This window comes from Electrophorus electricus, chromosome 21 (assembly GCF_041902795.1).
Source record: "Electrophorus electricus isolate QZ-2024a chromosome 21, ASM4190279v1, whole genome shotgun sequence".
NCBI classification, from domain to species: domain Eukaryota; kingdom Metazoa; phylum Chordata; class Actinopteri; order Gymnotiformes; family Gymnotidae; genus Electrophorus; species Electrophorus electricus.
Genome location: NC_137517.1, coordinates 15,012,314 through 15,084,402, shown reverse-complemented (window position 1 = coordinate 15,084,402; position 72,089 = coordinate 15,012,314). Strand labels below are relative to the sequence as shown.

Genomic DNA, 72,089 nt, shown 5'->3' with positions numbered 1-72,089 from the left:
TGTGTAGTTTGTGCTGTGTAGTTTGTGGATGGGTTTGTGTGTTGTGGATGGGTTTGTGTGTTGTGGATGGGTTTGTGTGTTGTGGATGGGTTTGTGTGTTGTGGATGGGTTTGTGCTGTGTAGTTTGTGCTGTGTAGTTTGTTTGTTGTGGATGGGTTTGTGCTGTGTAGTTTGTGTGTTGTGGATGGGTTTGTGCTGTGTAGTTTGTGCTGTGTAGTTTGTGTGTTGTGGATGGGTTTGTGTGTTGTGGATGGGTTTGTGCTGTGTAGTTTGTGCTGTGTAGTTTGTGTGTTGTGGATGGGTTTGTGTGTTGTGGATGGGTTTGTGCTGTGTAGTTTGTGCTGTGTAGTTTGTGTGTTGTGGATGGGTTTGTGTGTTGTGGATGGGTTCGTGCTGTGTAGTTTGTGCTGTGTAGTTTGTGTGTTGTGGATGGGTTTGTGTGTTGTGGATGGGTTTGTGCTGTGTAGTTTGTGCTGTGTAGTTTGTGTGTTGTGGATGGGTTTGTGTGTTGTGGATGGGTTCGTGCTGTGTAGTTTGTGTGTTGTGGATGGGTTTGTGCTGTGTAGTTTGTGCTGTGTAGTTTGTGTGTTGTGGATGGGTTTGTGCTGTGTAGTTTGTGGATGGGTTTGTGTGTTGTGGATGGGTTCGTGCTGTGTAGTTTGTGTGTTGTGGATGGGTTTGTGCTGTGTAGTTTGTGCTGTGTAGTTTGTGTGCTGTGGATGGGTTTGTGCTGTGTAGTTTGTGCTGTGTAGTTTGTGGATGGGTTTGTGTGTTGTGGATGGGTTTGTGCTGTGTAGTTTGTGCTGTGTAGTTTGTGGATGGGTTTGTGTGTTGTGGATGGGTTTGTGCTGTGTAGTTTGTGCTGTGTAGTTTGTGGATGGGTTTGTGTGTTGTGGATGGGTTTGTGCTGTGTAGTTTGTGTGTTGTGGATGGGTTTGTGCTGTGTAGTTTGTGTGTTGTGGATGGGTTTGTGCTGTGTAGTTTGTGTTGTGTAGTTTGTGGATGGGTTTGTGTGTTGTGGATGGGTTTGTGTGTTGTGGATGGGTTTGTGCTGTGTAGTTTGTGTGTTGTGGATGGGTTTGTGTGTTGTGGATGGGTTCGTGCTGTGTAGTTTGTGTGTTGTGGATGGGTTTGTGCTGTGTAGTTCGTGCTGTGTAGTTTGTGTGTTGTGGATGGGTTTGTGCTGTGTAGTTTGTGTGTTGTGGATGGGTTTGTGCTGTGTAGTTTGTGGATGGGTTTGTGTGTTGTGGATGGGTTTGTGTGTTGTGGATGGGTTTGTGCTGTGTAGTTTGTGCTGTGTAGTTTGTGTGTTGTGGATGGGTTTGTGTGTTGTGGATGGGTTTGTGCTGTGTAGTTTGTGTGTTGTGGATGGGTTTGTGTGTTGTGGATGGGTTTGTGTGTTGTGGATGGGTTTGTGTGTTGTGGACAGGGTCGTGTTTTGTCAGACGCCCTGAGTTCCATTCCCTGCTCTTTGTGACATCGGCACACTCACTCACTCCATCAGGACAAGAACAGTTTCCTGGAGCCGTGTCTGTATGTCAGAGAGCTGGGCGTGTACCATGATGTGCTGTCCACTAGGGGGTGTGGGGTCCCTCTGGAGCAATCTGATCTGCAGGGCAGCTGACTGTCTCCCCCCTTCTCCCAGAGGAATGGTAGGTGCCTAAGCACACAGAGTGGCACGTCCTGAACAACAGCAGAGTCCATCAAAACTGACACAAAGAGCATGCAGCATGCAACCGTGCACACACACACACACACACACACACATATACACACACACACACACCCACACACACACACACACACACACACACACACACACACACACACACACACACATATATACACACACACACACATATATACACACACACACATATACACACACACACACATATATACACACACACACACATATATACACACACACACACATATACACACACACACACACACATATACACACACACACCCACACACATATATACACACACACACACACACATATATACACACACACACATATATACACACACACACACACACATATATACACACACACACATATATACACACACACACACACACACACACACACACACACACACACACACACATACATACATACATACATACATACACACACACACACACACACACACACACACATACTTACATACATACACACATACATACACACACACACACACACACACACATACATACATACATACATACATACATACATACATACACACACACACACACACACACACACACACACACACATACATACACAGACACACACACACACACACACACACTGTCCTGAAACACACCCCAGGTCTCTATTCTTTGTTTTCTGTACAGGGGAAGAAGAGGTAGACAGGATGTGGGGTTAAAGCGCCAGGTTCTTCCTCCCAGTGACTGAAAGAGTAGAAGATTGTGAGCTCCGAGATGCTGAAGGGACAGGTTGTGTGTTATGTGCTGCAGCGAGACAATTACCCCTCGCCAAGATCCAAGCACTGCTTTTCTGTGCTCTCAATGACCTTACACTTGGTGTTTGAGTGAGTTTGTTTAAGTGTGTGTGTGTGTGTGTGAGAGAGAAGGCTCTTAAAGCACTGCAGAGTGAAACTGGTGAGCACAAAGGAAACATCAACTAACTCAGCCATGAAACAGACAGAGAGAGAGAGACAAAAAGAAAAAGACAGAGAGAGACTGAGAGAAAGAGGAAGGGGGGTTTCATTTTCTCGAGTGCTTCCGTATACTCTCGAGTTGCCAAGGTATGGAAGAGACTGCGACTGACCTCCGCCAGCTCTTTGTAGAGACTTTACTTTTGGTCCTGCTTGGTTCAGCGACCTCGCGCGCGCACGCATACACACTGAGCTCGGTGTAAGACGAATGCACCTGAAATGACCCCCTTCTACTTTTATATTTCTTTTCCGCGTGAATGTTTATTTGTTTGTTTTGTTTCGCTCGGCCGCGCTGTGCGGCGTTTAAAGTCGAGAGGGAAGGTGAGGAGGGTGTTTGGTGAACTCCGCGCTTCGGCTTACGGTGAGCTCTTACCACCGGGGACGCCGTGGACAGACCAGGAGGGTTAGAAGCAAGAGCCTTTACAGACGCATGCTGCGCCTGCGTCTCACACCCTGTACGCGCACACAAAAGCCCAGCTCTTCGTCTTAGTATTTTAAAAGGCAAACACATACTGAAGGAAGCATTTGACATGGTTTAGTAAGGTTAATTAATATACACTGACATACCCTGCACACACATACTGCACTCTGGGACACCCCTGGCACACGTGGTAAAGAGGTAAAGAGCTGTTGGAATGTTTTCTGTTTGTCTTTCACTAAAAATATAAAAGAAATCAAATTATTAAAAACAAACAAACAAAACAAAAATCCTTCCAAGGTGCCGCTCACTTGACCGTTATTACAACGCAGAGTTTACGCCATGCCTGGTGCGTTTGGGCGGAGCCCGTACAGAGAGATCTGAGATGTTTCCTCCGCACGCCACCTCGCCAGAATTTTCAGAGGTGTTTGTTCGTCGTCCCCCCGCCGTCGGCCAGGAGATGGGCGGTCACGACAGAAGCTGGGTCCCGTGGTCACTGAACCATTTCCTGGGAGAATTCAGAGGTTTCTTCACACCGCTGTCCTGACGGAGACGGCTTCTGATCCAAAATCTCCCAGGCTTGGATGGAGTTCGCGTACCCCGTCAAGATTCCAGAGGTATATGTAAAACAACACATCCTGGAGAAGCCCTGGCAGGAGCCCACATCTCACACTGGGAATTATGTTCTTACCTCCGTGATCTTGAGGGTCTTACTGCTGCGATCAACCCGCAAATCCATAAATCCTGGTGGAGGTGGTACGTGTGGGTGTGACACATACAGGTGTTGGCGGTTTTGTGCCCATCGCTGCAGGTTAGAATGAACACATCATCGGCTCCAGAATGCATTCTGGCTTCCGCGGCAGGCAGCGTGTCAGTGTGTTAGGACTGCTCCCGCTCCTGTTCAAAACGGTGCATTCTGGGAGCCTGGTGCAGTGTCATTGTCGTAACGATACTGTATGACAGATTACGGCGGTGATATGCACACTTGCTGTCTCACAGCATTCGGATTTCATTTCTCCTATAGATATGGGGAAAAAAGAGATTGTATGATAGATTTTAAGTGATTGTTTTAGTGGTAGAAAAAAAAAAACCTGGTCTAGACTACAGTGGCGACTGAATGGGTGAGTGAATAAATAACGGTTTACATAAATAAACCCACTTCTGAACAACTGCAGTTCTATATATATATATACGATCTATACATGATCTATATACAAACAAACAAACACATACAACCTCACCCTAAAGGCAGAGAGCTAAGGCACAGTCCAACACAAATCAAGACTGAATAATAATAATAATAGTGTGCAGAGAACACAGTGATTGGAATCTCAGGATAGCAAGCATGGAGCAGTTGAGTGGAACAGGATGAGACTTGGCGTCGTCCCGGAGTGATGACATCAGCACAGAGACACGGGAAGTGGGAATAAACGGACCAGAGTTCATCGGAAACTTGGATTTTGAGTGTCTGCCATCAGCAGATTTGGGGTGGCTGGTATTTCATACATTATTTTAGATGTTCTGTTGGTTGCGTAGTGTTCGGCAATGCTCCATGCGTAACGGCGCCTTGACTGGATTGGTTGGTCAAAACAGCTCATTTGATTGTTTTTACAAATAAAATAATTTATTACAAATAAAATCATTCAGTCGAATGTGTATTTATGCCCAGATAGTTGCTGTGTGTAGCCCATCTCTGTAATTTGGAGTGGGGAGACATTGATTTTTTTCTTGGACAATTCAGAACTGCGTGTGAAAAGAATTGTGCATGAATAAATCCATGCTGTAGGAAACTGAAGAGAAGTTGCGTCCACTGATGTCTGGAGACTGATGTCTGTTTATGCTGGCCACATAAACGCAGATTTGGATCAAACTGGGTTTGAATACAACCGGCTGGGTTTTTTTTTGGGGGGGGGGAGGTTAAACACACCCACAGTTGTCCCCCTCCCCCACGGCAACCAAGGGCGTGTCCTCTTATGTCCATGGAAATGGATTGAAAGCAGGGAAAACCAGCTTAACTAAACGAGTGCTGATGTTATACCAGCAAATTGCACAGATCCAGAGGCCCAGGTTTGTGGACCCAAACCCAGCTGAGTGGTCACTGCTTTGTTTCGTGTGATCGAATGATCCAACACGCACTCTCAACACGCACTCACCTCCTCCTCGCTGTGTGCTGGACAGAACTCACAGTCACCTCCTCCTCACTGTGTGCTGGACAGAACACGCACTCGCCTCCTCCTCGCTGTGTGCTGGAGACGACACGCACTCACCTCCTCCTCGCTGTGTGCTGGACAGAACACGCACTCACCTCCTCCTCGCTGTGTGCTGGACAGAACACGCACTCACCTCCTCGCTGTGTGCTGGACAGAACACGCACTCACCTCCTCCTCGCTGTGTGCTGGACAGAACACGCACTCACCTCCTCCTCGCTGTGTGCTGGACAGAACACGCACTCACCTCCTCCTCGCTGTGTGCTGGACAGAACACGCACTCACCTCCTCCTCGCTGTGTGCTGGAGACAACACGCACTCGCCTCCTCCTCGCTGTGTGCTGGACAGAACACACACTCGCCTCCTCCTCGCTGTGTGCTGGAGACGACACGCACTCGCCTCCTCCTCGCTGTGTGCTGGAGACGACACGCACTCACCTCCTCCTCGCTGTGTGCTGGACAGAACACGCACTCACCTCCTCCTCGCTGTGTGCTGGACAGAACACGCACTCACCTCCTCCTCGCTGTGTGCTGGACAGAACACGCACTCACCTCCTCCTCGCTGTGTGCTGGACAGAACACGCACTCACCTCCTCCTCGCTGTGTGCTGGACAGAACACGCACTCACCTCCTCCTCGCTGTGTGCTGGACAGAACACGCACTCACCTCCTCCTCGCTGTGTGCTGGACAGAACACGCACTCACCTCCTCCTCGCTGTGTGCTGGACAGAACACGCACTCACCTCCTCCTCGCTGTGTGCTGGACAGAACACGCACTCACCTCCTCCTCGCTGTGTGCTGGACAGAACACGCACTCACCTCCTCCTCGCTGTGTGCTGGACAGAACACGCACTCACCTCCTCCTCGCTGTGTGCTGGACAGAACACGCACTCACCTCCTCCTCGCTGTGTGCTGGACAGAACACGCACTCACCTCCTCCTCGCTGTGTGCTGGACAGAACACGCACTCACCTCCTCCTCGCTGTGTGCTGGACAGAACACGCACTCACCTCCTCCTCGCTGTGTGCTGGACAGAACACGCACTCACCTCCTCCTCGCTGTGTGCTGGACAACACGCACTCACCTCCTCCTCGCTGTGTGCTGGACAGAACACGCACTCACCTCCTCCTCGCTGTGTGCTGGACAGAACACGCACTCACCTCCTCCTCGCTGTGTGCTGGACAGAACACGCACTCACCTCCTCCTCGCTGTGTGCTGGACAGAACACGCACTCACCTCCTCCTCGCTGTGTGCTGGAGACGACACGCACTCACCTCCTCCTCGCTGTGTGCTGGAGACGACACGCACTCACCTCCTCCTCGCTGTGTGCTGGAGACGACACGCACTCACCTCCTCCTCGCTGTGTGCTGGAGACGACACGCACTCACCTCCTCCTCGCTGTGTGCTGGAGACGACACGCACTCACCTCCTCCTCGCTGTGTGCTGGAGACGACACGCACTCACCTCCTCCTCGCTGTGTGCTGGAGACGACACGCACTCACCTCCTCCTCGCTGTGTGCTGGAGACGACACGCACTCACCTCCTCCTCGCTGTGTGCTGGAGACGACACGCACTCACCTCCTCCTCGCTGTGTGCTGGACAGAACACACGCACTCACCTCCTCCTCGCTGTGTGCTGGACAGAACACGCACTCACCTCCTCCTCGCTGTGTGCTGGAGACAACACGCACTCACCTCCTCCTCGCTGTGTGCTGGACAGAACACGCACTCGCCTCCTCCTCGCTGTGTGCTGGAGACGACACGCACTCGCCTCCTCCTCGCTGTGTGCTGGAGACGACACGCACTCACCTCCTCCTCGCTGTGTGCTGGACAGAACACGCACTCACCTCCTCCTCGCTGTGTGCTGGACAGAACACGCACTCACCTCCTCTTCGCTGTGTGCTGGAGACAACACGCACTCACCTCCTCCTCGCTGTGTGATGGACAGAACACGCACTCGCCTCCTCCTCGCTGTGTGCTGGAGACGACACGCACTCACCTCCTCCTCGCTGTGTGCTGGACAGAACACGCACTCGCCTCCTCCTCGCTGTGTGCTGGAGACGACACGCACTCACCTCCTCCTCTCTGTGTGCTGGAGACGACACGCACTCACCTCCTCCTCGCTGTGTGCTGGAGACGACACGCACTCACCTCCTCCTCGCTGTGTGCTGGAGACGACACGCACTCACCTCCTCCTCGCTGTGTGCTGGAGACGACACGCACTCACCTCCTCCTCGCTGTGTGCTGGAGACGACACGCACTCACCTCCTCCTCGCTGTGTGCTGGAGACGACACGCACTCACCTCCTCCTCGCTGTGTGCTGGAGACGACACGCACTCACCTCCTCCTCGCTGTGTGCTGGAGACGACACGCACTCACCTCCTCCTCGCAGTGTGCTGGAGACGACACGCACTCACCTCCTCCTCGCAGTGTGCTGGAGACGACACGCACTCACCTCCTCGCTGTGTGCTGGAGACAACACGCACTCACCTCCTTCTACAGTTTCATCACAGCACTATTTGTGGGAACCTCTTTAATTACCCTAAATATCAGACATTACAGCATTAAGAGACCACTCTAATCTTTTCTTAAATCGGCATCTCCACATGTACAGCAGCCATTCCATTCAAGTGTTTGTTGAATTCCTTCACAGACACCCCTCATTCTACTTAATGAGATGCTGAACAGGTGATCACCTTAACAAAATCCTATTCTAATGAGCAACAGTTTAAAAACCTCTGCTGCTTTCATCACTATTATCCTGTTATAGCACCAGCTGGATGGGAAAAGCAGTACTAGGACTACCCAAAAAGTAAGCGTAGTCAAAATACAGCTACAGACCATGCCAAAAGAGTTGAAAAGAAAGGTTCTTAATGAAGAAAAGAAGGGTTCAAACGTAGCTTTACTGGCAGAGGGATACGGTGAGCGTCAGGTTGCTTCTATCTTGAAAATTTCAAAAACTACCGTTCATAAGAACAAGGTCAAGCAGCAAACACACGGGACAACAGCAGCTACAGACTGGCAGAGGTCTAAAACGACTCTACCGACCGTGATGATCGCCACCTCATTCGAATGTCACTTAACAACCGTAAGATGACGTCAAGTAACCTACAAAAAGAACGGCATGCAGCAGCTGAGGTGAACTGCAAAGCGAGGACGGTTTGAAACAGGCTTCTGGAGGCAGGGCTGAAGTCGTGCAAAGCTGGAAAAAAGCCCTTCATCAATGAGAAGCAAAGAAGAGCCAGATTGATGTTTACGAAAGACCATAAGGATTAGACCGTAGAGGACTGGAGTAAGGTCATCTTCTCTGATAAGTGCAATTTTCGGCTTTGTCCAACACCTGGTCGTGTAATGGTTAGACAGACCTGGAGAGGCCTACGCACCCACTGTGACATTTGGTGCAGGATCAGTGATGATCTGGGGGTGTTTCAGCAAGGCTGGAATCAGGCAGATTTGTCTTTGTGAAGGACACATGAATCAAGCCACTTACAAAACTGTGCTGGAAGAAAACTTGCTTCCTTCTTCACTGACAATGTTCCCCAACTCTGATGATTGTGTTTTTCAACAGGACAATGCTCCATGTCACACAGCCAGGTCATTCAAAGTGTGGATGAGGGACCACCAGATCAAGACCCTATCATGGCCAGCCCAATCTCCAGACCTGAACCCCACTGAAAACCTCTGGAATGTGATCAAGAGGAAGATGGATGGTCACAAGCCATCAAACAAAGCCGAGCTCCTGGAAATTCTGTGCCGGGAGTGGCATAAAGTTACCCAACAGCAATGTGAAAGCATGCCAAGACGCATAAAATGTGTGATTAAAAATCAGAGTTATTCCTTGTAGTATTAACATACAAACACAATGGCACTCACACGTATGTGGAACATGAAACGGTTAACATGAACATGAAACGGTTAACATTAAACAGACACGATAAACAAGAATACATCTTACATTAATACGTTACATTAACACATTACATCAACAATAACAGTGACGAGAGTTTAAATACACAGAAGACTAACACAATACAGGTGTGTGCAGGTGTGGCTACTAACGTGACCCTCCCTCTGCACGTGGCAGTCTAAACCACGTGACGCGTGGGAGGTGAGCATTCCGTGACACCAAAGGTGACCACTTAATAGTTTCTAAACACTCATGTATAAATAATATAATGCAAAATGTAAATAGGAATTTGTGTCAATTAGATTTGGATCATTAAAACTTCAAGGGCAGCCAATAATTGTGAGGCATATTTCTAAAGCAATAAAAGTTGTTCATAAGCATATTAATGAATCTTTCCTGACTCTTTTAGAAACGTTCTTCAGGTGTGAGTGCAAAACATTAAAAGTAATTCCACTTCATCGCCATTGTCACCGACGTCACCATCCGCTCAGCGCGTTCACTGAGACGGAGAGAGCCCCTACTGGACAAGCCGTGTTTCATCGGAGCACTTAAACTTGTTACAACTGCAGAAGTTTTAGAGCGAGATGAACCAAAGCAAACTGTTGAAAAAAAGGCTCAGACCTATGCGGCCTTGAAGAAATACAAAAAAAACAAAACATATAAATTATTTTGAAAAAATAAATCTCACCAACACACAAAAAAGGCTAAATACACAAGGACTAACAGGCCAGAGCGGCGGCCATTCATAGGGAAACATAAAAGTTTGTCTTCATTCCAGCACCCTGTTCTTTAACTGTCCAAAAATAGGCTCCTGTGGTCTTGTAGCTAGTCACAAAGTGAACAATGGTCCACATGACTGTGGGAAACTTCCGCCCCCTTGCAGTAAGCTAACCAGAAGAACTAAAAACCAGGCAGGCAACAGAAACCCAGAGACCCTCGCAGCAGACTGACCTACACCAGGAAATAACCCTGCCATCCCCAGTATCACGCTACACGCACACTATGCTTAAGCCTGGTGAAGCGCTGTGTGCATGTCCGCTACAGACATCATAAAAAGGTCTGATAGGGTCACAGCACTCCTGATGGAGAAGAAAGCTCATCGCGGTGGGGCCGTCATGTTTTCAGGCCACGCAGAGGCAGGAAAAAGACCTCACCGCCTGCCGCAACACGGGACAGACGCCTGGAGAGCATGGTGCGCCAGCTGAGAGCCCATCGTTTGACCTTTGTTCGACCTTTAGGCTGGTCAGCATCTTTTGTCGTCCAGCCCGCCATCCAGTGACCCCTCCCAGCCACTCAAAGATCAGCCAGACCAGTTAAAGATCTCACCGCTGGAACTGGGAGGAAAAGTGCAGGAACTCCAGCGGGACAGAGAGCCACCTGCTCTAAGCCTCGCCCCAAGCCTCGCCCCCCCCAGATCTAAGCCCCGCCCCAGTCATGCCCCTGCCTGTTCTGAGCTAGATGAAAAAACACACGCTCACAATTTGGTAAGACATTACTTAAGGGCACTGTTTACAAAGCTACAAGACACCTACGCAGGCCCTTCATGACAGCTCAGTTAAACACATATAAACATTTATGAATGCTTATGTGTAAGCCACTTCTGTCAACTTTGATGTTTTTTTGTTTGACATTACGATGAGTCGTGACGCTCCGTGGGGTGAACTGACATAACGTGCTATGACATCTGACTGTGCAGCTTGGCACTTTTTTTTTGCTACGTCAGAGTGACAGCGTTGAATGTTTAACGCAGCTGGCCAGGAGCTCAATGAAGCCTGGGGTGCTTAAATAGGATGTCTGGCTGCTGTGTGGGGAATTTACAGTAGTGGCAGCATATGAAATGTACACCATGTTTTGAGAATTAAACACTTGTAAATGGGAAAAAACACAAAACATGAATTACTTTGTTAAGAACTCAGCATCAAACTACCTATTAGTTTAGGTTACTTACAGGGCTTACAGACTAACTTCTAGATCATATCTTTTTTTTTTTTTTTTTACAGGTTTTACAGGTATATCATATTTTGAATGTATTTGTATTTACATTTTTTCCCCCTTCTGTACCACATTTGAAGCCCTTATTTATGTCTGTATGGAACACTACGGGGATTAAGTCATTTCTCGTTTGGGCACAAAAGTAAAAACACTGAGTTCACAAATAAGACACAAGACGACGACATTCTAGTTTACCAGGAAGCGTGCTGTAAATCAGACACTGTCACTCCCCATCCTGCAAACCTGCTCTGTTAAGCACCTTAACATTAAAAGAGCTGGAGATTCAGCTGGAGCCATTATTGGGTATAAATCTGTTAGAATTCATAACCCCTCGGAAACTGGAAAAATCACTTATTGGATTTTGAATTAAGAAAAAAAGATAAACAATTCAAAAGCTATATTCTTTGTCCAATCTCCATCCCTCCCAGTGAACCCCCTTATTATAATGAAGCCATTGTGCCCAGTGTCACGGAACGCTCGCCTCCCGCGAGTCACGGGGTTTGGCCCGCCACGTGACTTGTGAGGATATTTGTTTGTAGCCACACCTGCACACACCTACACCTTGTCTGTGTATTTAAACCCATGTCAATTTGTGCAGTGCGTTGGTCATTGTTAGTGTAGCGTGTTGTTTGTAACTATGTATTGAGTCTTGACTATGTTTATTTAATATCGTGTTAATTGTTTGTTTAATATCGTGTTAATTAGTGTTTAGTGTGCTCATGTTCATTGTTTGTGTTTACACGAGTGCCACATTTGTCCTTTATGTTGTGTATGAATAAATGTTCGTCCATGTCGAGGAAGTCTGTGTGTCCTGCTCCATGCCCACTTCGGCGCTCGGGCTACCACATTACACCCAGTCTCGCTGATCTTCAACTCAGAACAAGGTACCGATCACTTATTTGGACACCATTACCCAAGAAATATTATGTCTTCTGATATAATTCTGACACACAGGTAAACAGGAATGCAGCTCTGTCAAATTCTTGAGTCTGTACAATGGTAGGTTATGAGAGGACTCTTTAGGGAGAGGCACCTTTCACTCACCTCTGGGCAATAGCACGGTCGACTATATACCAGATTGAAATCCTTTCTTTCTCTGCACATTCACTGTTAACCACTAACCCCTCTGTCTGTTAAAAAGACAGTTGTACACACACAGCCCAGAAAGCTGTGTGTCGTCAGGGAATTATACAGATATAATTATATACAAGTTCCAGAAAACAGCCAGCGCTCAAGAAAAAGTTTTATACAACTTTCTTTGGACATCACATAATCTTACAGTAATGAAGGTGCCAATCTTGCAGTTAAGAATGAATCATATTTTTCTACAACCTCTCAAATATGTAAACAAAAACAGGATACAAACGAAAAAAAAGAAAAATGATAATTGGTTTGAGACGGAGTGTTAAAAAATTAAGACAGTGCTAAGAAAGTTATCAAATCAAAAACACAAAAACACAAATAAGGCAGATTTGCGCCTCCAGTACTGTCAAACGCTTAAACTCTATAAACACACTCAGAATTAAAAATGCACAATACACACAAGCATAACTGACATTGCGTAAGAACCCCATAAATACAGATCATTTTTGGGAACACTAGAACACTTAACGAATCTAAATCAGAAGATTTGGCCATTAAAGGCACTGACATATGGATTACTCATTTTAAATCAGTCTATCAATAACCCACCAACAGAACACCCGAACAAAAGCACATAACTGAAAAATGGAACACATTAGACTAACAATAAAAGGCTTCCACAATCACTATTACTTAACAGGAACTTGAAAATAAAATATCTACCTTGAAACCTCAGAAAGCATGTGGGCCTGATGACATCTTAAATGATTAAGTACAGAAGTTTAAAAAAATGCAATTGGTCATTCTCAAACTATTCAACTTGATTCTGAGTGTGAGTTACTTCCCTGACGGTCATGGTCTTGTAACAGTGATTAAAAAAAGATCAAATTCAACCTTTATAACTACCGAGGCATCTGTGTGAACAGTAATATTGGGAAGGTGTTCTGTAGCATTATTAATTCAAGACTTCTACACTTCATTATGAGTCTTGATTCCTAACAAATCAGTGCATCATCAGATCATATTTATACCCTATACATCCTAACTGACTTATATGTAAACCAGAACAAAATCAAAATATCTGCCTGTTTCACAAACTTCAAAAAAGCTTTTGACACAGTTTGGCACAATTGTTTATTCTATAAATTACTGGAAAGTGTTGTAGGGGGTAAAGCATATGACTATTAAATCCATCTACACAAACAATAGGTGCGGTATAAGAACAATAGGACCATGTTCTTAGCTCAGGAATGCGGAGTGAGTCAAGGCTGCAGCTTAAGTCCAACATAAATCACAAATGTGAGCAGTGGAATACACATCCAGCTGAAATTACGCTCTGCATGTGCCCAAGGATACAACAAATAATGCCCGGAGATCTGAATTAGCTATTAATCTAAATTCAAAAACGGGTTATTAAATTGACTGCATTAAAAAAACAACAACAACGGTGTCTCCCCGCTCCTATTAATCCACTCCTGTGAGGGAGCTTTGTGTTGCAGAGCTCCTCGATTAGGGGCCACTCTGTCTGACCCGCTCTGTCGCGGTTCCCCGCCGCTGGCGTCGAGGGTTCCCATGGCAACGAACGCCATGTGCTCCTTTGTTTTGTTTTCGTCCATTACCCCCCCCCCCCTCGTCTCGTCTTGTTTTTCCTCCGCACCTTAATAGTTTCCGGTGTTTCTCGTTTCGGTGTAATTCCAGGTGTCTGCGTTGCCTTGTCTTGTTTGTTTGTGCAATCATCTGTGTTCGGTAGCGCTCGCTGTTTCTAACTACCTTCGTGCATTTTTTATTTTAGTTTTTTGCGCTCTCTCTCTCTCTCTCTCTCTCTCTCTCTCTCTCTCTCCCATTTGCTACTTTGTTCCTGTTCCGCCCCAGTGTTGTCGGGGTTACGTTTCCTCTCCTGGACCTTTGAACCTGCCGCGGCCGACGCACGGCGGGGTTTCCCGATCCCCGAGGTCCCGGGAACTGGGTCACGCTCGCCCGTAGCGAACCAGTCATCGCCCTGCCTCTGCTTGGAGAAGACCGTTGGCCGAGGGGGCCACCCGGGGGTCTCTCTAAGGCTCTACGTTCTAGCCTTGTTCCTGTGTCCCATTTCCTGCACTCCAGAAGGTGCCTCCATTGTGCCCTTTCCCCTGGAGGGAACGGTCTCTTCTGCACCTTGCCAGCAGGGGGTGCTTGCCCATGGCCACACCTTGCTTCCTTATCCTAGTAATTGAAACTTATTAGAAAACAACCTTGCTTCATTATACTTTTAGATATAACTGTTATTTAAAAACCACTTGCATCATTACACTATTAAAATGACCCCTGTTATTAAAAAATCCTCATTACATGTAAAATGCTCCTACTCTGAGTTGTGTTATCTGTTTATTTCATTGTTTGTACTTTTGGCTTGTAGAGCTTTGGGTCTAAGAAAGAGCATTATGAATAGAATTTCTTATTCATTCCTTTCAGTGAGAAGAACGGAGCAGAGAAAAGACTCCCCTCACACAGTTGGTCCTCACTGGGACCATTAACAAACACTAACACTGTTGCACATCAGCACCAGCACCAGAGAGAGAGAGAGACAGAGGATGATTTTGGAAAGTGCCTCTGTCTCTGTGGAGAGGGACCATTATAATTCCAGTGACCCCAGCTGACTCAAGCCCAGTCTTCCACAGTGTCCAGTGCCCAGAGCTTGCAGAACACTATGATTAACTCTTTTCAAATCTTTTTCTTCTCTCTCTCTCTCTCTCTCTCTCTCTCTCTCTCTCTCTCTCTCTCTCGCTCCATCTCATCCTCTCCTCAGGACCTTTCCATCTCCCCGGATTCTTGTGTCCTCTCGATCGTCCCCTCCAATCCTTCAGTCTCACTCTTTCCTCCTCTCTCTCACTCTTTCGCTCTCTCTCTCTTCATCTTTCCTTGTTTCTCTCTCTCTATCTTCCTCTCTCTCGCTTTCTCTTTAGCATTCCTTTTTTTTCTCCACACACTGCTGGTTGTCTTCCAGTTTCCTCCCCTCCCCCCCCCTCTCTCTCCCTTTCTGTCTTTCTCCCTATTTTTCTTCTTTAGAACATCATGTCGTGCCACTGTATTGTTACACCCAGTGGTCTGGGAGCAGGTGTCAGAGAAGCAGACTGTGGGAGCAGAGACATTCATCTCTAAACCCACCCACATCCCCCCCGCAAACACACCCAGCAGTCTCTCTCTCTCTCTCTCTCTCTCTCTCTCTCTCTCTCTCTCTCTCCCCTTCTCCTTCTGGTCAGGGTGAGAGGGTTGCTTTTCCTTTCTCCACTACCCCCCACCCTCCCAAAAAAACACGGGGATGTTGCTCTAAGCGTCTGGCCCATTCTGTCCATCCTGCTCCCTTTCATTTCCGAATCCCTCAGTGGCACTGCTGATTGTGACATGTCCTGTCTGATTGTGACGAGTCCTGTCTGATTGTGAGGAGTCCTGTCTGATTGTGACGAGTCCTGTCTGAATGTGGCGAGTCCTGTCTGATTGCAATGGGTCCTGTCTGATTGTGACGAGTCCTGTCTGATTGCGATGGGTCCTGTCTGATTGTGACGAGTCCTCTCTGATTGTGACGAGTCCTGTCTGAATGTGGCGAGTCCTGTCTGAATGTGGCGAGTCCTGTCTGATTGTGACGAGTCCTGTCTGATTGCGATGGGTCCTGTCTAAATGCGACAAGTCCTGTCTGATTGTGACGAGCCCTGTTTGAATGCGATGACTCTCGAGGGACAGTAAAGTGATGCAGGGCACATGCACCCACTTTTGGGTCCTGTTCACACAGGAATATGATTTGTTAGAGGTTATATGCAAAATATTCTCCTCCAAATGAAGGAACCAGCGTCTCCTGGGGATTCAGGTAGCTTTACAAACAATTTATAAATATAGACAATCCATAAATCAGAATACCAGAGGCAGTAATACCTGGAAACTGACCCAGGAACAGGATTATGTCCTCATCGAACCCAACTGGAATAAGAGTGTCCTCCAAATTCCAGATCTAAGACCAGTTAGGCTTGTTGCTCAGATCCTTCAGAGCTAGACTATATTCACAGGAGCAGATCTGAGATCTGTGTTTGTACGGCGAGAGAGAGAGGCCCTGCCCGGCTGTCATTAGTATGCTGACAGGTGTGCACTGGCGGGCGAGACATCAGCGCCCAGCAGACTGAGCAGATAAAGGAGAAGCCATTAATCCCCGGAAGATTACCACAGCTGATAGTTTATCCTGCAGTAATACAGCAATACAAGGAGCCCTTCCATTTACACCACCTGCCCACAGACGAGGAGAGTTCACCTTCACCAGGAGGAACCGCCTGGCCAGACTGGGAAGAGCTGATTTGCATTGGGTGTGAGTGACAGACGTGCATGTGGTGTGTGTGTGTGTGGGGGGGGGGGGGGTTGTTATGAGAGGGGAAGGTATTATAGAAGTGTGTGTGGGTGTGTGTGTGATTGTGTGTGTGTATGTGTGTGTGTAGGACTTTATGAGAGGGAAAAGTGATAAAAGTAATAGAAGTGTGTGTGTGTGTGTGTGTGTGTGTTGTTGACATATGCTTATTTGTGCTTAATTGGCTCACAGCCGTGTAAAATAAAACTTCTCCTCTCTCAAGCTGTGAATGTTTCTTAACAGAGATATAACATTTTTAAACCACAACACTAAATTCTTCCTTCCAGATATTCATCATGCCTTTGATTACTATCGTGTGCATTAAGTAGACGGCTCGTTTCCTGTTCACCAGGAAACAGAATCCACCAGGTGCAAAAAGAGATCTTCAGGACGGCCGCCCCCTGGTGGGTTTGCTTGTAGCGGTGAAGTTGATCTTTGTCCCAGATCTAAGGTTAGTTTGCTTCTACTCAGATTCTTCAGCATTGATACATGGTCAGCGGGAGCAGGTCTGAGATCTGTGTTAAGGTGCAGAGGGAGAGGGGCTAACATGTATTTAACAGGTTAAATCGGTTTTGAGACTAATTTGAGACTTGAGTCACCCATTCACACGTGGACATCACCTGCGTTCTGTACAGTGTGTCTTGCGGTTTAAATCCGGCCAGTAGCACCGCCCTGCTGTACTGCGAGCGTGTTGTGGTTTAAATCCGACCAGTAGAATGCCCTGCTGTACTGTGTGAAAGGGAGGCAGATGTCTAGTGAGTCTATAGATTCCCACCGGGCCCCGCCCACCAGTGAGGCCCCTCCTCAACAAAGCGCCCCACACCCAGCTGCCTGTGTGAACTGCCTGCCTGTGTGTGACCTGCAAATCTGGACCAACAATAGAATGAATGTGAGTCCAGGACCTCCTGAGTTCTGGAGTTTGTGAAACAGTCGCTCACGGCAGACCCCTGAGACGCAGAATGACTCTCCCTCAGGAATGTCACTCGCAGTGTAATTTAGAGATAAGATAAAATAGCACTTTATTAATCTCCAAAGGGAAATTAGACAACACAAAACCTTAATCCGAGATTAGGCTTCATTTGTGTGCTGAAAAACGGTCTACTTGCATGAGAGGATCTCCAGATGATCTGAATCCAGATCCCCTCAGGGTGTGTGTGTGTTAGTTGAGATCACAGTGACCACTGTGTAAGGCAGAAACCCTGCGCTGGACCGAAACCATGCGCTGGACCGAAACCCTGTGCTAGGATGAAACCCTGTGTTGGGTTGAAACCCTGCATAACTGGCTCTCACACAGGAAACACTGGGACATCAGGACAGCAGATGTCAGCTGAGACACTCTGGACCCACATGTACCATACGTGCCAGCAGATTAAGGTTTCAGGCTAAATTACTCGGCCTGCTGTGATCCTCTGTTGAAAACCCTATCGGGTTTAGAAGCGGGCTTTTCTCTAACTGGCCCGGTTCTGTGAAAAAACTTGGTTTAATCTGAAAAGAATTTTTGTTAAGAGATATTACCTCAGCGATTAAGAGATGATACAGAAAGAAAGGGAAAAGCAAGCGCGAGAGAGAGAAAAAGAGAGAGCATGAATGGGTTGGAGAGATCATTTCAGAAGCTGCTCGTGTGGCACGTATGTGTGCCGGTGAGTGACGAGGCAGATAGTGTTACCATGAGAACAGCGAGGCCATCCATTGTGCTATGGGAGTGGAGCAGCTAGAGAAGCCCATCTGTTGAAGTCTTTCCTCCCTCTGGAGGGACAGGGAGCACAGAGAGCCCCGTGCACCTAATCCCTCCTCATAGCATAATACTCCCTCCATCCCCGCTCGGGAGAGAGAGAGAGAGGGGTTGAGGAGAGGGGGAGAGGGCGGAGGAGAGAGAGAGAAGAGAGGAGGGAGGAGAGGAGAGATCGTCTCGCTGTCGGTCTGATGTCCACTGAAGTAGCAGATGGGTGATAAAATGGAGGGTTGCAGGAGTCAAGGTTAATGCTCTCCAACTGTTGTTTATGCCACTTACCTGGGGACATTCCAGAAAGGTGTTTACAAGCAGACACGCGAGACCGACAGGACATTGGGCGGAGACGTCACCCTCTCCCGTGCTAGCATGGATCAATCACAAGCCAGAGCCTTGAAATGTGAAGATGACCTTTGAACCAGATATCAAACATGGAGAAGTCAGAGGTCTGGGATCAGCGTATGAACTGTGGCCTTAAAGCGGAATTGTTCAACTAGCAAGACGCCCAACCAAAGGAAAATTACGGGCCTCTCGACGTTATCTGGGAAATAAATATTTTTGCTGTAAACCAGCTAGCAACTACAAAAACCATAACCTTAACAAACGTACAGTGCGTTATTTCTGTAGACAGGTTACTGCTTGCCCAGACCAACAGGGAAGACCTCTGGGCGGAGACGCCCCCGACCACCCCCAGCCAGGGGACAAATGGTACAACCCACTCGAAAGTGAAAACGCAGTTAAGAATGGTCCAATTGACGGTAAGGTCATTGGAGGGTAAGGTTTAATGGTCCAATGGAGGGTGAGGTTAAATGTCACTGGCCTTCAGGTGCTTAGTGTTTATCTCAGTTTATCTCAAGACTGACTGAATCTACAGCTACTGATCTGCACAGACAGAGAGCCGAATGGCTAGACCAACGTGACTGATCCATCCATACTAATATTACGCCGCACAGGTACAGGAGGATAGCAGCTTTATTTCTAAGCAGGTGTGATTTTTCTTGAGATGTTGAAATCTGACAATCGTCATGTTTTGTTAGAGCAAAATTAAAATGCTGTAAAATCCAAATAGCCCTCCACTTTGCCAGAGTCTGCTGGAGACCTAACCGCATTCTTAGACATTGATGAACTATTAAATTCCTTCAGAACTCGAACAAGGCCTGGAAGATACAGATAAGCTCCTGTTGCATTAACGCTCAACTTTTTTTTTTCAACAATTCGAGTGCGCTGAAATAATTGGTGTGGTTAGTACCCACCGAACCTGTCCACATCCCAGTCCCACATGCCAGGAATACTCGCACACTCTGATCCCTAAAAAAGACCGGGCCATCCGTCAATGAGACGACATCTCAAGGATTGTTTAGGTTGATAAAATTACACCAGAGACAGAGAGAGGAAATCAGAGAGAGAGAGAGAGAGAGAGAGAGAGAGAGAGAGAGAGAGAGAGAGAGAGAGAGAGAGAGAGAGAGAGAGAGAGGGTAAAGGAGGAAGCACACTGGTTTGTAATAATACCAGCTTTGCGAGCTCTTTAAGCATTCACCAGATGCCTTTGTCATGACTCTGGGGCTCCTGAGTCTGTCTGCAGACATCAACGGCTAAACCGTTCTCGTACGAAATAATACAAACAGCCCAAAAGGAGCTACAGCTAAACATGTACTGATAAATGTTACAGAACACATAAAATTCCTTTTGTTGCACGAACCCCTAAAATTACTTCTCTTGACAGAACACACTTAAGATCAACCATGTGTGATGATTTTTTTTTTACACTGCGGGTATCTCATCGCATCCGTGGGTATCTCCGGACGTGAGCCGGTCAGCCCCGAGCTCTGAGCGCAAAGTGCCAAGCTGCGTGCGTCCGTCTCGGCTCCGCGACGCTCGGGAAGGCCGCTCTCCTCGGTAGGCGCCCCGAGACCCTGTCTGTTCCATTTAAGCAACGTCAGGAGTGTCTCATGCTTCCTTAAAGAAAAAAAAAACCCAGGAACGCAGAGGGGAGAAGCAGCAGGCATGGGAGGGAAAAGCTTCGGTGCACTCAGGTGGAAAAAAACCTCTTTGATAAAAGGTTGCATGGTTACAATGGGAAATACTGAGGGGCTGTTTCTTATTGGCTGAGGCTTCCTGGGGTCTAAAGCCTGGCTGAATGATCGGCGTGTCTGTTTTTGACAGGTTGGAGATAAGAAAGTGCCCTCAGGTATTAGATGTCATTCCTTTTTCCCTTTTCGCTTGGAGAAAGCAGTTAGAGTACCTTTGCAGAAGCACCTTCCCTTGAATAGAGAATTTCACAACAACAAAGCCGGCGTCTCTCATTAAGTCCGACGGAGAGCTGACTGTGCTCGGGAGAGAGCGATATCTCCGACACAAGAGTAATCCCCGCCGCTCAATCTCTCACCGCTGCGGAATTTCAAATGGGCATAATAAGTGCAGTTCAAAATGAAGGGCACAGGTACACACACGCCAATACACTCCTGCACACACACACACACACACACACACACACTCACTCCAACATACTTCCATGCACACACCTCCTCCCTGCAGTCTCATGGCGGGTGAGTGGCAGTGGTGGAAAGAAGCTCTGGTGCCCTGGCATTACCACACTGGCTTAGCCAGTACACTCGCTGCACTGGAGGGTTAGTCAGTACACTCGCTGCACTGGAGGGTTAGTCAGTACACTCGCTGCACTGGAGGGTTAGTCAGTACACTCGCTGCACTGGAGGGTTAGTCAGTACACTCGCTGCACTGGAGGGTTAGTCATTACACTTACTGCACTGGAGGGTTAGTCAGTACACTCGCTGGGCTTTACTGGAAAACCCATTTACCCAAGCATTGCAAGGAGGAGCTGCCATGCTGGAACGAGTCAGCACTTCACCCAAGGACAACTCATTCATCATGGTTGCCATGCCATGGAAGAGTTCCATCATCTCCTAAAGGCAAACCCTCAGCTGACTCCACAGGGTTAAATGAACTCTGTGTGTGTGTGTGTGTGTGTGTGTGTGTGTGTGTGTGTGTGTGTGTGTGTGTGTGTGAGAGGACAAGAAGAGGAAGTGTATAAAGCATATGACGAGAGAGTGATAGCATGAGCGAACCCGAGGGTGGGGGGGGGGCGGGGTGGACAGATGTCCTGGTGGTGAAGGTTCCCATGCGATACCCTCTCACATGCGCGCACACCATCGCCAGGATGTGAGTGTTCATGCACTTGGGCAGGAAGGAACTCTCGTCGTGTGGCCTTGTGCAGATATAGTCCCCTCCAGACGCTCCGCTCCATATTTTGTGTCCCGTCCTGGTTCCTGACATGATTTGCTGAAGTTTGGAGATAAGATGAGGTCTCTGTTGCAGACAGCCGATATCCCGAAGACCAAGTGAAGATAGGTATCATAGACTGCTTCAAAATAAACCAGCCCAAATCCACTAGGAAAGTGGGGTTTTGTTAGAATGTATTCATCTGTGGAACCCAGAAGTAGTTTGTGTGTTCTTGGGAGCCTGTGGGCTATGAAGGGACAGACAGAAGCTTGCTGAGTGCTATCTGAAACATTAGTCTGCTCCTTCTGCTTCTCATACAAGTCACAAGTGACAGCCTCACGCACACACACACACACACACACACACACACACACACACACACTGGCTGGAGGCCACTGAAGGGGAAGAATACATTAACTCAAGGGCCAAGACAAGAGAGGAAAGGAGAGAGAGAGAGAGAGAGAGAGAGAGAGAGAGAGAGAGAGAGAGAGAGAGTGATGGGGGGGTGTAATGTTAACCCTGCCTGATGGGAAGACCTTCCCACTGTGATGCTGATGGACAGAATGAATGAAGGACAGAGCTGAAGCACAAAATCCCAGGAAGGGAGATGGAGGCTAATATGAGGGAGGGCCCATGGCCCAACGGGGCTGCCCATTCAGGTGTCCGAGTCTGAGAGGAACGCCTTCAGCGCCAGGCACGTGGAGACCCTGTCTGGCGGCTGGGGCTCTGATAGTCTGTCTGCACTGAGTACACATCTAGGGTGACAGCCAGAGAAAAGAAGGAAGGAAACAGCAGCCTGGTCGTGTGGACACGTGGTGCACGAGGGAGCGAATCTCACGTGGTGCATGAGGGAGCGAACCTCACGTGGTGCAGGAGCGGGCGAACCTCACGTGGTGCATGAGGGAGCGAACCTCACGTGCTGCAGGACCGAGCGAACCTCACGTGGTGCAGGAGCGGGCGAACCTCAAGTGGTGCAGAAGGGAGCGAACCTCACGTGGTGCAGGAGGGAGCGAACCTTACGTGGTGCCTCTGTAAATCCGTCCTGTTCATTTCCCGGCCCCCACCCAGGCAAACACGGGTCAATCCAACCATGGTACCCACGTGGCCACGTGAGATTCCCCTCGAAGAGAAAACATTATGGTGGAGATTAAGAATGACAATTCATTCTAAGAAAACCCACTGAATCTCAAACTGAACACTAAGATAAAAACCCACCGTTTATAACAGATGAGATTCCTGACGTTAGCGAGCTCAGGTTTGGTTATGAAGTTCGCTAGTCTTCTGACAACAACCCAACACAAGGAATTTGCTTCAGCGGCCTCCCACGGACGTGTTGGACACCAGGGAAACGGGACGCTACAAAGTGGGCTACAGTAGCGCCTGATCTGCTCGGTAGGTCTGCGTTTAGCTGTGGTTTTGGAGGCATCTGCCCCTAACATGGACGCCTTCTATAAATCAGCTCTAAGCACGCCCCAGGACATGTTCGGGGAGGAGATGATGAGGAGAGCAGTCAGCCATGTTGGCATGAAGATTCAGTGGGCATCCGCTCCAGTCCTGCACCTCATTACCCGCAGGAGGCCAAGCAGAGAGAAGCCATAACTGATAAAACCATACAAATGCGTCTCACCTTGTCAGGGGTCTGCTCTCTCAAGGAGGGTCAAAAACCCAAAGAAGCAGGGAGACTGTACATCCAGCTGCGGCTATTTTCTAAAGGTCAGCTGGTTGCTAATTTCAGATGGGCGAGACAGCCATTTTCATTCCGTGCTCAGATGCCTTCACGTGAGTCATCAGTTTGATGACTGCAGCTTTGGAAGATGCAGTGAATTGCATATCAGTGACGTTAACTCAGTTAGATCAATGTCTGTCTTCTTTATGATTAAATGTGAGTGTCACTCAGCTAAAACTTTAAAAATGTATAAAGTTCTAGAGAAAGGTATTAAACAACAACAACAATAATAATAATAATAATAATAATAATAATAATAATAATAATAATAATAATAATCACTGACTATAAGCTCCTAATAATGAGAAACATAACATAATAATGAGCAGTATAAAAGGCAGTGTTCAGTGAGAGCAGGGTGGTTAGTGTTCGGTGTGTTGAGTGAGAGAAGGGTGGTTAGTGTTCGGTGTGTTGAGTGAGAGCAGGTTGGTTAGTGTTCAGTGTGTTCAGTGAGAGCAGGGTGGTTAGTGTTCAGTGTGTTGAGTGAGAGCAGGGTGGTTAGTGTTCAGTGAGAGCAGGGTAGTTAGCATTCAGTGAGAGCAGGGTGGTTAGTGTTCGGTGTGTTGAGTGAGAGCAGGGTGGTTAGTATTCGGTGTGTTTAGTGAGAGTATGGTGGTTAGTGTTCGGTGTGTTGAGTGAGAGCAGGGTGGTTAGTGTTCAGTGAGAGCAGGGTGGTTAGTGTTCAGTGAGAGCAGGGTGGTTAGTGTTCGGTGTGTTGAGTGAGAGCAGGGTGGTTAGTGTTCGGTGTGTTCAGTGAGAGCAGGGTGGTTAGTGTTCAGTGAGAGGAGGGTGGTTAGTGTTCATTGTGTTCATTGAGAGCAGGGTGGTTGGTGTTCTGTGTGTTCAGTGAGAGCAGGGTGGTTAGTGTTCAGTGAGAGCAGGGTGGTTAGTGTTCTGTGTGTTCAGTGAGAGCAGGGTGGTTAGTGTTCAGTGAGAGGAGGGTGGTTAGTGTTCATTGTGTTCAGTGAGAGCAGGGTGGTTAGTGTTCAGTGAGATCCGGGTGGTTAGTGTTCGGTGTGTTCAGTGAGAGTATGGTGGTTAGTGTTCGGTGTGTTGAGTGAGAGCAGGGTTGTTAGTGTTCAGTGAGAGCAGGAAGGTTAGTGGTTATTCAGGCGTGTTTAAAGGTTGTGAGCTGGGACTGTACAGTGAAGGTTCAGCCAGTTCCTTTCTCTGATTATTTGCATGTAATGTGTGGAACTTGTGGCTAATACAGAGGTTGCATCTTACATCAGACAGCGTCTTGCCTTAGCTACGATTCACATTCATAAATTAGCTTTGACATTTATACACCATATAAAATAAACTGATTTACACAGAGCATTTCATGATGCACTTGTAATAAAGTATGTAACAGTGTAATAGTAAAACTGGATATAATAGTATTGACTCTGTGACTGTCATATTCTCAAGGTGTGGTTTGGTCTCCCATCCTATAGTAGTCTATCAAAGTGCCTGTTCTCCTGTCTAATAGTAGTCTTACAGACTGCCTGTTCTCATGTCCAATAGTAGTCTTACAAAGAGCCTGTTCTCCTGTCCTATAGTAGTCTAATAAAGTTGAATAAGCAGAAGACCTGATTTGATCAGTTCTCCACACTTTTCGTCAACTTCAGCACCTGCTTATGTCAGATGGCTATTGAGTCTTATTTGCTGTTGATGCGATGTTAGGGTACAGAACGGCTGACCTATTCAACCCCTGATTGTCTCCATTTTTCATAATAAATCAGCCAGCTTGGCCGGGAGAGGTGGAGATGCCCGAGTTTCGGCCTCGTGCAACTCCTCCTACGTGGCCCTCCACCCGCGGAGGCCCTCACGAGCTGCAGCAGTCACGCGGGCCGCTGCCTGTGTGTGCCAGTCCCTCCTCAACGGATTCACTCGGTTTTGCAGAAGGATCATTGCAGGAGATGAAGCCCTGAGGCTGTTAGATGTATCAGTGTATATGTGTGTTTGTGTGTCTTCCTTATTTGCCAGATTTGGAGGGAGTTGGGTAGGGGAGGTCTGTAGGCAGCTGGGGTAGGGGAGGTCTGTAGGGAGCTGGGGCAGGGGAAGTCTGTAGAGTGCTGGGGCAGGGGAGGTCTGTAGGCAGCTGGGGTAGGGGAGGTATGTAGAGTGCTGGGGTAGGGGAGGTCTGTAGAATGCTGGGGTAGGGGAGGTCTGTAGGGCGCTGGGGTAGGGGAGGTCTGTAAGGAGCTGAGGTAGGGGAGGTCTGTAGAGAGCTGGGGTAGGGGAGGTCTGTAGGACACTGGGGTAGGGGAGGTTTGTAGGGAGCTGGGGCAGGGGAGGTCTGTAGGGAGCTGGGGTAGGGGAGGTCTGTAGGGCGCTGGGGTAGGGGAGGTCTGTAAGGAGCTGAGGTAGGGGAGGTCTGTAGAGAGCTGGGGTAGGGGAGGTCTGTAGGGCGCTGGGGTAGGGGAGGTCTGTAGAGTGCTGGGGCAGGGGAAGTCTGTAGGGCACTGGGGTAGGGGAGGTCTGTAAGGAGCTGGGGCAGGGGAGGTTTGTAGGGCACTGGGGTAGGGGAGGTCTGTAGGGCACTGGGGTAGGGGAGGTCTGTAGAATGCTGGGGTAGGGGAGGTCTGTAGGGAGCTGGGGCAGGGGAGGTCTGTAGAGAGCTGGGGTAGGGGAGGTCTGTAGAGAGCTGGGGTAGGGGAGGTCTGTAGGGAGCTGGGGTAGGGGAGGTCTGTAGAGCTGGGGCAGGGGAGGTCTGTAGGGAGCTGGGGTAGGGGAGGTCTGTAGAGCTGGGGCAGGGGAGGTCTGTAGGGAGCTGGGGTAGGGGAGGTCTAGAGGGAGATACAGAATGCTAAAAGAGGCCCATTTGTATCAGAGTGATGGGTGGAGGTGAGCCTGAGCCTTGTGGAATACCGAACTTTACCATTTTATGTACAAAGGACTGACCTTTATGAACTTCTAATGGTTATTCAGATAGAGTCTGAACCAAAACAGGGCCATACTGCTAAACCAGTGTCTTCAACCAGCTCCTGAGGGCCGCAAATCTCTCACCTGACACACCTGACTCAACTCAGGAGCTCATTATCGGAGAGCTGTAAGAGATGACCTGGCTGTGACAGATCAGTGAGATACACGAACAGGTGGATGTTCTTGTACAGGTCAGTGCTGTACTTGTGAATGTAGACATGGATGCTGTATAGGTGGGTGTTGAACAGGAAGATGTACAGGTGGATGTTGTACAGGTGGATGTACAGGTGGCTGTACAGGTGGATGTTGTACCGGTGTATGCTGCATTTGTTTCCATTTTGCATTTGGAGTTCTCTGAATTCAGGGCACATAAAAAATGCTTTACTGCCATCTGAGATCAAAAATACTGAAGAACTAACACAAAATCCCTGCAGAGACTTAAATCAGATCAAAACTTTGTCCATGAAGTGTGTTATAAGAGGGTGTGACCACTGAAGTCTTTTTTCCCCCCATGTAATGAGGGGTTGAAAAGCTGAAAACTCTTTTGTAATTTCCAGAAAGACCTTGGTGGTCTCTTCCTCCTTTGCAGTGTGTTCATGGGTCATTGGTTTGCCTCTAATTTCTGATTCCAATTGGTGGTAAACTAGATTTTTTTTTTTGTCAGTTAATCAGTGTTGTGTTTTGTCCCTGGTGGCTAGCGCTAGCCGTGGCGCTCCTTCAACCTTCACGCTTCTTTTGTTCTTGCATTCTGATTTGTTCACGCGACAGGAGCCTGAGATACACTGTTTCTGCTCCAGAAGAAAGACAATTATTCCCATTAGGGGGCTGTCCTCCGGTTTTTGTCAGGGGAAATTGAGGAATGTTATCTTTTCTGAGCCCCCCCCCTCGCTCTGTGTCTCTCCTTCTCTCTCTCTGTCTCTCTCTCCTCACACTGCTCCATTCTCTCCTTCCTTCTCTCTCTCTCTCTATCTCTCTCTCTCCTTGTCTTTCACTCTCTCTCTCTCTCTCCAGAGACATTTCCCTAACTAATGAAATGCAGGCAAAACCATTCTGAGCCATTACCAGACAGAGGCAGGTTGCAGGTAACAGATGTCAGCGGTAGGCACGCTAGCCCTGGGCTCTGGGTTATTAGCTGTTTCTGCAGGGCCCCAGGGAAAGGGACTTCGATTGTTGGAGCAAAGAACATGAAGACATTGGTTGCAAGATCTCAGTTATAAAGTGATATACTGCAGAAATAGAAACTCACATTGTTATTTTTGGTGTAGTTATTGGAAAACCAATGTTGCTCTTTATTTCAGTTAGTTTCTTTTAAGGTCTGGTTGGAGATTCAAAAGCGTGCAGGTGCATAAACGCCATGAGCATGACACTACCCAGCGTCGGAGTGCCAACTCAATCTCTGAAAACTTCACGTTCATTAATTTGATTTCATTTTAAATCATCTCACTTCCCCAGATGTAAGGCAGACGTTGTAAATGAAGTGTTGAATTATAAATGGATGGGTTCCGGGAGATGAAGAGCGGGGCTTTTTTAGCGGTCCGGGCCGCGTGTTTCAGGGGGCTTTTCTCCCTGTGTCCCCTGCTTCCTGTCGTTCTGTGGGCCTCGCGTGGCTGAGGGTTGACGGGGCTGACCAGTGCTGCAGTGGAGAATGAAAAAGAGAGGAACTGCCCGGGCTGTTGTCTTTATGCTAAATGTGTTACAGCAGCTGACATGCTGAAAGCTTCAGAAATCCAACCTGACATTCGCGCACAGGTTTCTCCGTGGCAGCTTGCGAAGGATTCGGCCCTTTCTCTCACAGGAAGCTGCTCAGGCGCTTGTTCAGTCTCTTGTCGTCTCAAGGCTTGACTACTGCAAATCCCTATTTGCTGGTTTTCCTCTACAGGCCGTGAGGAATCCACAACAGATCCAGAGCGCAGCAGCACTGCTGGTCTTCAATTGTATGGAGTTCATAGGTCACTCCGCTGCTGCGCTCCCTTCACTGGTTTCCAGTAGCTGCCTGCAGCAGATTTAAAACCCCAATGTTGGCCTATGAAGCTAAAAATAGTCCGGCCCCTCCCTACATGATGACATCGGTCAGAGCCCGATCCGTACCTCGAGTACGGCTCGGCTTGAAAAGTCATCCTTCCAGTCTCATGGAAGACAAGCATGGAGACTGTTTTCTGTCCTGGCTCCCAGACGGTGGAACGAACTTCCTCTGGCTGTCCAAACAGCTGAGTCCTTTGGAGTCTTCAAACACAGACTGAAGACACCTATTTCATTGACCGCTAATCCTGCACCTACAGAAATGTGTACTGCTGTTGATTAACTGAACGCTCTAGCACTTGTTGTTTGGTATCACTTGATCTTGCACTTATTTTTGTGCACTTATCTTTATTTGATATAGTTCTTGCTTGTTTTGAATCTCTTGTGCGTATCAGCATTGATTCCTGTGTCTAGCAGTGTTCTAGTTCAACAGTATCTTTGAATTAGATAAGACATGTTCAATGAGTAGATGACAAAGCAGTTTTGTAAGTCGCTCTAGATAAAAGTACGTAAAGTACATTTGCCTTGTCTTCAAGGCATGGTGTCTCTATGTTTCTCTCTCTCTCTCTCGCACACACACACACACAAACACACATACACACACACACACACACACACATAGACGGTCTTTAAATACTGTACTCCACATCTCTGCATATGTATGGTTTTTTTGTAAATTCATGATTTTATATGTCTGAGACCCTGAGACACATATAACATGTGAGATGTATATATATCACGTGAGACACATGTGGAATTATATAAATCCTAAAGCTGCCGTGTGTGTCTGAAAACATTTTGGAAAGGCAAATCATACACATGTGGATTGCTTTCTTGGTTTTTGTTTGTTTGTTTGTTTTTTTGTTTGCCAAGTGCAGTTAATGCCAAACTTCATGCAGGTGCATATGGATGTTTTACTGCAAATCCCAGGCGAACAGATCCATTCCTGGTAACCTTGGAAAAGATGCACCAAAATGCCTATGAAACATGCTTTGATTTGCACTAAAAATATTTAATCTTTCACCAAGATAAAACTATTTAAAAATTATAAGTAGTGGCTTCCTTTTTCTTCAGAAACATGTGCATCATAACAGGTAACCCTAGCTGTAAAATGTCATGCCCGTGTATTCGGATATGAGTTCAGGGTAAGTTTGACTCTGTTGTAGATATTTGATTCCTGCTGCAGGATCCCAGCGCCACCTCATCTCGCTCACCTGGGGGAGGCAGGTGTGGAGTCCATGGCGCCACCTTGCCTGACAAAAGCGTATCAGTATTGTGTTTTTCAGCCAGGTTCTTCACAACTCCAGATGTACAGAGAAACACAGCCCATGTTGACTGTACCACAGCCCATGTTGACTGTAACACAGCCCATGTTGACTAACACAGTTTGTGTTGACTGAAACACAGCCCATGTTGAGTGTAGCACAGTTTGTGTTGACTGTAAGACAGTTTGCGTTGACTATAACACAGCCAATGTTGACTGTAACACGGTTTGTGTTGACTGTAACACAGCCCATGTTGACTGTAACACAGTTTGTGTTGACTGTAACACATCCATTTTGACTGTAACAGCCAAAGTTGACTAACACAGCCCATGTTGACTGTAACACAATCTGTGTTGACTATAACACAGCCCATGTTGACTGTAACACAGTCTGTGTTGACTGTAACACAGCTCATGTTGACTGTAGCACAGTCCATGTTGACTGTAACACAGTTTGTGTTGACTGTAACACAGCCCATGTTGACTGAAACACAGTCCGTGTTGACTGTAACACAGTCCATGTTGAATGTAACACAGTTGTGTTGACTGTAACACAGTCTGTGTTGACTGGAACACAGCCCATGTTGACTGTAGCACAGTTTGTGTTGACTGTAACACAGTCCATGTTGACTGTAACACAGCCCATGTTGACTGTAACACAGTTTGTGTGGACTGTAACACAGCCCATGTTCACTGTAACAATTTGTGTTGACTGTAACACAGCCCATGTTGACTGTAACACAGTTTGTGTTGACTGTAACACAATTTGTGTTGACTATAACAGCCAATGTTGACTGTAACACAGTTTGTGTTGACTGTAACACAGCCCATTTTGACTGTAACACAGCCAAAGGTGACTGTAACACAGTTTGTGTAGACTGTAACACAGTTTGTGTAGACTGTAACACAGTTTGTGTTGACTATAACACAGCTAATGTTGACTGTAACACAGCCCATTTTGACTGTAACACAGTCTGTGTTGACTCTAACACAGTTTGTGTTGACTGGAACACAGCCCATGTTGACTGTAACACAGTTTGTGTTGACTATAACACAGCTAATGTTGACTAACAGTTTGTGTTGACTGTAACACAGCCCATTTTGACTGTAACACAGTCTGTGTTGACTGGAACACAGCCCATGTTGACTGTAACACAGTTTGTGTTGACTGTAACACAGCCCATTTTGACTGTAATACAGCCAAAGTTGACTGTAATACAGCCCATGTTGACTGTAACACAGTTTGTGTTGACTATAACACAGCCAATGTTGACTGTAACACAGTTTGTGTTGACTGCAACCCAGCCCATTTTGACTATAACACAGCCAAAGGTGACTGTAACACAGCCCATGTTGACTGTAACATAGTCTGTGTTGACTGTAACACAGCCCATGTTGACTGTAACACAGTCTGTGTTGACTGTAACACAGCCAATGTTGACTGTAACACGGTTTGTGTTGACTGTAACACAGCCCATGTTGACTGTCACACAATCTGTGTTGACTATAACACAGCCCATGTTGACTGTAACACAGTCTGTGTTGACTGTAACACAGCCCATGTTGACTGTAACACAGTCCATGTTGACTGTAACACAGTCTGTGTTGACTGTAACACAGCCCATGTTGACTGTAACACAGTCCATGTTGAATGTAACACAGTTGTGTTGACTGTAACACAGTCTGTGTTGACTGGAACACAGCCCATGTTGACTGTAGCACAGTTTGTGTTGACTGTAACACAGTCCATGTTGACTGTAACACAGCCCATGTTGACTGTAACACAGTTTGTGTGGACTGTAACACAGCCCATGTTCACTGTAACAATTTGTGTTGACTGTAACACAGCCCATGTTGACTGTAACACAGTTTGTGTTGACTGTAACACAATTTGTGTTGACTATAACAGCCAATGTTGACTGTAACACAGTTTGTGTTGACTGTAACACAGCCCATTTTGACTGTAACACAGCCAAAGGTGACTGTAACACAGTTTGTGTAGACTGTAACACAGTTTGTGTAGACTGTAACACAGTTTGTGTTGACTATAACACAGCTAATGTTGACTGTAACACAGCCCATTTTGACTGTAACACAGTCTGTGTTGACTCTAACACAGTTTGTGTTGACTGGAACACAGCCCATGTTGACTGTAACACAGTTTGTGTTGACTATAACACAGCTAATGTTGACTAACAGTTTGTGTTGACTGTAACACAGCCCATTTTGACTGTAACACAGTCTATGTTGACTCTAACACAGTCTGTGTTGACTGGAACACAGCCCATGTTGACTGTAACACAGTTTGTGTTGACTATTACACAGCCAATGTTGACTGTAACACAGTTTGTGTTGACTGCAACCCAGCCCATTTTGACTATAACACAGCCAAAGGTGACTGTAACACAGCCCATGTTGACTGTAACATAGTCTGTGTTGACTGTAACACAGCCCATGTTGACTGTAACACAGTCTGTGTTGACTGTAACACAGCCCATGTTGACTGTAACACAGCCCATGTTGACTGTAACAGTTTGTGTTGACTGTAACACAGTCTGTGTTGACTGTAACACAGCCCATGTTGACTGTAACACAGTCTGTGTTAACTGTAACACAGCCCATGTTGACTGTAACACAGCCCATGTTGACTGTAACACAGTCTGTGTTGACTGTAACACAGCCCATGTTGACTGTAACACAGTTTGTGTTGACTGTAACACAGTCAGTGTTGACTGTAACACAGTCCATGTTGACTGTAACAGTCTGTGTTGACTGTAACACAGCCCATTTTGACTGTAACACAGTCTGTGTTGACTCTAACACAGTCTGTGTTGACTGTAACACAGCCCATGTTGACTGTAACACAGTCTGTGTTGACTGTAACACAGCCCATGTTGACTGTAACACAGCCCATGTTGACTGTAACACAGTCTGTGTTGACTGTAACACAGCCCATGTTGACTGTAACACAGTCTGTGTTAACTGTAACACAGCCCATGTTGACTGTAACACAGCCCATGTTGACTGTAACACAGTCTGTGTTGACTGTAACACAGCCCATGTTGACTGTAACACAGTTTGTGTTGACTGTAACACAGTCAGTGTTGACTGTAACACAGTCCATGTTGACTGTAACAGTTTGTGTTGACTGTAACACAGCCCATTTTGACTGTAACACAGTCTGTGTTGACTCTAACACAGTCTGTGTTGACTGTAACACAGCCCATGTTGACTGTAACACAGTCTGTGTTGACTGTAACACAGCCCATGTTGACTGTAACACAGCCCATGTTGACTGTAACACAGTCTGTGTTGACTGTAACACAGCCCATGTTGACTGTAACACAGTCTGTGTTGACTGTAACACAGCCCATGTTGACTGTAACACAGTTTGTGTTGACTGTAACACAGTCAGTGTTGACTGTAACAGTCCATGTTGACTGTAACAGTCTGTGTTGACTGTAATACAGCCCATGTTGACTGTAACACAGTCTGTGTTGACTGTAACACAGCCCATGTTGACTGTAACACAGCCCATGTTGACTGTAACACAGTCTGTGTTGACTGTAACACAGCCCGTGTTGACTGTAACACAGTCTGTGTTGACTGTAACACAGCCCATGTTGACTGTAACACAGTTTGTGTTGACTGTAACACAGTCTGTGTTGACTGTAACACAGCCTATGTTGACTGTAACACAGCCCATGTTGACTGTAACACGGTCTGTGTTGACTGTAACACAGCCCATGTTGACTGTAACACAGTCTGTGTTGACTGTAACACAGTCTGTGTTGACTTTAACACTGCCCATGTTGACTGTAACACAGCCCATGTTGACTGTAACACAGTCTGTGTTGACTGTAACACAGCCCATGTTGACTGTAACACAGTCTGTGTTGACTGTAACACTGCCCATGCCTGTAGTGTTATTGCATTAGTGTTGGTGCATGTACAGCCCTCCCTTCTTTCCTCCTCTTTGACTAATCAGAATTATTATTATACATGATAGTCATAGTCATGGAACCTATTTCATCCCAGAATAAAATGTTTTCAATCTAGAAATGTGTTTTGACTGTTTTGATGTGGTGAAATCGTTTGCTGGTGTTTTATAGGAATGTGATCCCGTGGGGGTCGCCTGAATTCTTTTTATGTCACATCTTTTCATCCCAGTCAAGGACGCGCTGTTTAGTCATGGGAACAAGCCTAAGATCTGCAATACCAGCACCTGCAGGGCTCTGACATTTTAGCTTCTCCTGCTTTGTGCTCCATGATGGTATTTGAACGTATTAAACCTCCAGGAGGTGATGTGCTGCACTTCTTGTAATTATTATTATTATTATCTTTGCCAGGTCAACACAGGCCCTGGATGTTAAAGTTTTCAAAAGGGGTGAATTCAGTCGCTGATGTATAAATAAAACCCACCAACCCTGCTGAGACTCTTTGATGGAGCCCTCTGCATTTACGCACGGGGCTTTGTGGGACTGTTCTGCTCTGGTCACGGTCATGGCGGAAAAGCTGGCTCCCTGGTTACTGTCTAAGGACACATGAGCCGAGCTACAAACATGACCAGCAACCTCAGGTGAAAGAATGAGAAAGGGAAATGGAGAAAGTGAGTCAGCAAGACAAAGAGAGAGAGTGAGAAATGGATGGTTGACGGGCGTCTCACGCGCTCATGCGGTGTTGTCACACATGAGAGATAAAACACCTTCAGTTTAAGACCACCAGGTCTGGTCAGGAATAGCAAAACAGATGATGTGTCCATTAACTGTTAATTTGTATTAAAATATGAATTCAAGCCTAATTATCTTCTGACATTTTTAAAATTGGAGTAACTTTGCAGCAGTTGTATTTGGCTTAAAGGAAAATATCATTTTTCTAAAGAAACTTGGGCAGTAGAAGAGATGGCACTTTGCTGCTTTGACTTTGATTTCATGTCCTGCACAGCTGTCAGAAGAAAAAAAATAGTCAAGCATGGGTTGGACCGAGCACATAGAACGAAGAGTCAAAAAGAGAAGAGCGAATGAGTAAAAAGAGAAGAGCGAATGAGTCAAAACAGGAGAGAGAGTGACATCTGCCACTGAGGAACCTGTTCTGCCGCCTGATGCTGCATATGTAAAATTCTTGCTCTTATCACCCATCCTTAACGCATAAAAGAAATAACAGAATAAAAACTCATTCATCACAGGACGTTTCACACTGAGACAATTCTCACACGTCTAGCGTTTTATTTGAACCACTCTTGTTCAACAAATGCCACGTGTAGGCTGCTACACAGGGCAACGAGACATTTCTACAGTATTTACAGCTCAGCTGTTCATTTAGGAGAAAAGGAGCTACAAGTCCTTGTGTTGCAGAAAATACTGACACTCGTGGGCTTGTTCCAGAGACAGAGGGAGGGGAAGCTGAATATTTTCCCCTTTCTCTCTACAGCGGGGAGACCTTGACACTTTATTTATTTTGAAGCCAAGATATTGAGCTGGACTTGAATTAAAATGAAACTGCCGGGTGACCCAATTCTGTACTCTTTAAATATAAGCTCTAAGTCAGACTCTCTCTCTCTCTCTCTCTCTCTCTCTCTCTCTCTCTCTCTCTCTCTCTCTCACACACACTCGAGCTCTCTTTTTGTGTTGCTGTCTGTCTGTTTCTCCCTGTCTCTGGTTGTGAGCCCTTAGTTTACAGTAGTGGCCTTTAAACATTCCTCAGGTTCTTTGAAACAGAGACATTTCAAGCACCGTGGAGTAGCGCACATTCTGAATGTTGCCTGTGGATGTTGGCATGTGCTTTTCCTCCAACCACAGGTGGCTGGCATTATCACCAAGTGCTCCTTACATGCCCTTAATGTTCAACACCTGGGTTCACTGTCCAGGTGTAGCGGTGTCTCCAGGACGGCCGCGGGGGTTCACTGGGCAGGTCAAAGGGCGTCTGTCCCCAGCACTGGTGTTGGTGCATTTCTTAGACAGATGTTCCACAGTGTTCAGTCCTACTGACTGTGGAGGGTGCTGCGTTAAGTTGGCAGTGGTGTTCAGACATCCTGTGGCTCTCACCTACAGTGGTGTTCAGATGTCTGATGGTATTGACCTACAGTGGTGTTCAGATGTCTGGTGGTATTGACCTACAGTGGTGATTACACGTTGCAGGTTTTGAAGGTGTTCAGATGTCTGGTGGTACTGACCTACAGTGGTGATTACACGTTGCAGGTTTTGAAGGTGTTCAGATGTCTGGTGGTACTGACCTACAGTGGTGTTCAGACGTCCGGTGGTATTGACCTACAGTGGTGTTCAGACGTCCGGCGGTATTGACTGGCATTGGTGTTCAGACATTGAAGGTTTTGAAGGTGTTCAGATGTCCTGTCCTTTTTCAATTGGCCTAATGCCTACCGTGAAAACCCCACAACACCACAGCACAGCAAGTTTTGTTATCAGGACAGGAAGTAGGATTGATCAGGACAGGAAGCAGGATTTATCAGTACTGACAGTGTCTTGGTTTTCAGTGATTTTTCTGCACTGCAATCCCAGTTTCCTGATTTTTTTTATCTGAAGTAACAGTAACTGTAAAGGCGTTTGCCATCATAGCTCATAAGTGGCACTATTATATCTTGCAGGATTCATCCACTTCAGTTTGACTAATGAAACACTCTCCCGTGGTGCTCTATTTGTCTCCATATTCAAATGAGGCCCCTGTTTCGGCCTGACTTCAGACTGCTGAATGTGAAGACGGTTCAAGGTCTGAGTTTTTACGCTGGCCGTGTTCTCACTGCGTGCTTCTCAGGATTAGTCTCTTCTTCTCTTCCATCTTCATTCGTGCCGTGATTCAGCCCGTCCATGTCGGCGTGATAGTAATCTCTGATGATGGAGGCCCTGTCATTAGCCTGAGGTCAGCGGGAAGCTCTAGAACTGTGAGCAGGTGCCAGCAGAACGTGGAGAGACAATCTAAATTGAGCTATCTCTATTTAGAAATATACTCTCAGTTAATATATACTTCAGATTTAGAATGAAACTTTCAATTAATACATACTGCAATATAAAAATAAAAGTTAATTTATACCCCCTCACCCTGATGTGACATTCTTAGTGAAGGAGAGTCCAAATAATATAAAAGTATAACGAAGTTTGAAGGAGAAGATGGGATGAAATGGAATCCCTCATGATTGAACTGTTGTCGGAATCATTTATGACAGTTCTGAATGATTGATATCGGCAGCAGTGGGATCCCTGTTTAATAGGCCTTATTCGATTTGGAATTTCAAAATATTCAGCAGACCTGGCTTTGCAAAAAAACGCACAACAGAAACTCATTATTGCTGCGTACGGCGACCTTTCGAGGATTCCGAGATTTCCTTATAAATGCAAGCCAGATCTTTTCAGCCCAAGCAGGTCTTCTTCTCCATGTCTGGTGGGATATGCAAACAGGAAAATTGAAAGACACACTCGTCCTGGACTCCTGGACTACTTTTTCTTGGAGCCTCAATTAAAACAAGATTCACGAACAACCAGCGAGAACCCACAGCAGTGGTTACAAACCCTCCCGTCTCCTCGTGAAATTGGATGGAGTGATGAACTGCGAACAGGATCAAGTTCTCATCTGTTTGGTTAGTTCTGCCATTTTTGCACCCGTTACACACGTGCTGTTAGAGCTACATGTGGTTTTGACTGGTTTGCACTTGAAATTTTGGAAAGAAAGCTCTTTGTTAAATCTGTGACAGATTTATGCTTTTGCCCTCAGAATCCAAAGCCGGACTCCCGTTCCTCTGATGGAGTTGCTAAAGTGGAAGATTACTGTCTTAAGAGGCTACATTTGTGGAGTTTGGCTCCATTTTTCTGTTTTGTTTTTTTTTCATTATAGGACTGAAGCGCAGAAGAAAACGACATTAACCTCTTAAACTCCAGGCTCATGAGTTATTTAGTACAGAATAGCTACACTGAAACTAATATAAATGTTGTGAGGCTACAGGAGTGATTAATGGGATTGTGGACCCATCAGCAGATCTTTTGAGTGTGAGGAGGAAATAGAACATAGATGGAAGAGTCTGGGAACGTGTTCCCATCCAAACACACAACAGTCACAAAAGCTAAAGGCACTACCATGCCAAAATAGCCAGGTTATTTCTCCATTGTCTTCACAAAGTGTCCTATGAGAGGCATCTCGAAGGTATTGCATCAGAGTCGTGTCAGAGATGTTTGTGTTTGAACAAAAAAAAAATGGCAAAAATATTAAAAAGAATAGAACACTGTGATGATTTTGAAACTGTCCAAGTATACGGGTTGGCATTTCAGTCACATCTTCCTCACGTCTTCATTGTTCATTAGATGTTTCTTTCCTTTTGACTTTCCTGTGCTTAAATGTCATGTCAGGGTCAGAGAGTACATCTAAACTGAGAGTATATTTGTAGGCCCAAACCAATAATATCATAGATATTATCTTATTAATTATAGTGAAGTGAAGCGTCCAGCTCTTTCAGGTGTGGTGAACCCTAACCCTAAGCTCTTTCAGGTGTGCTGAACCCTAACCCTAAGCTCTTTCAGGTGTGCTGAACCCTAACCCTAAGCTCTTTCAGGTGTGCTGAACCCTAACCCTAAGCTCTTTCAGGTGTGCTGAACCCTAACCCTAAGCTCTTTCAGGTGTGCTGAACCCTAACCCTAAGCTCTTTCAGGTGTGCTGAACCCTAACCCTAAGCTCTTTCAGGTGTGGTGAACCCTAACCCTAAGCTCTTTCAGGTGTGCTGAACCCTAACCCTAAGCTCTTTCAGGTGTGGTGAAGAATGCTGACATGTCTAGCACGTTGCAATCTGGTCCTTTCTGAAACGGTTCAGAGATGTTTAGATCTGACGACTGAGGAGGCCATTGGAAGAGTGTAACTTCACCATGGCATCCATGAAACCAAACTACTCTTAAACATGTTTATCAGTGTGAATGGGCAAATTATGGTGGAGGATTTGGAATATGGCAGCATCATAAAGTAGCAGTGTTATAGCCCTTAGGTCACCTGGCCCATAAAAACAGCCTCATATTCTTTGGCTGTTATACGACCATCACACGGAATGACTCCCTCAAGATGGGCGCTCAAACTGTTGTAAATCTACCATCATGTTTAAAAGGCATCCTTTAACATCCTTTAACTTCCTCCAAATGTAAGTACACGTAAATTTGGGAAAATGGCCGTAGACGGTCCATCACATCATCATGCTCTTCTGTTGCTCTTTATCGCCCACGAACACGTTTCTGATTTCTTGTGATGTAAAAATGCATCTGATGACAGATGTGGTGTGTGTGTGTTTTTGTGTGTATGCTAGTGTGTATGGGGGCTAGTGTGCATGGTTATCGGGTAATATGGGAGAATCAGGAACGTACCAGCAGGGTGCACCTGGTGCTGTAAAATGGCTTCCTACTTCCCGCCTGTTATGAGATCATGCGGGGTTATCACCAGACCCAGTGACTGATGTGAGATCTGTCCTGAACCATCACGGATTGACTTTGTGGGTTGAGGGCCTACTGTGGATACTGCTGTTATCCAGATGCAAACACAGATGGGAAAAAGGGAGAGAGACAATGTTTTCCCATCACTCCAAGGTCCAGGTTTCACGGTCCTTATAAGTGATCTTGGATAGTAGTGTGTCCTGAACAGTAGCACTGCCATTAGTAAACTACAATTGTTCAGAAGCGAGCACAGAGGTGCAGGATCAGTTCCGGGGTCATTTAGGCACACAGTGGTGCTGATTCATTTCTGGGGTCATTTTTAAGACAGCAATTAGAAGCAAACTGTTTGTCTTTGCTGTTGGCAGTGCTGTTTACCCAGGTTACATCATCATGATGTTGTGCAGTGGTGTCATGTCACATTATATTGTCGTGTTGCAATGTCATAATGTCATGTTGAAATAAAATTATGGTATTTTCACATTGTCATTATGATGTCATGGTATACTGTCACTATGTCATGTTATCATGTCAATATTACATAGTGCTATGTAATGTAACATTGTCATGAGGTCACGTTATTTTGCTCGTTGGTATTTTCCATTGAGATGCCATAACCATAGAACTCATATGTATTTTATGGCATGTTGAATGTCATCCAGAGAGTGCATAAATGAAGGATGGGTTTATTCTAATTGCAGTATATATCTCGTAGTCTCTGTTTTAAAGGAAAAACAGCTTATTTAATCACACTACCTCACAGTGAAGGCATGTTTTAATTCAGGCATTTAAAAATATTTTAAATCTACCTATCTTACACCTGCCTGAATAAATCAGGGGTGTCTTTATCTGGTATTGCAAAACAGGATTAAAATGTACCTCTAGAGCGAACTCTCCCATTCTCTGCCAAACCTGTCCTACACAAATCATTCCTAATCGTTATACTGTACACTGCTTCCATTGGGTGTGATGGCAATGTAGCATATTCCTCAGGATGGTGTACTCACATACGTTGTCATGGTTCATCATCTGTCCATCTCTAGTGAGGATTACATCAGCATAAATCCTGCACGCCTCTTCAGACATGTCTCTTGGCTGTCCTAGTTCGTTTGGCCAAAATCCAAGGTGCTGCCAGATGGGCAAAATTGTGCCTTTTTTAGCGAGCAAGTTGGTTGAGGCCATTGTTACATCACTATGACTAGCATGTGGAGGCTAAATGAAAGCCATTATTACATCACTATGATCAGTATGCATAGGCTAAATGGAGGCCGTTATTACACCACTATGACCACTATGCATAGGCTAAATGGAGGCCATTATTACATCACTATGACCAGTATGTATATGGTAAATGGAGGCCATTGTTACATCACTATGACTAATATGCATAGGTGAAATGGAAGAACATTAAGTAATGAATGAGTGAGTAGTGCAGGAGGGACCATGAACAGGCTCAAAAAATAGAAATTAATTCATTAGTAATTAATTAACAGCAATTAATGTATTAATGTAATCAATTGAATAGCCATTAATAAAAAGTTTAAAACAAAGTATATAAAAATATATAGTACCTTTGTAAGACTTGCCAATAAGGTGGCCAACCCTAGTTGTGCTTGCTTTAACACATTAAACTTAAGTGAGAAAGTACTGATGGACTTTGAAGAAAGTACTGATGGACTCCTTTATCATGTGTTATTTACATTACTTTATCCATATAAATTCAGAATATTAGACATTCAACAAGAATTGCATACAGAAAGGCGGTACAATAATATTTTATGACTTTATATGACTATATGAATGTATATAACTACATGACTCTATATAATTCTGTATGACTGTATGACTATATGACTATATTGCTCTATATGACTCTGTATAACTACAGTGGTGTGAAAAAGTGTTTGACCCTGTCACGGAACACTCGCCTCCCAGGAATCACGTGGTTTGCCCTGCCACATGCAGTGGGAGGATCTTCGTTTGTGGCCACGCCTGCACACACCTGCACCTTGTCTTGTCTGTCTATTTAAACCCATATCAATGCGTGCAGTGTGTTGGTCATTGGTGATGTAGCGTGTTGATGTTAAACGTTAGCATTGTCGTTTTATGCTTGTTCCACTCGTCGTTGTTACATGTATTCATGTTTATTGTTTTTGTTCCAGGTTAACGGTTTTGTGTTCATGTTAATTTCTTGTGTTATATGTGAATGCCGCTGTCTTCATGTAACAATAAATGTTCGTCCACGTCGCTGGAGTCTGTGCGTCCTGCCCTCACCCTTCGGCACTCAGGCCACAACTGTTACAGCCCTCTTCCTGAAATCTTTTTTTTTTTTGCATGTTTGTCACACTTAAATATTTCAGATCATCAAACAAATGTAAATATTAGACAAAGATAACACAAGTAAACACAAAATGAAGTTTTTAAACGAAGGTTTTTGTTATTAAAGGAAAACAAATCCAAACCTACATGGCCCTATGTGAAAAAGTTGTTTATCACATCTTTGGAAAGCTGAGTTCAATTTCTCTAGCCACACCCAGGCCTGATTACTGCCACACCTGTTCTCAGTCAAGAAATCACTTAAATAGAACCTGCCTGACAAAGTGAAGTAGACCAAAAGATCCTTAAAAGCTAGACGTCATGCTGTGATCTAAAGAAATTCAGGAACAAATGAGATACAAAGTAATTGAGATCTAGCAGTCTGGAAAAGGTTATAAAGCCATTTCTAAAGCTTTGGGACTCCAGTGAACCACAGTGAGAGCCATTATCCACAAATGGCAAAAACATGGAACAGTGGTGAACCCTCCTGGGAGTGGCTGGCTGACCAAAATTACCCCAAGAGCGCAGCGACGACTCATCCAAGAGCTCAGAAAAGACCCCACAACAACATCCAAAGAACTGCAGGCCTCATTTGTCTCAGTTAAGGTCAGTGTTCATGACTCCATCTTAAGAAAGAGACTGGGCAAAAATGGCCTGCATGGAAGAGTTCCAAGACGAAAACCACAAAAAGCAAAAAGAACATAAAGGCTTGTCTCAGTTTTGCCAGAAGACATCTTGATGATCCCCAAGACTTTTGGGAAAATACTCTGTGGACTGATGAGACAAAAGTTGAACTTTTTGGAAGGTGTATGTCCCATTAGATCTGGTGTAAAAGTAACAATTCAGAAAAGGAACATCATACCAACAGTAAAATATGGTGGTGGTAGTGTGATGGTCTGGGGCTGTTTTGCTGCTTCAGGACCTGGAAGACTTGCTGTGGTAAATGGAACCATGAATTCTGTTGTCTACCAAAAAATCCTGAAGGGGAATGTCTGGCCATCTGTTCGTGACCTCAAGCTGAAGTGCACTTGGGTTCTGCAGCAGGACAATGATCCAAAACATGCCAGCAAGTCCACCTCTGAATGGCTTAAGAAAAACAAAATGAAGACTTTGGAGTGGCCTAGTCAAAGTCCTGGCCTGAATCCGATTGAGATGAGGTGGCATGACCTTAAGAAGGCAGGTCATGCTCGAAATCCCTCCAATGTGGCCAAATTACAACAATTCTGCAAAGATGAGTGGGCCAATATTCCTCCACAGCGCTGTAAAAGACTCATGGCCAGTTATCACAAATGCTTGATTGCAGTTGTTGCTGCTAAGGGTGGCCCAACCAGTTATTAGGTTTAGGGGCAATCACTTTTTCACACAGGGCCATGTAGGTTTGGATTTTTTTCCCCTTAATAATAAAAACCTTCATTTAAAAACTGCATTTTGTGTTTACTTATGTTGTCTTTGTCTAATATTTAAATTTGTTTGATGATCTGAAACATTTAAGTGTTTTGCACAAACATGCAAAAAAAAAAAGATCTCAGGAAAAGGCGAACACTTTTTCACAGCACTGTATATGACTATATGTCTCTTTGTGACTCAATATGACTGTTACTCTATATGACTCTGTATTACTGTAGATGATTCTACATAACTCTATAGAGGAGCGAGAGGGGAGGAGAGGAGACGAGAGGAGACGAGAGGAGAGGAACGATAGGAAGAGGAGAGGAGAAAGGAGGAGAGGAGAGGTGATACAAACACAAAACACACAGAACTCTTTTACAGGACTTATTCTGGTTAATTAAGAGGGTTTTATATGAATCTTCATCTCAGCTAAAGCAGCCTGAAAGACTAATACACTCCAAGATTGATCAGTGTGCTGACTAAGTGCAGGATATGATCATTTGTTTATGTCTTCTGGATTCTGTTTGTGTGTGTGTGTGTGTGTGTGTGTGTAAATGCCTTTATGTGTGTGTAAAAGCCTTGATGTATGTCTGTGTAGCGTAAGAGGTCATTGTGTGAGTGTTTGTGTGTTGTATAAAAGCATTTGTGTGTGTGTGTTTGTGTGTTGTGTGCAAGCCTTTGTGTATGAGAGGCTGTTTAGGGCAAAATCAGTAAAACACTTGCACACGCGCACACTATTTGCGCATCCATATGAAACACTTGCGCATACATATGAAACATTTTCACATGAATAGCCTAAGCAGTATGATAACTTACACTTGCATATACACGCAAATGTATATTCATTCACTGATGCATAAACATAGAGTTTAACTATGTTTGTGGTTGCGTGTGTGTAAAACAATTTTCCGTGCACCTAGAAGTCATGTTTTGCGTGTGGTGCACAAGTGTTTCACTGATTTTGGCCTAAACGGCCTCCCATAAGAAGACGTGACCTCTTTTCTTTAATTCACCTCCTTTGTTTAACTACATTCTGTTTTACAGATACCGTCTCTGACTATAATTCATTTGCTTTAATTACATTCACAATTTTACAGATTATCATCTGTGACTTCAGTTCATTTACTTCAACTACATTCACAGTTTTGCAGATACTGTTTGTAACTTTAGTTAATCTGTTTTAAATACATTCATTGCTCATGTATGTTCTGTTAAGGCTCTCTTGTATTTCATTTTCGGTTCAAAATGACGTGTAAATGATTCTTTTTCTTTGTTGTGCCATAAACAAAGTCAATTCAAAAAATGGTTTAAACCCCCCCACCAGTAACCTCTGCCTCATATATAGTGGTGTTCGTTCCCTCTCAGTCCCGCCTGGAGAAGAGGCATACACAGGCAAATTGACATGATGTTCTCTTGTTCTCTCATTCTCTCTCTCTCTCTCTCTCTCTCTCTCTCTCTCTTTCTCTCTCTCTTTTTCACTCTCTCTCTTTCTCACTCTCTCTCTCTCTCTTTCTCTCTCTCTCTCTCTTTCTCTCTCTCTCTCTCTTCTCTCTCTCTCTCTCTCTCTCTCTCTCTCTTTCTCTCTCTTTCTCACTCTCTCTCTCTTTCTCTTTCTCACTCTCTCTCTCTCTCTCTCTCTTTGTCTCCCTCTCTCTCTCTCTCTCTCTCTCTCTCTCTCTCTCTCTCTCTCTCTCTCTCTCTCTCTGTGTCTCTCTCTCTCTCTCCATCGCTCTTTCTCTCAGAATGCTGCGGTCAGTGTCCAAAGTCTGAGCTGAGATCTTTCTGTCCCTCTCTCCTTCTCTCTCTCTCTCTCTCTCTCTCTCCCTCCCTCCCTCTCTCTCTGAAGACCCCAACAAGCTGTCCTTTCAGACCAGGAGGGGAAAAGTGCTGACATAGCCCTCAGTCCCACTGAATTCTGGCACGGTCGCATTTTGCTGACATCCTGCTCTGTCTCCAGAATCCCAACCAAGTGCTGAAATTAAAATGCCAACTTTTCCTCATGTCCTTTGCTGTCCTGCTGTCCTCTTGTCCTGTTGTCTTGTTGTCCTGCTGTCCTCTTGTCCTGCTGTCCTCTTGTCCTGTTGTCTTGTTGTCCTGTTGTCTTGTTGTCCTGCTGTCCTCTTGTCTTGTTGTCCTGTTGTCCTCTTGTCTTGTTGTCCTGCTGTCCTCTTGTCCTGTTGTCTTGTTGTCCTGCTGTCCTCTTGTCTTGTTGTCCTGTTGTCCTGCTGTCCTCTTGTCTTGTTGTCCTGTTGTCCTGCTGTCCTCTTGTCCTGTTGTCTTGTTGTCCTGCTGTCCTCTTGTCTCACTCTCCTGCTGTCTTGCTCTCCTGTTGTCTTGTTGTCCTGTTGTCCTGTTGTCCTGCTGTCCTCTTGTCTTGTTGTCCTGTTGTCCTGCTGTCCTCTTGTCCTGTTGTCTTGTTGTCCTGTTGTCCTGTTGTCTTGTTGTCCTGTTGTCTTGTTGTCTTGCTGTCCTCTTGTCTCACCCTCCTGCTGTCTTGCTCTCCTGTTGTCTTGTTGTCTTGCTGTCCTGTTGTCTTCCTGTCCTGCTGTCCTGTTTTCCTGTTCCTGCTTCTCCTTGTTTTGTTTCTTTCTCTGATATGACAGTGATACTGAGTGACTTTTTGAAGTAATACCTGATGCTTACTTTATCAGACTTTAACATGAATGCATTTGCCTTTTTAGTCATTTGCCACATCGAGGCCAAGCCCGAGCTCCAGACCCGAGACTGGTGTCTTTCTTCAGACTAACAAACAGAAGCACTTACAGTTTTTGCATTACTTTTTTTGTTGTTGCAGTTTTATTATGGTGTGTGTGGGCGTTCAGCTGTGACATCCGCACAGTGAAAGTCAATACACATGGTAAAATTTCAGCTTTAATTATCCATTTCAGTGTTAATGGATCTTCAGTAGCTCTCAAGAACGTAATACATTTCTCAGGACGTGTTGAATCGCATTCAGAAACCTGCAATGATCGCTCTTGATATGACAAACTTATCATTCACTTTGACTGAGTGAGGGAGAGAGAATGTAAGTGAGTTTGTGTTAGTGTGTTAGTCTGTGTGTGGATTAGTGAGTGTGTGAGTATGTGTGTGTGAGTGTGTATGTGTGTGTGTGAGTATGTGTGTGTGTGTGTGTGTGTGTGTGTGTGTGTGTGTGTGAGTGTGTATCTATGATCTATTATCCTCTCCTCTGGCTATATTTCCCTCTTTTACTACTCTACTGCCCATTTCGTATTGCTGTATTAACCCTCTCTTACTGCTCTATTACCCCTCTTAATGCTCTATTTCCCCTTACTGCTCTACTAACCCTCCCCTACTGCTGTATTACCCTCTTTTACTGCTCTACTAATCCTATTTTCTGCTTTATTACCACTCCCTAACTGCTCTATATCCCCCTTACTGCTCTATTAACTGTCTCTTACTGCTCTTTTACCCCTCTTAATGCTCTATTTCCCCTTACTGCTCTACTAACCCTCCCCTAATGCTGTATTACCCTCTTTTACTGCTCTACTAATCCTATTTTCTGCTTTATTACCACTCCCTAACTGCTCTATATCGCCCTTACTGCTCTATTAACCGTCTCTTACTGCTCTATTACCCCTCTTAATGCTCTATTTCCCCTTACTACTCTACTAACCCTCCCCTACTGCTGTATTACCCTCTTTTACTGCTCTACTAATCCTATTTTCTGCTCTATTACCACTCCCTTACTGCTCTATATCCCTTACTGCTCTATTAACCCTCTCTTACTGCTCATTTATCTTACTGTTCTGTTTCCCTTCCATACTGCTCTACTACCTCCTCATACTGCTCTATTACCCTTTCCTACTGCTCAAATACCATCCTACTGCTCAACTACCCTTCCCTTACTGCTCTATTATCCTCTCCTACAGCCTTTCTACCCCCCAGTTACTGCTCTGTTACCGCTCTCTTACTGCTCCATCACCCCTCTTACTGTTCTATTCTATTACCCTCTTACTGCTCTGTTACCCTTATTGTTCTTCTACATCTCTTATTACTCTATTTACAGCTCTATCTCTCTTCTGTGACTGCTCTAATTCCCTCTCACCGCTCTAGTGCCTCCCTGTTGCTGCTTTATTGCCCTCTTGCTGCTCTATTACCCCTCCGCTACCGCTCTATTGCAGACCAGAGGAGCAAAGTGTTTACGCGGAATCATGTAAATTGAGACTGCGCTGAATTTGCATTGTGGATGCTGCTTGTCTAATAAACGCATGTGTGCCTGTGGCGTCAGAAGGCTTCCATTTGCTGTGTTTGTATGCACGCCACCTCAGCTTTTGTGCTGTTTCGTAGGTCCTCATTAAACTAACAGCAGGAGCAAGGTGCCATTTGGGGCAACGTGCATATCATTTACCTCAATCCTAAAGCTGTTATGTGTGGTTGAAAAGGACAATTTTCTTTTTTTTTCTTCTCTTTACTAACTGGTTGTGTAACAACCACCATGCACATGATTTGTGTTTATTTGAAAGTGCTGTTCTTTTTCCAGATAACACACACACACACACACACACGCACGCACGCACGCACACACACACACACACACACACACACACACACACACACACACACACACACACACACACATGCACGCACGCACACAGACATGCCACGCACATACAAAGCACCCAAATTTGTCTAAAAGCTCTTGATATTGCAGCATTTCTGCGTCTCCTTTGGCTTGGCTGTCTCCGTGGCTGCCTGCCTTTTTTAAAGCACCTGACAGCAAAATGAATTAAAAAAGGTTTGCTGACGGAATACATATCAAATCTGCAGAGCGCTTGTGGTGGCCAGAGTGTGGCTCCTGTTGACGCTCTGGATCAATCACATCTTCTCTCTCTCTCCCTCGCTCCCTCTCTCTCTCTCTCTCTCTCTCTCTCTCTCCTTCTCTCCCTCTCTTTTTCTCTCCATATCCCTTTCTCCCTTTTTCGATCTCCCTCTTTCAATCTCCATCTCTCCCTACCTCCGTTTCTCAATCTCCCCCCCCCCTCTCTCTCTCTCTCTCTCGATCTCCCTCTCCCTCCATCTTTCTCTCCTCTCCCTCTGCAGGTCTAGGAGAGCTCTTGATCACCTGCTTTGTCTGGAGTGAGTCACCTTGCAAATATATGAATAGCAAATGCAGGGAATGTAATCTGCTGGCTGACTGCTACATCCTTCCCATTTGCATAGCTGCCAGCCCCTGTTGTTAAGTACTGCATCTCGGGCCTCTGCTCCCAGAATACGCAATGGCATTCATACACCCCCCCCCACCTCCTCTCACTCCTCACGCATCACATGTCAGCTGGGCTTTTTTTTTTGTTGTTTTCCTTCTCTCTTTTTGCAATTCTTTCTTTTTTTGGCCAGGGATGGAGTGATGGGAGACAGGGGAGCAGGTGGAGGGCTTTAACAAATGACACGTCTCTCGCTGTCTTGCCCGAATGTGCCACTCCTGCCCGCCCCCGTTGCGGACCCCAGCTTTTTCTCCTTCTCTCCCCCCATCTCTTGCCCCGCCTGCGTCCACCGCATCCCTCTCTCCTCCCTTGGTGCCCCCAAGGCAGACCCTCTGCCACATTGCTATTCAAATCAGTGCGGCAAACAGCCCTTCGCTACCCTTGCCCAAAAACCCAGCCCCCCAGTGCCTTAGTCCCCTGTCCCCCATCCCCCCCGTCCCCCAGTCCAGTCCCCAGTCCCTCAGACCCCCAGTCTCCCATCCCCCCATCCCCCCAGTCCAGTCCCCCAGTCCAGTCCCCAGTCCCTCAGACCCCCAGTCTCCCATCCCCCCATCCCCCCAGTCCCCAGTCCCTCAGACCCCCAGTCTCCCATCCCCCCAGTCCCCCAGTCCAGTCCCCCAGTCCAGTCCCCAGTCCCTCAGACCCCTAACCCCTCCTTCTGGGCTGAAGCAGTATGTCAACGTCTGCTCCGATCTTGTCTATATGGCTGTCATTTCCTTTATGGAGTGTGTACGCGTGGTCTGTGTGTCAGGCACACAGGACTCATTTTTGTGGAGAGATCATTTTCATCACCTGTAATTTCACTTTAGTACACAAAGTTTTGTTTTTAATGTCCTCTCTGAGTCAGAGCTGATAGGTTAAACCGGATTCTTAACTGTAACGTCACCACTCCAGGGTGCGCGGCTGCACCGCGGACGCTGTGACGTGCACTCGTTCTGTGACGGCTTCTCGGGGCCCGACTACAGCTGTGTCCAAAGCATTTTGCTTTGAACTATCTATGATGGCAAGATGAACTCATGTCAGCGGCTGAGACACAGAGATAAGACATCGAGACTGTTAGTGGTGCAGACTGCAGCCATGCACAGGATCAATGCCGATTGCATTGCTTACAGTCCCATTCTCTGCGAATGAAGTGGAGGCCCGTCGGTTGCTTCAGTGTGTCTGCGTTGAGTTATGAGCGCTGAGAGCTTCCCGTGAAGGCAGCCCAGGGCCACTGGGTCCTGGCAGCAGCTCGAGGTTCCCTCGGCTGACTGCAACGGCGGGGAGAAGCCGACGGTGGCAGATGAGAGGGAGAGGGAGGATTAGAATGAGCGAGGGAGAGTTTCTGCAGTAGAGAGAGAGAGAGAGAGAGAGAGAGAGAGAGTGAGTCATAGAGGAGACAGATATAGTGTTGATGAGAGCGAATGTGAGTGAGTGACAAAGAGAGAGCTAGAAGGAGTGTGTGTGTGTGTGTGTGTGTGTGTGTGTGTGTGTGTGTGTGTGTGTGTGTGTGTGTGTGTGTGTGTGTGTGTGTAGCACTGAGCCATCATTGTGAAAAAGACCATGTTATTATTGACAGCATCCCCTGGGACTTGGTCTGTAGAGGACCTGTCCCACACGTGACCGTGAGGTATCATTATCTTCACCGCTCCAACGAATCTGCGGCAGGCGGGGAACCGGGCGCATTTAATGGCCTCCGATACTTTCCCCACTCCCTGAAGCCTCTTACAAAACCATTTAAACAGGGTCTATGGATCCCATAGGCCCCCAGCCACTCTGTGGTATTCCAGTAGGACGATGACCAAGGCTATATTCGTACTTCAAGGTCTTCTGGACTTACATCTGCAACGAACTCTATATCCCAGAATGCATCACACCAACTCTGGTATACAGGATGAGTCTAAATGGTGCTTTTGGTGTATGTTTCATTTTTTAAGCTTTTTAATAATTTTTTAACGCTTTCAGATTTCATTTGTATGGACTTTCTTTCTTTCCTGTTGATAAGAATGCAAAGTAAAGAAAAACTACAGGAAGAATTTTTTAAATATTGCTTAATGCAAGGAAAACAAGGCCATATTGATGTATTAACAAGCAATAAATCAACACCCCTTACCAACTCATATCCAGCAAATCTTATTACTGTATATTAATGTCACTTAGTCATGAATGATACTACCAGACGTAAATAAAACTGCACACAGCAAATTAGAGAGGGTGTTAAGAATAAGATTAAGAGAAGAATAAGAAGTGTATACAGTACCTTACAAAAGTATTGAACTGTTTAAAATGTATCAAATTCATCTGGATCACAAATTACAATTACATGGATTGTTCGGTTTTCTTTTCAAGCCAATATGAAAAGTTTCTTTTCCAAGTCCATTATTTGTCCACAAATAAGAACTTGAAAACCAAAAAATGCTGCTTGCATAAATATTTAACCCCTTCAGGCTAATACTTGGTAGAAGTGGCTCGTGCTGCAGTAACAGCTGTAAGTGTGTGTGGGGTACATTTCTACCAGCTTTACACACTGTTTGGGAATGATTCTTCCTGCCATATTTGCTCCAGGTTGGTTGGATGATGCCTGTAATCTGCAGTTTTCAAATCGTGCCTGAGATTCTTGAATGGATTGAGATCTGGACTTTGACTTGGCCACTGTAGAACATTAATCTATTTGTAGTTCAGCCATTCCTGTGTTGCTTTGGCCTTGCGCTTGAGATGACTGTCCTGCTGAAAGGTAGAGGTCCTCCCCTGCTTTAGTGCTGTAGCAGACTGAAGCAGGTTGCAGGGTCTCCCTGTATTTTACTCCATCCATCCATCCATCCATCCATGCATCCATTTTTGTTAATAATATGCCCAGTCCCTGCTGAGGAGAAGCATCTCCACAACATGGTGCTGCCACCCCCACACTTCACTGTTGGTGTTTGTTGAGGAACGGGCAGTGTTAGGTTTGCGCTTCATGTAGCATTTTGAGTTTGGTCCCAGACCCTCAGTTTTTGTCTCATCTGACCTCAGAACCTTATCCCATATTTTAACTGGGCCACTCTGATGCTGTCTGGCAAACTCCAGACATGCTGTGATGTGTTTTTTCTTCAATAATGGATTTTAAGCTCCGCCCCCAAACAGGTTGGTTATGTGTAGAGTTCCTCCTGCCTGGTGTCAGCCGCTGACCTGTAGCTCTTTCAAAGGTTTCCTGTCTTGTGTATGTCTATTATATTATTCATAATTTCCTTAGAATGCTCTTTGGTCTTCATTTTCACAGCATTCCTTCAGGTTCACAGTTTGACCAATAGGATTTGAATTAAGGGACTCTTTTATCCAGAAAAGGTGAACTTTTTAATGAGTCACAGGTAGAGGGTAATTGTATGTCTGTTGTGTTCTCGTTAGGCAACTTTCAACTAAGTGAATCAGGCTCTTCCACAGTTCACTGAAGCAGTATTTTCACTTAGTATTTTTGTCACAAAATATTCTTGTATAAAACTCATATCACTTTCAAATAAATGATTTTTAGGGCCAGTCTTTTAAAATAAAATATGATACAAATATGACAGTACACACACAAAAAAAAGTGTTATCAAAGGGTTATTTGTAACCCAGATCAATCTGGTGACTTAGGGGGGCTTGAAAACTATTGCAAGGTACTACATACGTGGGGAACCAAGGTTAATGTTAACATTTCACTGCTTGGGAATTCATACAGCACTGCCCAAAATAACCAGAGTTTCAGCTGTTCCTTTGCGCCAGTCTGATGACAGCTGGGCTTGATAGAAAATTCATATTTCAGTAAACAGTTTCCTCTGTGACACGTCACCTCGTTTGTGGAAGACATTACTGGGCCAGTCAAACGTCTGAAGAACCAATTTAAGGCAGATTGAATCCTCGGGCCGATGTGAGTCGCTTCCAGCTATGGTAACAGGGGAGCTGGAAGTCTGACCCACTCTGGGATGGACATTGGAAAAATGGATGGAGAAACGAGGCCAAACATGTTTCCTGTTGATGGTGATCGCATCCCTGATCTGAGTCTACCAACTGCATACAAATGAAATGGGATCAAATGGTACCTATCTGAGAAGAAAAAGGGCTTGATGTGGGATCAGCCTTGACCTTTAGGAGCCCAGTGACCATCACTGCATGGACGAGGCCAGGCTGATCCTGAATCAGCACATTGAGATGGCTCACACATTGGTCAGTAAACCTCCGATGCACATTTATTCAGCTAATAGAAAACATTGATTTTTTCCCCTCTTGTTCTGTTTGATAAATCATGGGATGATTCCTTGACCGTGGATGGAAGGTGATTGGTAATTTTTCTGATACTGTCATACACAAAGGAGAGCAAATGATGTTACTAAAACTACTCTCTCCTTCCTGGGTAGCAGAAATTAGGCTTTTTTCAACTCTTCAGTCAAACCTCCCCTGATTATAGTCTCAGTGATGTAGCACCTTATTTCTGAAGGAGCTGATTCGGGCTTCCATACTGAATTTGTGCTCTTTCTAAATACTAAATACTTCCTAAGTAGTATTAAATGAAGTCTTACAGTGTTTGGCTCTAGTTTATCCTGCAACTGGGGCCTGTGCTAATTAATTACTGATACTTTTACAGCACACTTTTAAAAAGTGAAAAATCTAATAATGTTTCATTTGTTCACTGGTCCCTAAAATTGCTATATAATTAAACTTCATTCAAAACAGCAAACACCAGAGATTTCTATTTCAGAATTGCACTAGATATCTGTAGATGTAGCCCAGGTGTTCTCTCTAAAAAAAGGTGTAATGCTAGAGAGGGCGGATGGGACATATCCCCGCCAAATAGTTCCTGCTCACACAACTCATATATGGTGTTAGGTTGGGTGATGTGAGCAGTGTCATCACCCAAAGTTGACATGAAGCCTTTGCCACAAGTATATGTCAGACCCAGGTGGTTTTATATCAGACCCAGACCTTGGTGTTAGTGTACATCAGACCCAGGTGTAAGTGTATATCAGACCCAGGTGTGAGTATATGACAACCCAGGTGTTAGTGTACATCAGACCCAGGTGTGAGTATATGACAACCCAGGTGTTAGTGTACATCAGACCCAAGTGTGAATATATGACACTCAGGTGTTAGTGTATACCAGACGCAGGTGTGAGTATATGACACCTGGGTGTTAGAATATATCAGACCCAGGTGTGAGTATATGACACCCAGGTGTTAGTGTATATCAGACCCAGGTGTGAGTATATGATATCCAGGTGTGAGTATATAACACACAGGTGTGAGTATATCACACCCAGGTGTGAGTATATGACACCCAGGTGTTAGTGTATATCAGACCCAGGTGTGAGTATATGATATCCAGGTGTGAGTATATGACACCCAGGTCTATACAGATCTGTACTTTTGTTCTGATCCTGTATTTGTTGTTAGTATGTCCATGTTACTTGTGAATGGGTACCATTAACCTCGCGTTTACTTACTTCATTTTACACAGAAACACACATATTACACAGACACATTACATATTACAACTCTTTCATGCACATCTATAACACAGTGAATACATATATTAAATAAAAAATTCATTTGCAAAAGAATGAAGTATGATTTTTACTGCGTTATGCAGGTTCTGAAGGTATGATGCTCTATATTGCGGTTTTGATTCTTTCAGCTACTTAAGTGCAAGTAAATACTTTTACAACAGTGATAATTAAAATGTAAGTGCTCTTTAAAACTGATACATAAAACAGTTTATAGAGTCCCACTGTGTTGGGTTCCTGTGCTGCTGCAGCTGGGAATGGCAGGTAGCTGTCCAATCACCCCGGAGACTGAAAAACCCAAACTGATCTGAAAGTGACAGGGTGTACGAATGAATCAGAGCCATGCTGTATAAAAATAAACATTTTTATTTATTGTAAAATCTCGAAAAGTGTTCAAGTTAATCAAACTCTTTGCTTCCATTTTCACCCTCACAATCCATCTTCTACCCTCACAACAGCACCAACACTGCAATACATTCATGAGCTGACTGACTGCTTTACGGCGTGTAATCTGTCTGAAGCCACTGTTTGGTGTAAGTCCCTTAGCAGTTAGCCATGGTAGATGCCTAAGCAGATCTGTTGGCAAGCTTGCTAACTAGCTAGCTAACATTAGCAAAGGATAACTTAATTTACCCATATTTGTAAATGACATAGATTACCAAGATGGTCTGTTTAGGTTTATGAAACATGTCAGTGTAATATAAATACTCCTAGAGACTAGAGACTAAGCGTAACTTAGAGCTGCTTTAACTGACGTTAGCTTCCCTACTGGGAAAACAAACTGTATCTGACACACAAAGTTGTAAATAGAGCAGCATTCTTCAACTGGAGCGTCTCTGCCGTCTCAAAATATAACAGTTACCGGCCATTTATATACCGTTTTTAAAGACCATCTCTCAATGTAACCATGACTTGGTGTGATGTTCACTGGCATAGCAACTTTTCATCACTTCCTGTTAATACAAAGTTGTACATTATGTTAATATTTTGTGTACTAACCTGGCAAATGCATATTATTAAGATTAGTATAGATCATGTAGCATTTAGATGAGTATATTGGTATGGTGTAGTATTGGTGTGTAGTACTCAATTGGTACACACCCAGTATAAGCAAGAAACAGTGTGTGTGCACTAACACAGAGTGTGTGCACTAATGCAGAGTGTGCGTACTAATGCAGTATGTGCACTAACGCAGTGTGTGCACTAATGCAGAGTGTGTACGCTAACGCAGTGTGCGCACTAATGCAGAGTGTGTGCGCTAACAGTGTGCGCAGTAATGCAGTGTGTGCACTAACGCAGTGTGCGCACTAATGCAGTGTGTGTGCTAACGCAGTGTGCGCACTAATGCAGAGTGTGTGCGCTAACGCAGTGTGCGCACTAATGCAGTGTGTGCTCTAACGCAGTGTGCGCACTAATGCAGAGTGTGTGCGCTAACGCAGTGTGCGCACTAATGCAGAGTGTGTGCTCTAACGCAGTGTGCGCACTAATGCAGAGTGTGTGCGCTAACGCAGTGTGCGCACTAATGCAGAGTGTGTGCTCTAACGCAGTGTGCGCACTAATGCAGAGTGTGTGCGCTAACGCAGTGTGCGCACTAATGCAGAGTGTGTGCGCTAACGCAGTGTGTACACTAATGCAGAGTGTGTGCGCTAACGCAGTGTGCGCACTAATGCAGTGTGTGCGCTAACGCAGTGTGTACACTAATGCAGAGTGTGTGCTCTAACGCAGTGTGCGCACTAATGCAGTGTGCGCTAACGCAGCGTGTGCACTAATGCAGAGTGTGTGCTCTAACGCAGCGTGTACACTAATGCAGAGTGTGTGCGCTAACGCAGTGTGCGCACTAATGCAGAGTGTGTGCTCTAACGCAGTGTGCGCACTAATGCAGAGTGTGTGCTCTAACGCAGCGTGTGCACTAATGCAGAGTGTGTGCGCTAACGCAGTGTGCGCACTAATGCAGAGTGTGTGCGCTAACGCAGTGTGCGCACTAATGCAGAGTGTGTGCGCTAACGCAGAAGCCCCCGGGTTGTCACTGCAAGGGCGTGACACTCGTCACCTCCGAAGCGGAGCAAACGCACGTGCGTTTGAACACGTGCGTCCCACACGAGAGCTGTGTGAACGCAGATGCTGGTTTGACATTGTTTGTGGTGAATGTGCTGATTGGCGGAATAAGTGAGGCAAAACGGTGCCGCGTTCAGGTTTCTGACTGAACTGGTACCGTTTATGATGAATGTGCACTGCATAAAAGGAAATCTACAACCAAACCCTATTCTGGTTCTACGCTGCAGGCACCGAAACAGCACACAAACAACAACAAACAATGTAAATAAAATTTTACATTTTGAGGATTTTGGTGTTTGTGGGTTTTAAACATTTGTTTATCCGTGACTGGTCCACTGATTTGCATAGAACGTCAAACATTTGCATAGAACATCAAACAATTAAATATAATTCTGTAGAATTATAATCATACGCCATGTTATTTGGCCCTAGAATTAATTAAGGAACAATGGACAGATAGAATTGAAAAAGTCTCTGCTTCTGAGACAATGGTTGTATATACAAATGATTTACTAATTTTTATCAAACTCCTGGTTCATGTTTCTGTGCAGCTGCAGTGTAACCCCTGTGATCCAATCTGTTACAGCGTAACAGGCCCTTAATAATCTAGCTAAAGCGACTGTGGTGAGGAAAAACCTAAAAATAACAGGATGGAACCTTGAGAGGAACCAAGAGTCAGAAGGTGAGCCTATCCTATCCTCCTCTGGCCAACACCGAATGGCAGACTAATGGTGTGTTGTGAATAAAGCTACTTGATAAAACTGTTAACTTATAGGAGTAGCTTATAAGCCTTAAGAAAGGACTATCAACTGTCCTTCAGGGTTCATCTTATATCGGCATCTGAAGAGACAAGAAACACAACGGCATCTCTGTGTGGAGTTGTATATGGATAATAGAGCACAGCAGAGATTCTGGAAGAACTAGTTATAATGACTTAGCTAAAATTGAGAGCCAGAAGGTAGCAGAAACAGGGTAATGCCTGTGGTACAATGCTTTCATGGGTATGTAACACATGTGACATCAACAGCAGCATGACAGCAGAGACAAACATTTTTACTGGATGCGAAAGGTTCTTTGAGAGCAACATTTTCCCACATTTGTCAAAATACATCAGACAGCCTCAGGTAGAAAGTACTAGTTTTCATTGAAAAGGCTGCATTGGAAATTGCATTAAAATTGCACAGCAGGAATCACTTTTGTTCCTGGTGTAATTTCTTTTTGATTTGTGTCTCGAAGTCTTTGCAGAACTGTTTTCCTCTATGTCCTGGTTTTTCCCCCCCGATTTAGCCCACAATACACCTGGCATCAAAAGACCCAAAACCAGCTGAAGAGCTCCCGAATAACTGGATCAATACAGAGTGTCTGATGTTTTCATTAGTTCAGCATCATAAATGAGATTTAGAGAATCCTGTAAAAAGGAACCAGAGTCCCTACCCCTGAACGCTTCTTCGGGCCAGTCGCATAAGTCAGAGTGCCATGATGAGACCCATGATGTCTTGAGCTGCATTTGGAGTAAATCTAGACCTTCTTTACCCACTGCTATACCATGCAGTCTGGATAGGACCTTTTAAAGTGCTAGTTCCCCAACAGTCATCGTGAATGAAGCGGAGCAGCTTTTTAACTCTGTTTTCCTTTTTTTCTTTTCCTTCTGTTTTTGTTATTGAATCTTCACATCCTCGTGTTCTGCATTTTACAGTGGAGAGAAAAATCTGTCTGGTTATTGTACTGCTTTCATTGATTTTGGTTAGTGTCACTGCACCAAACTGTGTGAAAAAAATGAGCTTGATGCTGTTTTGAAATCACAGACAGAATAAGGTATGCATTTTCACTCAGTGGCGATAAAGGATGAATAAACAGGGCATTGATTTAGAGCAATACAGTTTATCTTTACTAAAATCATATTATACTAATAAGAAAGACACTCCCATTAAATTATACTCACTGTCATGGAGGTACTCACTCTCATGGAGGTGTACTGACTCTTGTTGAGGTGTGCTCACTCTCATGGAGGTGTACTCACTCCTATGGAGGTGTACTCACTCTCATGGAGGTGTACTCACTCCTGTTGAGGTGTGCTCACTCTCATGGAGATGTACTCACTCCTATGGAGGTGTACTCACTCCTGTTGAGGTGTACTCACTCTCATGGAGGTGTACTCACTCCTATGGAGGTGTACTCACTCCTGTTGAGGTGTACTCACTCCTATGGAGGTGTACTCACTCCTGTTGAGGTATACTCACTCCTATGGAGGTGTACTCACTCTCATGGATGTGTACTCACTCCTATGGACATACTTCTAGTATTTTTAAAATCTCTGATGTCTATGTAGAAGTTGTGTGATTTACGCACCTATTTACAACCCTATGATTTGGGCCTAGAATGGAACAAGCTGCTATCTTTTTTTTCCCAACCCTTTTTTGGTGGACACATTAATAATTGATGAGCTCTACTCTGATTGGCTGGTTTACAGCGAGGCACCAGGGTGGCTCACACAGAATCAGCAGGTTAAAATGAACCGCCGGCTAACTGTGAGAGGCGACGCATGGAGCATTTGGGCATCCAATCTTATATGTTTGAGCCTGCCTCAGAAGACATGTCCGTTCTCAGACACATCCGGTTGATGGATTGACTAATGTTAGATGTCTTGTCAAATGAGCACTGTTTCCTTTTCAGTGGTGGAGATGCTAATGTCAGCTAGAAGGTGTCAGTTAGCTAGCTATAGGGCTAGACAGAATACAGGTCGCAGTCAGGCCTGTGATGCCATTGAATTCATTGCTGCTCTTTTCACTGAATTTACATCTGAAGGAGGTGACAGCAGAGATTGAGGTACACACTATGTCATTTCAAATATGCCAACATAAAAACATTTTCTTAAACGTTTGGGTTAAACTGGCAGAGAGAACATGGGCCTGTAGATTTAAATCAGTTTAAACATTCAGGGAAGATGAAAGGGAAATGACAATCATAGGTGGGTTATGTATTTAAATGACCGTTATAGGTGAGTTATGTATTTAAATGACCATCATAGGTAGGTTATGTATTTAAATGGCCATCATAGGTTGGTTATGTATGTAAATGACAATTATAGGTGGTTTATGTATTTAAATGATCATCAGAAGTAGGTAATGTATTTAAATGACCATCATAGGTGGGTAATTTATTTAAATGACCAATCTAGGTAGGTTATATATTTACATTCTCAGAGCATATATTAGTAGTCTAGAGTAATTGAGCAACATGGTCTTTTGGGAGGAAGCTCTCATGTTCTGTTCGGTCCTGTTCAGGCTCAGAATACTGATATACGAGAGTCTGTTCCTATAGTTCAGTGAGAGTATGTTATTGTAGTAAAGGGTTATTTACCTTTCGTACAGTGCAGATGTGGTCACTTTGTGTCCACAGGGACATAGAAGATATTTGTGATGTCTGTAATGTACAGTGTATTACTTCTATGTGCAGGTGATGGCTATGGGCAATATGGCTAAGGGTAATACCTCTGTAGTTTTTCCACTGGATGTTGGGTGGAAGCTCGTCTGATGTGTGTGTTGGGAAGAAGCTCTTCTGGTGTGTGTTGGGGGAGGCTCGTCCGGTGTGTGTTAGGAGGAAATCCTTTTCACATTTCCTGAAGGAGGACAGTACAGGAGGACTGAAGGCATGTTCACGTAAATAAGACAAACGTAAAACAAAAGGTGAACAACATCAAAAACAACAAGTGAGGAACTCTAAAATAAGTGGTCAACTGTTATAGAAATGAGAAAACACTATTTTCTATTGAAAAGTGGTGTTCACATGAGCTTCCCCTCAACTCCTCCCCTGGTGATGGGTCTTGTTTTTGTGGTGTGTGTGGTATGTGTGCACGCAAGTGTGTGGAATGTGTATGTATGTGTGTGCTTGTTTGTGTGCTCACGTGTGCGCAGTGTGTGCATGTGGCATGTGTTTGTGGCGTGTATATGCGTACGTGTGTGGAGTGTGTCTGTGTGCCTGCACGTGTGCGGTGTGTGTGCGGTGTGTACGTGGTGTATGTGTGTGTGTGTGTGTGTGCGGTGGCTTGAAGACCCAGGAGTCCATAGTGAGTCAGCAGCTTCATTCAGCATTTTTCTGTAAAATTACCCCCTCGTCCGGACACGGGCAGTGTCCGCTACACCAGCAGATCCCACGTGCCACAGTGGACTCAGCAAAACTCTCCGTTTACTACCACAGCATGCCTTGAATATACCAGCCACATGCAGGGCTGGTAACAGTACATAATATGCATTGTTAGAGGAGAATGTAAATAAATAAATAAACACATTTGACTGCATTGTGTATTGTGCTGCAGTTTCCGTTTCCATTTACAGCATTTAGTGGACGTTCTTGTCCAGAGCACCATCCAAAAGTCTTTATCTGCATGGAGGTTACCCCTGTGATGGTGCACTAGATCTGTGGACACCATCAGCCCCAGAGACAGGGAGTCAGAGAATACACCTGCATGCTAGTATAGGCAAGCTTAGAGACTACATATACTAGGGGCACACTTTATACATTGTAGTATATATACTATATAGTATATAGTATATATAGTGTATAGTGGCAAAAAGTTTCAGACCACTTAAACAGGCATCACGTTCGTCTAGGTTGCAAATGGCACTTTTGATATTTTGTGCTGTCATGTTTTATTTTAGACCGGCCCTCAAAATATATTCACTTTAATTAAAAACCAATTAAATTTAAATTGGTTTTATGTAAGAAAATATTCTTTTGACAAAAAAATATTAATTGTTCGCATATGTACATAGGTATTTAACCCCTGACCTGTGGAAGCTCCGCATTCATGCAGGTGAAAGCTACTGCCCTAACGAGAACACAATAGACTTACAATTAACCTCTGACCTGTGAATAATTAAAAAGTTCACCTTTATATATATAAAAAGAAGTCATAATCCATGTGCCATTTGTCAAACTGCAAATATGAAGAAAATATGGAGCTGCATCTTACCACCGAGGCGCTGTCTAAAGCAGGTCGTCCCTGAAACCCCAGCTCCAGAGGCAGAAGGGCACTCGTGAGGGAAGCCACAGAGGCCAACAGTCACTCTGAAGGAGCTCCAGCGTTCAGTGGCTGAGGCGGCAGTGAAGGTGCACCAGGAAACCACATCGAGAGCTCTGAATACAACCGGCCTGCATGGGAGGGGGGCTAGAAAGAATCCGTTAGCAGAGGAACCGTGTCAAAGCACATCTGGAGTTTGCTAGACAGCATCAGAGTGGCCAAGTTAAAATGTGGGATAAGGTTCTGAGGTCAGATGAGACAAAAACTGAGGGTTTGGGACCAAACTCAAAATGCTACATGAGGCGCAAACCTAACGCTGCCCGTTCCTCAACAAACACCAGCAGTGAAGTGTGGGGGTGGCAGCACCATGTTGTGGAGATGCTTCTCCTCAGCAGGGACTGGGCATCTTATTAACAAAAATGGATGCATGGATGGATGGATGGATGGAGTAAAATACAGGGAGACCCTGCAACCTGCTTCAGTCTGCTACAGCACTAAAGCAGGGGAGGACCTCTACCTTTCAGCAGGACAGTCATCTCAAGCGCAAGGCCAAAGCAACACAGGAATGGCTGAACTACAAATAGATTAATGTTCTACAGTGGCCAAGTCAAAGTCCAGATCTCAATCCATTCAAGAATCTCAGGCACGATTTGAAAACTGCAGATTACAGGCATCATCCAACCAACCTGGAGCAAATATGGCAGGAAGAATCATGTGTGTAAAGCTTGTAGAAACTTATCCCCACACACTTAAAGCTGCTTCTACCAAGTACTAGACTGGATTTTTTTTTTGTGCAAGCAGAATTCTTCAGTTCTGCGGACAAATATGAATTTTGACTTTGAATTTATGAATCTCATGGGGCTTAAGGGGATTTAATACTTTTGCATGGTACTGTGTGTTAAGAATACTAAAGGCAGGATTAGTAATCCGTTACATACCGGCTTTGATGTGATGTTCTGTTACATACCTCCTTTGATGTGATGTTCCATTAAATACCTGGTTTGATGTGATGTTCTATTACATACCTGTTTTGATGACATTCCACAATTAACATGAGCATGTTCATGCATTTTCATGCAACTGCAACAATAACTAATTCATTAATCAATTAAATAAACCACATCGTTTCCCAAATTGCTCTGTGTAATAACTGGACTGATAACACACACACACTCACACAGACACACACACACACATTTTGTACCTACTTTTCATTCACTCGAGTGTCTCCTCTGGCAGCCCGAATGTTTTACCTGCTGCAACAGTTCATTGATTCCCAGCTCACAGACTGCGGCTTGGACCCACAGATAAATCAGAAGGTGTAGGTGTGTGTGTATGTGTGTGTGTGTGTGTGTGTGTGTGTGTGTGTGTATGTGTGTGTGAGTGTGTCTAATGAAAGTATTTGGGAAACTGTGCTAATATAGACACAATCCACTCATTTATTTGCTTGTGTAATTGTTTACATTCTAAATTGTTTGCTAAATATCTCAGTGGTGATTTCTAAAAGAATCTATGATTGTTCATATAAATTAAATTGACACAACATGTCCAAAGCATCACACACAGACTTTATTGACTCTGAAATAAATTATCTTCTAAGACCAAGCTAAAAAGGACTAGTGAAAATGACAAACTTGCAAGGATTTGCTTTTTGGTTTAAATGTAGGGCAGTAAGGACCTGGTTTTGGTTTAAATGTAGAGCTGTAAAGACCTGATTTTGGTTTAAATGTGAAGCTGTAAGGACCTAGTTTTGGTTTAAATGTAGAGCTGTAAAGACCTGGTTTTGGTTTAAATGTAGAGCTGTAAAGACCTGGTTTTGGTTTAAATGTAGAGCTGTAAAGACCTGGATTTCATGTCCCTGTTCACATTGTCGCTGTAGCCTTGGAGGGTTTTTCTCTCACTTATTAATATTTATAAGCTGAACAAAACAGTTTTTCTCTCTCTCTCTCTCTGTCTTTCTTTTTCCCAGCAGATCCTGCTGGTGTCCAGACTCCAGTGTACATAAAAGAGGCACACATCATGTTCACAAAGTGGCATCCATAAACTCCTGAACTTTCTCTAAATGTGTTGTACAGAAATTACTACAAATGGCCAGCTAGAGTATTAAAGGGTATCATCTATGATGCATCTCCACAGTATTTTATGTTTAAAAAAAAAAAGATGTTCAAGGATGAGCTGATGAGGGAGCGGAAAAGGCGGGACTGAAGGACAGCACCGAGGCACTAATCATGGCAGCACCAGATCAACGGAAGCAGGGATGTATAACACCAGACAAGACCCAGAATGCAGACTGTGTAAAGGAGCCTCTGAGACAATCCAGCACCTACTAGCAGGATGAAAGATTCTGGCAAGGAAAACAAAGAGACACAACCAAGTTACAGAGCTCATATACAAAAGGCCTGTGAGTGGGAAACCCCCAAGTCTAAGATCCCGTGGGTCCTCCAGGTCCAGACAGATAAACAATAGTTGTGAACCAACCAGACATTGGGACAGTGGACAAGAGGCAGACAACAGCAGCCCAAGTGATGGATACATTCAAAGGAGGAATATGAGAAGATGCACAAATGCCAGGGACGTAATGAAGAAACAGGGAGAACGTGGAAGGTTAACAGTGGTGACAGAAGGTGTTTGGGGTGGTGACCCTAAGTTGGAGCAGAGGCTGCAACAGATCCGAGGAATGACCACCACAGTGTAGTCCAGTACAGCACAATCCTGGGAAGAGCAAAAATACTGCACTGCACCCTCAAACTCCCAGGGCTCTGGTAGAATTTTATATACGGTATATAGCCATATATACCTGCATATGCTGTAACTAATCTCTGTCGTTACTTTCATGGCAAAATATTTTTGCAGTAAAAGCAAATTTGTTTCTTTTTCTCATGGCCTGTGACACTAACTGCCCATAGCTCCTGCTCTGCGCACTAGGTTGGATCCCAGGCGTGGTCCTCGCGCCCTGTGCCTCTCCGGGTCCCGGTGCTGACCCAGTGGCCTGCACGGTGGGACCATCTGAGCATGTGACGTGTGTTTGTCTGTTTTTAGGTGTGGCGGGAGGGAGGTTTGGCAACGCAGCGGCCGGAAGCGGCCGGGGATTCCCGCTGCAGCCTGTCCTGGTCCTCCTGAATTAATCAGATTTACCGCACTGTCCATATGTCACAACAGCGGGAGGGGCTCTCCACAGGCCTGCCCTTCATCCTGCCAGCCTGATCCTGGAGCAGCCGGCCCTGCTCAAAGCTCCGGCTTGGAACTCAACAGCCAAATCAGCACAACTGATCTGGGATCAGTGCAATGGCCAGCTTTAGCCGGCGCAGTGAAACTTGAGCACCTGGACACGCCGGAGCACCTTGGCCCTCGTGAAGCTCTCTCTCACGACTCCTCCTGGAGCTGTGTGTACGTGTGTGTGTGTGTGTGTGTGTGTGTGTGTGTGTGTATTGTTTTTGGTCTGAGGAATGTTCTAGATAACTGTGAGAGTCTCTGACTCAGTGGAAAGCTCCTTAGGGAGAAGAACAACGCAAGTTTGTTTGTTTTTTTGTTTTGTTATTCCTGTAATCATGTGCCAACTCACTCTCTTTTGATCCTTAAATCTCTCTTTGTTTTTGAGCTTTACTTTACCTGTTTTTTTTTTGTTGTTGTTTTTTTTTACATCTAGTTGTTTTTTTGTTCTTTTTTGGAGGTGTTTCCATTTCTGAGAGAGCGCTGAGAAAGTCCCAGGCAGCAAAGGTGCATCATGAGGTGGTAGGTTCCCGATGCACCGCGACGCTGTTCGGGTGGCTTCCACTTTCACTTTAGCAAGGTTACTTTTTATGACCTCTGTGCTATTCTACAAATGTTGTGGTGAATAACAGTGGTGCTGCCCAGGAAAAGACACCACTGTCTTTCCTTAATCGTCTTCCTGCTGATAAGTCTTATTTTGTCTCTCTCCTGCTCGCCCAATATCCTTCCAGGTCACCCTCTTTCCTCTTCAGCATTCTTCTGTAAAAGCCCGTGTGCCTGTGTGGGGTTATATAAATGATATTAATCAACTCTGAGTCACAAATTAGGCAAAACATACAGGTGGATCTGTATAATGGTTACCCTGGTGTTGAAATCAAAATGAGAAGGTATCTGCTGGCCTGAATGCATACGTGCATTGGAGTGAAGAACCTTTAAAAAAAATACAGGAAACACAATAAATATAAATATCTCCTTAGGAGCTAAGAATTCTCTGCTGAGTGGGACAGTCTCCCACTCAAAATATTAATTCCTGAAGATATTAGCAGTGTTGTAACAATGTTATTGTCGATTCCGCTGACTTTACATATGTCCGTTCTCAGACCTAAAGCGAGCTATTCACACTTACATTTGATTCAGTGTAATGGGATTAAAAGAAGCGCGTTTAAATCGGTCACAGCGTACCGTGGTCAAAAAAAAAACCGTCCATAAGCGGCACCCTCTGATGTCATCGTCAACAATGGCTGCCTCGCTAGACCGTGTGCAACTTACTGTAGGCAGGAACACACGACACGGTGACGCGGCGTGAATAATTTATGCCATGCATGTGCCTGGTGGGGTTCTGTGTCATTTAGACACACGAGATAATCGTTAATGGGCGTCAGAATCTGACAGGGTTCACCGCTGCGTTAAAGGAACATGAGACGCACCTGTTGACGATGTGAATACATAGGAGAAGTTAAAATAAAGGAGAAATAGAAGAAGTTAAAAATAAATAGAAATAAGTAGGAATAAGTAATAAGGGTTCGGTCTTTGGCTGGCCGTAGTTCCTGCATTGGCTGTGCAAGACCTTCTTCCTGCACTACAGGTCAGATGATGGGCTGAGCTGTTGTCTGGACCCCCAGGTCCACGCAGCCCTGTCTGTACGGACTACCTTGTAGGCCATGAAAACCTCGCACAGTGGAACTTAAACGGCTGCTTATTGTATAACACAGAGCTTATGAATGAATGAACGGCCCAAATGTTATGAATAAAAGAGTTTTCCCTTTTTATTTTAAGGAATGGATTATGGCTGGCTTGCTGCATAAATTATATTTGAATTCTTATTAAAATGCAAGTTGTCCGCATAAAATCTAGAAAATGAATTTTCAAAAAAAAAAAAAAAAAAAGCATTTAAAAATAAAACCACACCACTGTATGTTTAGCAATCAATCCATCAAACTATGTCAGGTGACATAGTACGTGTGATCATCACCGCTAACGCTTGGCTGCCTTTCTACATTCGGCGGCACACGCGGCTTTATAATGAACCGAGGATAACCCCAAATGACGTAGACGTATGGATAATATGCAATAACGCCGCGTGGCCGCTCCGCGTTTAGAAGCTCCGTTAGACGCTGGGGGCAGTTCGCCTGAATCAAGGATGAGAGGCTTTGTGGACCCGCGCCACGCTGACCACCCTGCCGCTCTGTCGTCTCATCGCAAACTCTTGTGCACCCTCTGGTGCTTGGTCGTCTCCAAAACTTCTTTGTGCTGCCTGCTTTGCAGATTGTCTTCCTTGTCTCTGTGGTTGCTCATTATTCAGAGACAGACGGATCTCAGGTCATCTGCAGCTGCAGCGGAGGAGAAGCAGGAAAGATGGCGATCGTCCACTAGACCGGGCACGCGCAGGAGATCCGGGGCAACTTTTGAGAAGCTCGCTTTTCAGGACACGGCCGTGAGTAAAAAAAAAAACCCAAAACAACAAAAACCACTAATCCCCCCCTCCCAAAAAAACGTCAGGAGCGTTGCCTGGCGCGCGATCCGCGATAACGTCGTTGCGTGGTGGCAGACGGAGTACATTGGGAGAGCGCCTCGTGCATGACCTGGAAAGAGCTTTTCTTCGTCTGAGCTTAGTTTAAGACCGGCGCTGGAGACTTTGGTGGAGCACGGACGGGCGATGGCTCCAAACTGGCACCCAAATATTCAAAGTCAACCCGCTCCGACTCTTCCAACCTGCTATTTATAACCAGCTGGCTGTCTACCGATGCGTGTTTTTGTAGGTGAGCGGGCTAGCTGGGAGTCGGCGGCGGAACCCGTCGGAGGTGTTGAGTTAGGTCGATCCGGTTCTTCGGAGAGATAAATGTGGCCGCCGTGTGCAGGGATTTCTCGCGTCGAGTCCCCTCGCTTGCTGTTCGCTCGCTTGGAGAAGAAGGAGAAGAAGGAGAAGAAGCCATTGCACGGATCGCCGTTTCTCCTAGCGCGAGAGCTACGGGAACCGAGCGTCCATTAGCGACAGTCTGGCTGGCACTGCCGTTGGTGCACGTCCAGACACCCGGCTATAAAAAACGCCGTAGCTCCCGTTCCCGAAGGCGACCTTTCGCTCAATTAAAACCCGATCTGCTGGATTTTGAAAGCACGCTTCCTCACGCGAGTGGAGGTGTCTTCAGTGGTGGAAGGGAGCAGCACGTTATTTCTGGTTATGCACTTTATATTCTTTCCACCTCCACGCCGTGTTTTTGTGTGTGTGTGTGTGTGTGTGTGTGTGTGTGTGTGTGTGTGTGTGTGTGTGTGTGTGTGCGTGCGTGCGTGCCTGCGCGCGCTGTCAGTGCTCTGAAGTCAGGTATGTCATTGTAGGCTTCTCCATAAAATGGAGGAAGGCAGATGAGTCTCACAGGAGAGAAGGAGCGAGGCAGGAGCCGTCCTCGCGCTGCAGAACAAAGGTTGACTTTCTTCTGGCGCAGCTGTAGCCTACGTGTGGTGGCGACTCTAATGGACGAGGAACCTTTGCGAGATAGAAAAAGGAATATATTTTTTTTTTTACCTTCTCATTACACTTTTTGTGAGCAAATCAAGGTTAGGCGGAACTCTTTTTCTAAACTAGAAATGAGCCTGTAACTCTTTTATCCACATTTGTACTTTTTTTGTAGTTTCTCGTGTTTTTGTTCCAGTGTCCTGGGCTTTTTTTTGTTTGTTCCGGGGTGTACTGGGAGGCACTGGGGCAGGGGATGAAAGCACTGGCAGTGGTGTTGTGAAAAGGGGAAGTGGATGAGATGGGAATGTTAATGCTGTCTAATGTAGGGATTAGTCCGCACAGCGTTGATGTTCTCCACAGTGGTCTTCACACATCGCGCAGGAGAGCAACTCTCGGCAGAAGTTTGAAAGTTCTCTGCGTGAAGGGGCCTGTGTCGAGGCATTTTTAACTCGCCGGGTGGTTTGTTGTGAGGGCTTGTCCAACACGCGTTAGAGCTACGCCTTTCCACCGACTGGGTTGATGATTTAGACTTGGAAGGTGACGCGCCATGCTGTGTTCACACACGGTTCAGATTTTAGCATGTGGCACATCTTTCCTGGACTTGCACCTGCATGCTCTCCTAAACTCATTACTTTGCATTAAAGAGGAAATGAGAAATTAAAAAAAAAAAAATTATTACTGTAAATAGCTGAGGGTGTGTGATTTATTGATTTAAAAGAAACTACAGTACATAATGGGTCAACGGCGACATGGCTTTACCACAGAACTGCTCTCAGGTTGTTCACCTATCATCTCATTCCATCAAAAAACCTGAAAATCTCTTCTGGCACATAACATTTTGGCTGTGTGTGCGCGTGTGTTCGTAAGTAAGAGGTGCTTTCCTCAGTCTTCAGTACTGTATGCTTGTTACCGCAGTAACTCTGGCCACTGTAGACTCCTGCTGACAGGCTCTGTGGGATATGCTGGGCTTTCTCTCCCTGCTACACATTTACCTCCAGCACAGACTCAAAATGGTGGCATGAGTCCTGGGTCTAAGTCCAGCAGCCTCTCACATCAGGGTGACCGTGGAGGCACAGCTCACGGTTCGCTAATTCCAGTCTGTTAGGGCACCTTCGGCTCTGCCGAGTCTAGGGTTCGGCCTGTTTCGGGTCTAAGGTCGTTTAGGACTTCAGTATCTAAGGTGGCCTGGGTTCCTGTTGAAGGACACAGTGAGTGTTTGTGTTTTTATCTCTTGCCCTTTAGCTTTGGTTTTGCAACTTGCCAATCCAGTTTGAACATGTTCTGCTGCTGTGCTGCTGTTCCATTGTGTGCTGAGCTCCTGAAGTTTTCAGTGTCAGTAGCAACTTCTGAAATCTCTCTTTCTCTCTCTGTTTAAGGCGGCCATGTATGAATTAGTCAAATATCTCTGATGATATGGCCGTATTAACAGAGTCATGTCTTTGATCCCTTTGTGCGCCTGACCTGGAAAAGCTAAAAGCCCCCTTATGCAAGTGTGGAGTGTTCAGTGTCAGCCCCGGGGTCATGTTTGCCTCTGACCCACTTATGCTGGGCTCTTCAGGAGCCCAGGGAGATACAACCCATGCTGGAAACTTTTTGTTTTTCTAATTCAAGATTGACCTTTTTGTCGGTTAATTTAAACTTCGGACCATATGCTTGACAAAGCAGTTAAACTTTCTCTCTCTATTGGCTTTTTTAAAATACTTGTTTAAGTGTAGTTGATAGGAGCTACCTGTGTACTGAATATAACTGCATTACTCATGTACTGAATGCAACTGCATTACCTGCAATGACTCTTTAACTTCAGTGTATCCGTTGTAGCCTATATAAATGTCAATAATGCTTTCAGTGGTTCTAACATAGTCCTAATGCAGTCAAAGTTATGTCAGGCTTTGGTAGCAGACTACATGGGGTCAAAGTTCACTTGATGCACTTGACCTCTTGACCCTTTGTGGGTAATTGTGAACCTTCTAAAGCATGACAGGGTTGTGGGGTGTTTTTTCTTTTTTTTTTTATCTCTCCATTGTGACAGACAAAGAAAGCAAACAGCAGGAATACAACAGTTGTCCTTTTGTGTGTGTTGAGATTATGGTCTTAGCGGGAGAGCAGCACCCCACGAGCAGGGCGGTCCAAACGTCTGCACGTCTGAGCCGTTCCGGTGTCATCACCGGCAGCCCCGCGCGCTCCGGCTAACCGCTTTAAGCTTCTGCTTGCTCTTTTTGAGGTCTGATCACTGAATGTAGAGCCTGATTACGTGTGTGTGTGTGTGTGTGTGTCTGTGTGTGTTATTTGGGTTTTATTTAGAGCCTGCAAATGTGTGACTCTTGGCTGTGGTGGTGATATGTTAGCACTGGGCTGCCACCTTTTGACTCAGAAAAGCCCAGAACACTGCTAAACAAACAAACAAACAAACATAGATAAGTAAATAAATATTAGTATTGCCCATCATGCAGCAGACCTATTTGATAGGCAAGAAAGGTTTATTTATGGAGCACATTTCATACACAAGGCCATTCTAGGTGTTTGCAAACAACAAACAATTATAAAACACAACTGCTTATTTAAATAGGTACATGTAATTAAAAAATTCTAAAATTGGAATTGAAATAAATACAAATAAATGTATAAAGTTCATAAAACAAAGTATGACAAATAACAGAGCCATGAGTCTTGACTCTGGCTGTTGTATTGCAGGTGGTATTAATGTTAGCCAGAGACTAGAGTCCTGGTAATACCACCACCCTGCGCTGGATAGAGACTCGGCGAGTCCTGGCGAAGGGCACGGGTAACGTGAAACGTGAAACGGGCAGGGTCACGCCACAGCCAATGAAGCACCCGCACCAAGCGTCACACGGATGCATATTTCACCGCCGTGCTCCCAGCAGCAAACACCAGGCGTCAGCTGTTCCATAGTAACAGATCTAATGGTAAATGGGAAATAAACATGGGTCTTGGGGAAGAACAATACGTTCTCCGGGACGGACGATTGAAAACGAGGACGTCGAAGGGGACGCCATGACAGATGGTAACTCTTCAATAGCATGTGCCTACTAATTGTTCACACTGTAAACAGCTAGAGACTTATTTATAGTCTCTTGGATTACAATAGGAGGTAATTCCCCAAAGCAGCAGTACTGGAGGAGTTCAACACTTTCATTTTCAGTGCACTAGCAGACGCGCCAGTGTTTTGCGTGGTATCGCGCCTTTTGTCTTTTTAGCGCTGGTTTAGAAGGTCTGGATTCATCTTCCTTTAGCGGTTTGATGGGGATCCCGAGCAGCACCGCGTCTCTGGAGGCTGCGCTCGGCCGTTTTGCAATTTTGATTTTATGTTCCTTTAATGCGGAATTAAAGCACAAATCAAGACATTTTAGAACTAAATCGGACACAGATTAATTGGTATCAGCCTGTTAAACTGAAACTAGCCTCGACGGTGAAATTGGGCTTAACTCCAGGCCACATAACGAGTGCCGAGAGTGGAAGAGCAAACATGCGAACAGCAGAAGCCTGACGCGACTTCCTCCGCTGGCCTAGAGGGAGAAACTGGGGGGAAAAACCTCGTTCCTCTCCTGTTCTTTTGTTGTTCCTCTCTGCGCTTGAAACCCAAACACGTTATCCGTGACCTTTTAGTCAGAAGTGTCACGGAAAACCTTCAGCTGCCGTATCTCCATAATGAAAACCTTGAACTGCCGTATCTCCATAATGGCTCTTGGCGGGAACACCAGACCAGGTGCCTACAGAGGCTCATAGGGACACCGGAGTCAGCAGGGGCATAGTTCCTGATATGTGTGTGTGTGTGTGTGTGTGTGTGTGTGTGTGCGAGTGGGAGTGTGTGTGTTGGTGGGTGGGGGGGGTGTTTCGGAATGTGATGTGAAGATTTAATTTGAATAATTCTGGATGGAAAACAGACAGATGGTGGCTTTAATAGGCAGAGGCAATCAGAGAGTGCTGAAAGCAGTGGCGTGGCATGTTCAGGGTGATATTCAGGGCGATGTTCGGGGTGATGTTAATTGAAGTTGTCTCTGTGTGTCTTTTGCTTTTTTTCCCCTGTCTGCGAGTATATCTTTAAACACACTGATGGGCGTTATTATTGTAAGAAAATCTGGGTTATGATTTATTTATTTTTAATTTTTTTAGCCATAGCGAGATGCTTTGTGGGGTCTTTCTGAGACGAACGGCTGGAAGGTGGACTCGCCTTTGTTGTTAAGATGAGATGACGGACCTCCATTTTGATGCGGGAGGGTCGGGGGTTTGTGGGGGGGGGGGGATACGTGAAGTGTGCGGCAAAATGGACCACACGGTCCAGACAGGACGCAGGAGGAAGCTAGAGACCGTGGAGCCAAGCTCACAACAAACTGAAGCCCAGATCTCCCTGCTTGGGCAGGAGCGAGGGAGAGGGAGGAAGAAAGAGAAGGGAAGAGGACAGAGAGGGGAGAGAGATGGAGGAAGAGAGGGTAAAATATACAAAAGCCAATGGAAATGGACCAGTGGCTTCTTTCTTGACATGATGCATTGGCTCCCAGGGAATCTTCCTCATCCAAACCAGGCTCCGGTTCTGCACGTGCTCAGTGGAGAGGCGGGGTCGTCTGCGTGGCTGCATGTGGAGAGGTGGGGTCGTCTGCACGTGCTCAGTGAAGCGGTAGTGGTCTGCACGTGCTCAATAGAGAGGCGGGGTCTGCGCGTTCTCAGTGAAGCGGAGTGGTCTGCACGTGCTCAGTGGAGAGGCGGGGTCTGCACGTGCTCAGTGAAGCGGAGTAGCCTGCACGTGCTCAATAGAGAGGCGGAGTCTGCACGTGCTCAGTGAAGCGGAGTGGTCTGCACATGCTCAGTGGAGAGGTGGGGTTTGCACGTGCTCAGTGGAGATGCAGGCAGTCTGAATACTACACCCTTGGATATCGCACTCCTGTGGTGGCTATTTTAGAAATCTCTGCCAGCCTTTGAAAGTTACGCAACTTCTTAATCGACTAAGCAAACAGCCTGTTA

General features: G+C 45.5%; 1 protein-coding gene and 2 long non-coding RNA genes across 8 annotated transcripts in view; 2 read left to right on the top strand and 1 right to left on the bottom strand.

The window, feature by feature from the left end:
* Positions 1 to 16,561: 16,561 nt before the first annotated feature.
* LOC145653031 (uncharacterized) lies at positions 16,562 to 43,186 on the top strand. The gene is made up of 3 exons (XR_014119274.1): positions 16,562 to 16,626; positions 16,950 to 17,113; positions 42,896 to 43,186. It is a non-coding gene; the product is annotated as an uncharacterized LOC145653031 (long non-coding RNA).
* Positions 43,187 to 53,297: 10,111 nt separating this feature from the next.
* On the bottom strand, positions 53,298 to 65,733 carry LOC118240584 (uncharacterized). Of its 2 annotated transcripts, none has more exons than XR_014119255.1 (4): positions 64,523 to 65,733; positions 60,404 to 64,438; positions 58,923 to 59,050; positions 53,298 to 53,683 (listed from the first exon to the last, which is right to left on the bottom strand). It is a non-coding gene; the product is annotated as an uncharacterized LOC118240584 (long non-coding RNA). The 2 variants fall into 2 exon arrangements; XR_004775497.2 differs by lacking the exon at positions 53,298 to 53,683 and adding an exon at positions 55,084 to 57,114.
* A 72-nt stretch (positions 65,734 to 65,805) lies between these two features.
* The window catches only part of znf462 (zinc finger protein 462), a 47,348-nt gene continuing 41,064 nt past the window's right edge, over positions 65,806 to 72,089 (top strand). For 2 of the 5 annotated variants that reach the window (XM_081704830.1, XM_081704826.1), the window contains exon 1: positions 65,806 to 66,095. The gene's annotated coding sequence lies outside the window, so the exon portion shown is untranslated. Of the gene's footprint in view, positions 66,096 to 66,280; positions 66,837 to 66,898; positions 67,214 to 72,089 lie in introns of those variants that run through there. The other 3 variants (XM_081704828.1, XM_081704827.1, XM_081704829.1) reach the window with 3 other exon arrangements.